The sequence below is a fragment of the Diaporthe citri genome (assembly GCF_014595645.1).
Source record: "Diaporthe citri strain NFHF-8-4 chromosome Unknown scaffold_12, whole genome shotgun sequence".
In the NCBI taxonomy this organism is placed as follows: Eukaryota; Fungi; Ascomycota; class Sordariomycetes; order Diaporthales; family Diaporthaceae; genus Diaporthe; species Diaporthe citri.
The window spans coordinates 65341-137429 of record NW_025064857.1 but is presented as its reverse complement, the minus strand read 5'-3'; the positions used below and the strand labels follow the sequence as shown (position 1 = coordinate 137429).

The 72089-nt window shown below is 37.2% G+C and overlaps 9 protein-coding genes across 9 annotated transcripts; 5 read left to right on the top strand and 4 right to left on the bottom strand.

Moving 5' to 3' along the window:
• Positions 1 to 705: 705 nt before the first annotated feature.
• On the bottom strand, positions 706 to 1237 carry INS49_004373 (uncharacterized protein; the record flags this gene model as incomplete). Its single annotated transcript, XM_043165162.1, has 2 exons — positions 706 to 1013; positions 1150 to 1237. 2 exons carry the CDS (start codon positions 1235 to 1237, stop codon positions 706 to 708), a joined length of 396 nt encoding a protein of 131 aa, XP_043017877.1.
• Positions 1238 to 3602: 2365 nt separating this feature from the next.
• INS49_004372 (uncharacterized protein) lies at positions 3603 to 5064 on the top strand (the record flags this gene model as incomplete). The annotated part of the gene is made up of 2 exons (XM_043165161.1): positions 3603 to 3702; positions 3773 to 5064. 2 exons carry the CDS (start codon positions 3603 to 3605, stop codon positions 5062 to 5064), a joined length of 1392 nt encoding a protein of 463 aa, XP_043017876.1.
• A 1268-nt stretch (positions 5065 to 6332) lies between these two features.
• Positions 6333 to 8204, bottom strand: INS49_004371 (uncharacterized protein; the record flags this gene model as incomplete). Its single annotated transcript, XM_043165160.1, has 5 exons — positions 6333 to 6521; positions 6580 to 6971; positions 7032 to 7366; positions 7426 to 7904; positions 7968 to 8204. The coding sequence occupies 5 exons, from the start codon at positions 8202 to 8204 to the stop codon at positions 6333 to 6335; spliced, it is 1632 nt and encodes a 543-aa protein (XP_043017875.1).
• A 2060-nt stretch (positions 8205 to 10264) lies between these two features.
• On the top strand, positions 10265 to 11147 carry INS49_004370 (uncharacterized protein; the record flags this gene model as incomplete). The annotated part of the gene is made up of 2 exons (XM_043165159.1): positions 10265 to 10566; positions 10658 to 11147. 2 exons carry the CDS (start codon positions 10265 to 10267, stop codon positions 11145 to 11147), a joined length of 792 nt encoding a protein of 263 aa, XP_043017874.1.
• Positions 11148 to 14149: 3002 nt separating this feature from the next.
• INS49_004369 (uncharacterized protein) lies at positions 14150 to 14484 on the top strand (the record flags this gene model as incomplete). Its single annotated transcript, XM_043165158.1, has 2 exons — positions 14150 to 14196; positions 14367 to 14484. The coding sequence occupies 2 exons, from the start codon at positions 14150 to 14152 to the stop codon at positions 14482 to 14484; spliced, it is 165 nt and encodes a 54-aa protein (XP_043017873.1).
• Positions 14485 to 21353: 6869 nt separating this feature from the next.
• Positions 21354 to 23354, top strand: INS49_004368 (uncharacterized protein; the record flags this gene model as incomplete). The annotated part of the gene is made up of 2 exons (XM_043165157.1): positions 21354 to 21966; positions 22081 to 23354. 2 exons carry the CDS (start codon positions 21354 to 21356, stop codon positions 23352 to 23354), a joined length of 1887 nt encoding a protein of 628 aa, XP_043017872.1.
• Positions 23355 to 29858: 6504 nt separating this feature from the next.
• INS49_004367 (uncharacterized protein) lies at positions 29859 to 30975 on the bottom strand (the record flags this gene model as incomplete). Its single annotated transcript, XM_043165156.1, has 2 exons — positions 29859 to 30777; positions 30866 to 30975. 2 exons carry the CDS (start codon positions 30973 to 30975, stop codon positions 29859 to 29861), a joined length of 1029 nt encoding a protein of 342 aa, XP_043017871.1.
• A 21352-nt stretch (positions 30976 to 52327) lies between these two features.
• On the top strand, positions 52328 to 54403 carry INS49_004366 (uncharacterized protein; the record flags this gene model as incomplete). The annotated part of the gene is made up of 2 exons (XM_043165155.1): positions 52328 to 53057; positions 53115 to 54403. The coding sequence occupies 2 exons, from the start codon at positions 52328 to 52330 to the stop codon at positions 54401 to 54403; spliced, it is 2019 nt and encodes a 672-aa protein (XP_043017870.1).
• A 311-nt stretch (positions 54404 to 54714) lies between these two features.
• Positions 54715 to 57161, bottom strand: INS49_004365 (uncharacterized protein; the record flags this gene model as incomplete). Its single annotated transcript, XM_043165154.1, has 3 exons — positions 54715 to 54997; positions 55053 to 56200; positions 56685 to 57161. The coding sequence occupies 3 exons, from the start codon at positions 57159 to 57161 to the stop codon at positions 54715 to 54717; spliced, it is 1908 nt and encodes a 635-aa protein (XP_043017869.1).
• Positions 57162 to 72089: the final 14928 nt, after the last annotated feature.

Genomic DNA, 72089 nt, shown 5'->3' with positions numbered 1-72089 from the left:
TGGCCGCATTTCCTTTTGACACCCGTTATCAAGACTTGTATAAAACAGGGTTTGCATCCTTGTATGGGTGCAGAGTGCATGTAAATGGTCCTATTCACGTAGATATGCGAACTCGGAAATGGCGAGTGACCTGGCGATAGCATGGGCTGAACGATAAAGTCCTTGAGGCTAGCAGCAGACACAACAGAAGAGTCACAATTGGAACCGGCATCAGAGAGAGGGCAGACCCCGTGTGAATGAAGAGCAGCATAATATTCAGGCCTCAATCCTCGCGGTGCATAACTAGCATAACCTCCCGAATAGCGCCTCTGTCCCCTCGACGCCCTGTGGAGGAGTGTACAAAATGTGCGCCAAACGGGCGAAGCAGAAGTTTTATGCCGTGCAGACAGCCCGAGGAATCCGGAGTTGGGTGGTGCCATACCAGGGTCCAAAAAAACAGTAGGTACGGTCGCCATCTCAAGGTGACCCCGCAAACCGAAGGCGACGCGAGCAGCCTCTATGGGCTCCTAGCACTGTCGACTGGCTCCACTTCCGTCCTCACATGCTCGGATAGGATCAATCAGATCTTCTGTCGAGCCGACGCCGCGACCTGGTATATAGTGTTATGCTCGCCGCCGCGTAGGGATAGCCATGCTGCTCTTCTAGGGGTTGGTGTTGGTCTCAAAAGGTGTAGTCCAACAAATTCATAGCCACGGTGGGCATATCTCAAGCGAATGCGGAAGCGCCACCGCTCTCGATGGCCTCGATCTCCTCGACAGTCCAGGAGGTCCTGCGGAAGCGGGCAGGGAGCTCGTCGCGGTCGAAGAAAAAGCCCTTGCCGGGCTCGATGGACGGCAGAGCGGAGCCCGAGGCACCGCCAATACCACCCTCACTGGTGCGGGCCCAGGTCTTCTGGAGCGGGCCGTACTGCTGGGAGCGCTGGCGATACTCGGAGAAGGAGTTGGCCGAGAAGTCGCTGGGGAGGGACTGGCTGGGGCTGGCAGGGTGAGGCTTAGGGGTGTGGTCGACGGCAGCTGTGGCAGAAAATTACGAAGTCAGCTTGAAGCCTTGGGAGTGGATGCCGAAGAGACCGGTGGCATTTGCATTTGCATGCAGAGGTGGAGGGTGGAAGATACGAGGGACGGAGGTCAGCATAGAGGGGTAACGTACAGGGAATGGAGCGCTTTCCGATGAACTTGATAGAAGGGACACGCTCGGCGTGGGCAGCTGCCTGTCGAAGGGCCTTGGTTGCGAACATCTTGGCTGTGTGTGAGGGTGCGTGGTCGTGCGTTTGCGCGGGCGTATGAAGAGTGTTGTCGAGAGTGCTGTCGCGTCTGGAAATCGGCCCGTGTGTGAATTGGTAATCACAAGCTAAGATGGAGTATTCAGTGCTGCTGAAGAAGCGATTGACGGAGAAGGACCACGAGGATGGCTAGTAGGTTGAGGAAGGCAAGAGACAAGAGGTAAGAGAAAAAGTGTCGAGACGGATGGGAGGAGGAAAGTCGGACTGAAGTTGAAGGAGGTTGGGTCCAAGGTTAAGGCAGAGGCAGTGCACGGCTACGGTCACAGTCACAAGCAGGAAGGAGCACAAGCGCTGAGCACAAGAAAGGCAGGAACCGGCGCGGGTGGTTTTCGGATTTTGGAATTTGGGGAAATAGCGGGTGAGAGCTGGTGAATGAATTCCGAGTGCAGGTGGGGCCACTTTCACCCATGCCTGCCTATGGCTGGGTGCACAAGCTTGGTCCAAGCCCGGGCCAGAGTTGCATCTTTGACTTTTTTTTTCCTTTCCCTTTTTGCCCACCTGCCCACAATTGCCTACCCCAAGCGCCTGGGACCGAGACGGACTTTCCCTGGCATGACCCACAGGCGCAAACGTCCAAACCCCCTCCAAATTCCGAACCTCGGGGAAAGATGCTGAGCACTTCCCCAAAGGCACGGGCCAAAACCACGCCATTCCCACGACGCATCGTCCCATTCCGTCAGCCCGTCCGTACCGAGCAAGGTAGATCTGTACGTACTCGCAGACACATTCAGATTACTGTACAGCACGGATGGGGGCAATCGGGGCTAACGCACTGGTAGATGATACTGTGGCACCGTGGATCTGGCAATGCCCCGCGCTTGTCCCCGCATCCGCCCGATAACGAACCATGCATACATCCCACAAGCTGTTAGACATATTTATTAGACTATTAACTGCCTGGCTGCGTGTGCATTCATCACTGCTGAGAAGCTCCGAGGAGGCTTCCACAAGCACACAACCTCAGCCTCGCCGGCCCGGGCGTCTGTCGACCATCTACCACAAAACTGCGACAGTGAGCACCAGTCACACAAAGCTAATAATGCAAACATACCACAGCTCACCATCATAACTCCACCAGCTGCTGTCAGGCTTCCACCTGTTACACAGCTTTTAGACCACCCCACATCACCTCCCCGCGGTCTACAATGCTGCATGCCCGAGCTCCCAGACTACTGTACCGTAGATGCGTCGCTTACCTCCAGGTCTCCCCATAATCCGGACTGTCGGGTAAGCGAAGCAGCTTGCCTGGCTTCCTTCGTCCCATCTTGCGAGCCTGTCTACCTGCACAGTGGGCATCTGGGCCTCACCAGCAACCGGACCTGAATAATGAATGTGCCTGCATGACACAACCGGTTGTTTTCGCCGCCTCTTCGGTCATGGTTCGGCCTCGGCATCCCATGCCAACACAACCTTATTATCTGTACCCCAAATGCCCGTAACATGCATGCGACCTGCTCCGAGGCCGAATTCGATACCGAGACTTCCCCACAAAGCTTGCCTGTGGCTATGGGGCTCACAGGAAGCGCTGGTTGTTCCAGGTTCCTCCACTGGCACGTGCGTGACGAGGGGTGGTGGGATCTGATATCCTATCATCCGAGGATATCTTGACCGTTCTTGAATATCGTTCTCGGCTTCCGCGTCACGCACCGCCCATGATGCGCTGCTGATGTTGAGTGCGGTGTGTCGTGCCTCGCGTTGTGGCACTTCCCACACAGGCGATCATGCCCGCACCTACCCACCCTCCTCATGCATAGAATTAATGAGACTGCGACTCTGTGGGGTTATTTGGAAAGGCTATTTGATTAACCGTCCTTGCGGGCCAAGATTATTGACTGTTGGGTCAGGACTAACTCTGCAGACGACTCTCCCTCTGCATACCTTTGCCATGCCAAGCTTTCCCTCGAGCAATTCTCAACGACAACAACCAGTATAAGGAGGTCAACACAGTGAACTTGAGTCTATCTTCGTACTGGATACTGAGCTTCAAGGGATACAAGGAATTCAGAATGGTCGTTAGGTCCATACTGTCGCTCTGAGCGTTGGGAGTCGGCCAGCCACCCCCCCCCCCCGGGTCAGGAATAATCTCAGGTTAGGGTTCTCACCTCCGAGGCACTGCTCAACGCGTTCGACGCGTGCCCAGCCTGGCCGAGTCTAGCAGTGTTGGATACGCCCCGACCTTTCGACATTCAATGCTCCTTGAACGTCGATGCACCTAACTACCAGGCGAAAATGCTTCGATCTTGTCAACCTCGTCAGCTGGAAACACCTGAGTAGCGTCGTCCACAACCGAACCCTGCACCTGCCTCGGCACGTCTGCACAATGTCCTCCTCCAAGCGACAGCGCCCTGCCGCAACCGACGACAACGACCCCTCCATCTCGCCGCCCCCTGTCAAGCGCAAGGTCCAGAGCACCGTCACCAGTAGGCGCACCGGCTCTCCCCGGGCCATGCTGCCGGCCACCGAGCTTGCTTGACTGACATTGTGAGCCAGACGGCGCAGTCGCCAATTTCTTCAAGCCCGCCTCCCAGAAGAAGAAAGACCAGCCCCGAGTCTCCTGGTCAGACCGCGCTCCTGACGATGACTCGCCTGCCACTCTGCTCGTCGGACGCTACGACGGCAGTGACACCGCACAAGAGCCATCGGAGCACAGCAAAAACAAGAAGAGGACGAAAGTGGCTGCCTTCGACCTCGACTCCACGCTGATCACTTCCGCCTCCGGCAAGAAGTTCAGCAACGACCCTCTGGACTGGAAATGGTGGGACAGCACTGTCCCGGCCAAGCTACGAAGCATCTACCAGGACGGATACCGTGTCGTCATCCTCTCCAACCAGAATGGGCTCTCCTTGCACCGAGACCCCGGTTCAAAGGGCCCTGACAACACGAAACGGGTCCCCCCCTTCAAGCAGAAGATCAGCGCAGTCCTGGCCCAGCTCGACATCCCCACCTCTGTATACGCTGCCACCGCGAGGGACGTTTATCGCAAGCCCAGGACGGGCATGTGGCGCGAGCTGTGCGATGACTACGACTTGGAAGACATCGACAAGGACGCCAGCATCTTCGTTGGCGACGCCGGCGGACGAGTCGCCGTGCCCGCCTCCGGAGGCAAAAAGGCCATAGCGAAGGACTTTAGCTGCTCCGATCGCAACTTCGCCCACAACGCCGGCATCAAATACGAGACACCCGAGGAGTTCTTCCTCGGCGAGCAGCCCCGGGAGTTTTCCAGGGACTTTGACGTGTCATCCTACACGGTCTCGAACCACAGCCAAGTGGAAGACGTGGTGTTTGAGAAGAAGAACGCCAAGGACATTGTGTTGTTCTGTGGGCCACCAGGCGCAGGAAAGAGCACCTTCTACTGGAGATACCTGAAACCCCTAGGTTACGAAAGGGTGAATCAGGACATGCTCAAGAGCAAGGACAAGTGCTTCAAAGCTGCCAGGGAGCACCTTGAGGATGGGGAGCCAGTCGCAGTCGACAATACGAACCCAGACCCAGAGGTACGAGGTCAGTGGATTGATCTTGCCAGAACGGCCGGTGTGCCGATCCGCTGTGTGTGGTTCAAGACGCCACTGGGCATTGCCGAGCACAATGACACGGTCAGGGCCCTGAACAAGGATATGAATCCCGAGGCGAGGACCGCGCTGCCGAAGCTCGCGTTCAACGGATTCGCCAGTCGCTTCAAGCAACCCAAGACCAACGAGGGCTTTCAGGATGTTGTCGAGGTTGAGTTTCAGTTCCGTGGAACCAAAGAGGAGTTTGCAATCTGGGGTAGGTACTGGATCTGAGACCGTGCCATCGCGGAACTCTTGAACAAGATTGGCCTCCGTGGGAAGACCTCGTAGCATTGTTGTCAGCATCGCGACAGCCCAGCTGCGCCGCTGCGGCCTCTGAGTCAGAGCCTTGCTTGAAAACACTGTCCATCGACGATGTCCAGCCCAGAAACATCGCTTGACTCTTCTGAGACGAGACGTAGCACTCGGTCTGGGACTTGGTCCCAAGAAGCCACTGAGCGAGAAACCGCAGTGGGCGAGACCGAGGTGGCCACAATGTATAACGTGTCACTGCCACGTATGGTTTATTTGAATAGTAGGAGCTCTCCCCCAAACCCGCCGCTCTGAACAGCCTCAACTCCACCCTGCCTGGCAGAGAATCGCCGGCGGCCGTCGCCGACAACAATACCGTTGGGCCCCCAAGTAATGGCACGCCTCCCGAGAAGATCGATTTGTCTGCCACCCATGTGCTACCGCCCTTACGACCGTTATCTCTGCGGCCATCGAGTCTACCGGCCCTGGGTTGTACACTGCCCTGATGGGCCCTGTCCCGACGGCGATAGCTGGCCGAAACGTCAGGACTGGTACCTACAGATCCTCTGCAAGGAGTGTGGCAGGTGGAGACTTCACAAATCAGCCAGACAGGCTCAATAGACATGGCCGTTGTTATGGGCTGTCCTGAACGTGCTCAATAACGGTCTGCTCCTCCCAGTGATAATCAGCTGTGCAGGTGTGTTTCAGGTGTCCAGGTATTCTCCTGATGTGGGCATTCTGACTTGGGCTTCAGATTCCTCTGGCTGTTCTCCAGTTTTGGATCCGCCGGGACGCATCTATTAGTACTATAAATTTGAGTCTGGCACTCCTCGATTGCTCCACTCAGTGAAAGCAGCGTGGTGAAAGGAAGCAGTGCCGTGAGTGAGCAGTGACACACAGACATATGACGCCAAGGAAAGGGACCTCATGTCAACTACAATTAACAAGTTGCGCTCAGGCCCACACTGCAGAAGCGTCCCGGTCATCATAAAAGCACAGTTTGTGAGATTATAGTTCACGAATTTTGTAGTCGTTGCGGGAACGCAGTTACTCGGCTAATATATAATCAGACAGCCTCGAGGTTGTCGAGGTTCATTTGCCATCTTATCTTGTCACTAAAAAGCTAAATAAAGAATGGATACCCCAACCGGACTGCTTCTCCTCCAATCCGCAAGCGGTATATGTTAAGCATTGGTGGAGGCTTTGCTCCTGTTGACGCCGTACCCGAGACTTGACAGCAGCGTTTCCGTCTACTCGTCGGCCTCGATATCGACAACAGTCTTTGTCCACTGGCGGGCGGGGACCTTGCGCTTGAACAAGATGTCGATCTCGCGGTAGGAACGGTTCTTCATCTCGGGCAAGAAGAAGAAGGCGGCGAGGAAGCAGACGAAGCCGGTGCCGGCCCAGACGTAACCGCACCTGCCACCGAGGTTGGCCTCCTACGCTACATGTCAGAAATTGTTCATCGTAAACTTGGGAAAAAGAGGGGGAGCTTACGTCAGGGTTGAGCATGTAACTTGCAAGGAAGATGCAAGGAATGTTGACGATGTAGTACGCAGCACGTCCGACACCGGTCGTCAGAGGCCTCAGGCGGATGGAGGAAGTCTCTCCGATGATGACCCACGAGGCGGGCGCAGGTCCCAGGGTGAACAGGACCGAGACGATGAGGCCCAGGGACGCCTGCGCCAGGGAGGCCGCTGTTGAGGCTCCGACGGAGCCTGCGATACCGAGGGCGATGAGGAAGCCGACGTTGATGAGGGAACCCCAGACGTAGATGGTTCGCCTGCCGAGGTAGGTGGTGAGAATCCAGGAGAGCATGACGAAGACCATCTGGAGGGCCGAGGTGATGAGACCCAGGGCAAACGCGGTGTTCGTGTCGATGCCAGCCTCTGCGCGCGTGGGTTAGCATGTGCATTTTTTTTTTTCACCCGGGATGCAGGACAACTTACGCTCGAAGAAATAGACGGCCTGGTTGGCGATGAGGTTGCCCGTCAGGTTCTGCGCCGCGTAGACACCGCACACGATGAGGGTACGGTAGAGGTCGGTGCCCTTGAAGAGCTCAGCCAGGTTGGGCTCCTTTATCGTCTTCTCAAGGTCGACGGTACGGCGCATCATGGCGACGGACTCGCTGGCGTTCAGTCTCGTCCTGCGCCCCAGGCGCGCCACAGCCTTTTCTGCGTCTGCTAGGCGACCCTTCCGGACCAGCCACCAGGGCGACTCGGGCGCGATGAACATGAGAATAGCGAGAGGGGTTGGGAACATCCACTGGAGCGCGATGGGGACCCTGCATCACGATGTCGTTAGCAAACAAAAGACTGCTTGTGGAGCGGGGGAATAGCTTACCTATAAGCGAGATCCTCGTTGAGCTTGTTGTAGTGGAAGGTCGCACCGCCGACGATGATGGCGCCAATGGCCCAGAACATCTGCAGCATCTGAGTGGCAGGGGCCCGCAGCTGGATGGGGGTGATCTCGCTGCAGTAGGCTGGGGCGTTGGCGATGAAGATGCCCCAGGGGATACCCTCGAGAAGCTGTGCGACGAAGAAGACGGGAAGCGAGTCGCCAAAGTAGAAGATGAAGATGAAGGCGTTCAGGAGCATGAGGCCGCCGATGGTGGCCCAGCGGTAACCGATCTTGCTGGTGATGGGGCCGGCAATGAGGACGCCGATGAGAGCACCGAGAGGCCCGCCCATCTGGAGGGCAGACTGCCAGCTCGCCTCGATGATCATCTTGCCCTCCTTGTCGCTGAACACTCCGTACCTTTCTGCGAACCTGGGCAGGGCGATGAAGTTGCCGGCAAGGAAGACACAGTACGACTCCATGATCTGAACGAAGCCGTTGTGTTAGCAGTCCGTTTGCCATATTGAAGTTGTTCGTGGAAGACTGACAATGGTGCAGGACATGACAAACGCCCACAGGGCGGCCATGGGGTACTCCTTGACGGCCTGGAGCACGCCCGACTTCTGCTCGGCCGTCTCTGCCTCCATGGCAGCCGCCTTGTAGGCCTCGAGCTTGGCCTCATTGTCGAGGTTGAAGGTGTCCTCGATCTGGTGGGCGCCCTTCTCGTCGGCGTGTTGGATCTCCGGGGCGCCGCCGGTGGCCTTGATGTCGGTGGGCTCACTCATGTTGGCTGGTGTGGGCCGCGCTGAGCGAGCGTGTGGGGGAGGCTGAGCTGGGGATTCTGGGGATTCGAAATTCGGGGTCTGGGGAAGCTGGGGAAAGGAAATGGAGCATCGGGTGATTGGGCAGGCCTCGACCTTTTAAAAGAAAACAGGGGCGCGCGTTGGTTGCTGCAGCTGCCATATGTAGTGCAGGATCCGACTCGCAACATTCCATCAATCAAAGTACCTGGCTCGCATATCGGTAAGACCGACCATTGCGCCGAAGCCCAGGCCTCGTGATTTGTCTGTTTGTCACGTCCTCGTCCCTCATCTCCTTCCTGCCGGGGTTGAGGCTTCTCGTTAGCGGCGGTCAGCCCACCCAAACGGTTGGTAGCGCTCCCCAGGTCAAAAGGACTCGTTGGTTTATGCGAGGGGGCCAGGCCTGCCCGCAGCATAGCAGAGCCTATCAGGACCTCTGCTGCACGCCTTTGTTCCAGCGCCTACCCCAGCTCCGCACGCCACAGACCAGACTCATCCCGGCGCCCCGAAGCTTGTCCCCAGATCATTCAGGCTTCTCCACCACCTGCTCCGCGCTAACGGTGTCAGATCTCGCGACATGATATACCGAGCGAGATGTGGGATTGCAGGCGTGAGGACGGTGGGCCCTTAGCCGCTGCATTATAGCCGCAGGAACCCAAGGCTCGGAATTTCCAGAACGCCGTCTGGAACTTGAAGCCCAATGCAATCTTGTGTAGCCGCGCTGTCACGAGACGGCCGAAATGCAAATAACAGTCTAGCTGCCTCCCTCACGAGTTAGATATTCAACACCGTCGCTAATGCTAGAATGTTGCAAAATGAAGCACTAGACAAGGGGACTGCCATCTCTTCCCCACGTGAAACTATCATTACAACAACACGCAGGGTTTTAACCAGACTGGTACAAGGGGCGATGTTTGTGGATCAGGACCTCGGATTACCTCGCCGTCCGATGGGGCCTCGGACGTGTCAATAGCCATGAGAGCAGCTCCCAAGACCTCCACACAGCAACTAAGATGGAGCAGCTCAGTTTGGGAGATGACACCATCGCAGACCTATACAGTGAGAGAGTGTCTGTGTGCTCTTAAGCGACCATGAAGGTGGCACATGCGGCACAAACGGAGAACTCCTCCCTGATGAAGACGGTTGTCGTGAGGAGGTGGCCGTAGGGCTGACGGATCAGCGGAAATGTGGACTATTAGGACGCGGCTACGAATCCTAAAAGACAGGGAAGGCACCCAAGCATTGATCCTGCCCAGCAAAACCGAGCATGGTGTGCGAGGAAAGCCTTGGCAAGGCTATTCAACATCCAGTTGGAAAGCAACTGCAAAAGGACGAGACGACTGATACAGGGGAAAGAACATAGTGTTCTAGGAATGTGGTACGTATGTTGCCAGAGACTTTCGGAAACAGAGTCTTCAATTTAGAGAGTTATTAGGCTCTTTCGATCTAAGCCAACATTCTGGAAAGTTTCTACATGCGTAACACGACGATGATCAATTACCTCATCTCTGCTCGCTTGAAACTCTCTTTGTTTTGCGGGTCATGTGCTGTAAAGCTGTGCAGGGTTGGTCCGCTGGCCGGTGTCTCCATTTTCAGAAACGTGCGGACCGCTGCCAATGTTATAGCACATATAGCCACCATTCTGCCCAGTAAAATGTCCTCGTACGCGTTGCTTGGCCGTTCCACACAACTCAGAGCCCTATTTATGTTGTCGGCCCGACAAGGACATATGCGGTAAGAAAGACGATGGGAAGGAGTTGGGACCAGTTGACTACACAGTAAACATGGCTGATCGGTTGAGCGCGGCGGAGGAATCGGAAGTTTGTTGAACAAAAGCGACGCCGCTAATGCGGCACAATTACACACACCTATACTTCCACAAAGTTGTCGGAGCTAGTCGACCACCGGAGGACCCGGGTGGATGTTTCTTACATGTCGACGATGTTGTGTCAGCAGCAAGATCGCCTTGTAAATGACAGAAGCCCATCAGCATTTTGCTTCCCTTGACTCGTTTGAGATTGTATTCATCGAAACTTGGATAAATCATGGCCGCACTCCGCTATTACACAACCATATTGACCCTGAGCTCAGGCTCAGCTTTCCTCGTGTTTATGCTCAACCGTTACCTACCCTCGCGCAACGCCAGAAATTTGACTAGAGCAACACATGGCCATGAGACTTCGGCTGCCGTGGCCATACTGAACCCTCAGAAGCAAGACCTGTTTCAACATAGAATCACTATGGAGATCCCGACCACCCGACTGAAACCTGGCTTGGACAATAACGAGATTCTTGCACGTTTCACACAAGGCTTCTTTGGGGGCTGGATCTTCAGCCCGGAGCGGTGGTTCTTTCATCTCACAAGGCTTTCGGTGACCAATCTCGACGGAAAGTTCTAATTCCTCTTTGCATATCGGTATCAAATATGCCGAGAAAAGGGTTGTTCTTTTGCTGACGGACGTACCGTCGGAAACACCAGGCTTTGACAATGTGAACTTGGAAGAGTCCCCAATACGGGAGGTCTGGGACCTGGAAGCTCTCTCAGCCAAGGCCCCTCCCCCTTCCGGGTCACTCCTCTTCGGCAACTTCCTCCTTGCGGAGAGTGTGTCGAACGCGACGACACGGCGAGAAACAGAGCAACCTCCCGCGAAACCTGGCCCGCAAGGTCCACGGGACTTTGCGTCGGCCGAATTCGTAGCGGGTGGATCGAAGACCTTCGAACTGATATCATCCCATCGTTTCGAGGTCGCCCGCGAGCATGACCGTGAGGAGAAAGGAGGGCGCGATCTGGTTACGGTGACTTTCTCCCACGTCAGCTGCAAGTCCGTCGCCGGCCGGCCGTACTCGACGTTCTTCCGGCTGCTTCACCTTGTCTATGCCAGGCTGCTTTTTGCAAATGGGATCAGGGCGATTCTGGAGACGAAGTAACACTGAGCTGTGTCAGTCTTCCATCTTTCCGGGCCACCTTCTGTGTCGCCGGCCTTCCTTTCACCGTCCTGCCCACCTACCCGGCGACCCTCGAGCTCTTGGTACTCCGATACGACGAGGAGCTTCCCAAGGAAGCCGGGACGATCAAAGCTCCCGGATCTCGATCTGAATACTTGTTTCTCCCCCCTCTAATCCACTTCTTGTTAAATAGAACATTGACCTTTATGATATTCTGTGTATCTGGGCTTAACAGCCTAGCAACTGAGATTCTGAGGAGCGTCTAGAATCCGGCTGGAACGTACATAGCATATTTTACATCATTCCTAGAATAAAACCATTGTAGCAGGTAGTGATGCTATGAGAAATCGTTGCCCGACTCAAGGTCTAGTGGAATTAACTACAGGCGGAATGGCGATCAAGTCATAATGCAAGGCCAGAAAGGGTTTGCATCATTCTCCTCTCTAGTCTGTTGATATTGCTTACATGTCACTGTGCTTCACATATTCCGCAGACATCAAATCTATGAGGACAACCATCCCGGGCTGCTCATGCGTAACTTGTTTAGCACTTGGCTTTCCAGACCATTGTTTTATTTGCTGGGCTTCAATAATATCCTGAGACTCAATCGAAATCATGATCCATCATTCAGAGTAATCGCCTGTGTCAAGTATACTGCCTGTCATTCCTGCATTTTCGGGCACATCACAAGGTAGAGTGGATCTACATTGAATCCGGGTCACAGTCCGCGATCAATAGTGGTGGTGAATTACTTGTATACTCTGCAGCTTCACAAGATGCCCATCCCGGAGAAGGACAGACCTGAGGCAGTCATTGATCCACAGAGATGTGTCCAGTCAATCTCATCTGCATGTGACTGCAACTGCTGGATATAGTCACAGGAAAGATTTCGCAACACACGGAGGCGCAGCAGCATAGAGAGGATCGAAGTCCCATACCAGGAGAGCCAGTAAGTTGATGGCTATGCTCACAAAGGCTGGGATGAAAAGGCCATGTCACCTGGTAAACTCAGTTCGGAGGTATCGTCATACAACATGAAGACGGGTTACAAGTATTTGCATGCCATGTTTGCACACCAAGTGTACCTTCTTGAAACTCGACCATCCAAAGTCTGTCCAAGCCAAGCCAACCAAGACGGCATGAGCTATGTAACGGGCTAAAGATTCTCTGTTACTTCCAGCAGGCTACTTGGTCAATATTTGTAAAGATTACCTCCTTTTCCCTTCCCAGCGACTCATGAAGTGGAGAATTTGACACAAACTCTGACCAGTATACCAAAAAGACTGATTAATACGAGCCTGGCTGGTTGGGGCACGTTTTTCCACGAGAGGAACGACCAACGTCGCCCTGCATCTGTCACTTGTTCGCGCTGGCGAGAGTGCCACAATGACAAATCTGATCATAGCCAGAAGCATGGACTTCATGACTGCGGGGCCTACTGATTCCTGAATTGGATGGAAGCCGCTTCGCTCCTCTCGAGTTGACGCACTTGATCAGGCATGTTCTAGCAGGTCAGGCTGGTTGAAGCGTGATCCCAACGTGTGCATCCGGGCTTCATGGGCCCCAACAGAAACCGGACAGAGCATCCAGCTTTTGCAACCTCCCCTGATACATTGGGACTGGAGGTCGTGATGCGCGGAATGCCGGCAGAGAACCCATCAATTCGGAGATTGGGTTAGTGACATTGTCGCACAACACGAGGCTTACATCAAGAGTGTTCCCCCCTTCGGACATCCTCAAATGCAACAGAGACAGCCCCTCTGCATGATGCATGCGCTCCACAAGTGGATGTTGCAGGCACTAGAGGCAGATGGCGATGATAATGATCATCATGGGCATCGCCACCAGAGGATGCAGTCATCAGCCATTAGTAGCCAAATAACGGCGGCCACGGCAATAAACCTCAGCGGCGCGACCCATTAGGCATGGGCAAAGTGGTCTGCGTAATGCTCCCCCCACTCGTTGCATCCAGCTCGCCTTCCTCGATTCGTAGACGGAGCTACTGGGAGTTGCCATGGCTGCTGCATCCAGGGCTCTCCTCAGTCGACCGTTGAGGTTCTGTCTTGGGCCACCGTCCTGCTGATTAACCTCTCGCCACACTGCAGCTAGGCCAATAGTTGAGGTTAGAGGGCAGTATGAAAATGCACGGCAATGAAGGCATAGGTCGAGGCCGCAGGGTATCTCAGGCTTGGCTGCCAGAATCAGTTGAGACGGTGTGAAAGCCGGTCCTCGAAAGCATATCTATGGCTGTCCACGTAACCTCAAAGTGAATGGGACACTGAATGCCTGGACATATGGCAACCTTTGTCTCGATGACTAGTGTGATGGGCCAACAGTCGGACGCACATATGGGAGCCCAGAACGAGCAAATCACCGAGGTTGGGAAGAAGTGCTGCAAGGGACAGTTGCCTCGCTTGCGCCACTCCGTGTCCGTCGGCCATCAGGTCGATCGATCCATATCGACGATGCGACCCTCAGTGTCATCGAGGCGGTCGGGAGAAAGGGTTGAGTGCAACGCAAGTGCCGCCCGCTGGCATGACTGACCGGAGGCAGGCAGCAAGCACAGGCGAGCCGGCCCACAATCGCAAGCCGTTCTGGCCTCGGTTGGGAAATCCGGGCCATCCACAACCCTGGTGTGCGGCCTCTGAGCATGTGCGCGAAGTCGTTGGCATCGAATGAACGGCCTGCTCAGCCCTCCACTACACAGGGCCAAGGGTGGACTAAGGGAACTAATGCAAGGGACGACACATCTTTTTTTGAACGGACAGGATTTTCGTAGACGAATCGCTGCTTACAGGAGCTGCGGACAGACGACATAGGGCTTGGTAGAGTAGCATTCCGTCAAAGGCGTAAGCCTCGCACTTGATGGAGATGGTCAGTGGAAAGCTGACGTGGTGGTGTGCGATATCCAGGGGATCGATCCTATGATTTAGGCGTGCTACTGCTGCCGTTCCATAGGAGAGGCAGGTCGCGGAGCAAGGATCATGGCGGGAGACGGCGTGAGTGACCCATTGACTTCGGCCAGGAAGATGTGAGCACGTTCACACCTTTCGCCACCTGGGGAGAAGCTTCAGGTGGCCGAGCATCGTCTGGCATGAGGGTAGGTGTGAGTGGCCGGAGCTTGCTGCGAGGCGAACGCTTGTTCGTCAACGACAACACTTCCTGAAGAGTCCAGGCACGTACTAATCTAGTGTGCCACAGCAGGAAGACCTTTCGTTCGGATCCCCTCCGCTGGCTTCTCAACCCGTTCCGTCGAGTCAGCTTTGTCGCTGCGGAAGATTTGGTATTCACTTATTCCGTCGAGTTTCGTGGCGCATAAAGCTAATGGCTCGGACGTCACAAGCTCTAAGTAGCCCGTCACCACGGCCCAGGTAGTCCGGTGCGGAATTTGAACCCTGGGAAGGATTTTTCCGTTCGAGGACATGCACAATATGGCCAGGACGTCTGCACTGTGAATGTGGAGGCTGAAGAGTCTGGGCGTGAACACGGGCTCACGGCTGTCGAGAAGCACGAGCTGCGATGCTGCCACATGAGACCGAGGGGCGCCTGGGCTTAGGAGGACCCGGCTAAAAAGGCCCAGAAGGTGCAGGGTAGCCTGACCACTTCGATATGGTTGGCCGGGGCGTTGGGCGTTCTCTCAAAAAGGGGATGGATGATGGGTTTGCCCGAGGAAACACATGGCTGGCATTGGCGGCGTGGCGACATGCTGTCTGCCCGTCTGTCAGCAGTGACTAGGCCCAAGACAATGATCGAAAGCGGTAATGATGCAAGACACGTAGTATGCAGAGGAACCGTGGTCGTGCCGGACATCCTGACCCTAGCTCCACGAGCAGAGCAGGGCAGCCCAGGCGAACATGTCAGCCTGTCAGCCTGCGAGCGTGTGTCATCGTGTGCCCCAAGTTGTTGTGCACCAGAGGGGGATGATAACAAGAGGACCGAACAGATGGAATACGGCAGACGGGCCGGAGCAGCAGGGGCGGGAACGGGAGCGGGACGGGGATGACGAGAGATTGGGGAGATTGGAGCAGGCGTATATTGGTAAGACGACAAGGTCGGAGCCAGGGACGGCGGGGTGAGATGCTGGGGGATGAGTGACGGGACACAAGAGCCAAAATGGTTGTGGTTGCGCTCGCACGCTGTCACCACATTCCGGCCGCCGCGTAGCCCAATGGCCGAGTCTGATTGGGATTGCCCAGAGACAACATGGCCGAGCTAAGGCAGCTGCTGCTTGTTGCTTGCTGCCTTCTGCGTGCTGCGTGCAGCTGCCGTGTCACCGGAGCACAGCAAGCTCCAGCTGTCCTGGCCGTGTGGATCGTCCGTCTGTTTCAAGGTGTCGTCTTTTGGGGGGTCACTGCTGCTTGCTTGGCCCGCCTGGGTGGGATCCGGAGGTGCCAGCTCTGCAGACTGCGCTGCCACCAACTGGGGCAGAGCAGACAGTGGTGGTGAGCCACGGCAGGTAGTAGACCATTGATGGCTGGCAATGGGGAGCTGAGGCTGAGGCCGAGGCTGACAAAATGATCAGTCAGTCAGTCAATCGCCCACAAGACAAACCTTTTAAGGTTTTGTTGGTGGGGGAAACGAAACCAAACGAAACATGCTACCAAGGCACAGCCGTGCACACATCAGACTTGAGATGACATTAGAACAAGACAAAATGAATAGTTCTGGTCACGGACGGAAGGAGTCGCACGAGAAGTCGGTGTCCCGTCTGCCCGTCCGCGAAGACAGACACCAAGAGGCCCGGTGATGACGGAAGGCACCAGGTCGTAGTGGGTACATGTTCAGCATGACGCACAGCCGGTCTGAATTGCAGGAAGGCAGTCACTGTTTGTGTATACGTACCTACAACCCAGGAGCAGGTTGCTTGACTGGAGACTGCTGTGGTGCTTCCACACCTGTAGGAGCACAGCAATTGCTCACAGGAGTTACTAAGTAGGCTAATAGAGGTTGATCAGGCACGTCCTTGGAGCTTGAGCTTGTCCTGCATGCAGGCAGGGAGACTAGGCCCAAGTTGGACAGCCTGCCCCAAGAGGACGTCCAGAATCAGATACTGCAGTCCTGTCTCCCAAAAGCGTTGTGATGCTGCCGCTGGTGGGGCAGCGGGGATCGATGCCGGCCAACAGGATCCTACGGATCGAGTAGTCCCACGGATCTCTCTCGACCCTGCCCAGAACATCCCAGAACGAGGAGGGGACCGGGCAGGGGCCAGCACGGCCCAGGCTCGGGGTCGACCCTTCCGAATTTGGCTGTGGACCTCTCGTCCCCACGTCCTCTTCCATCCTCCCCTCCTCCCTTCCCTTCGTCCACTGCTTCCTCCCTGCCAGGCCTGTATTACTTACTGTGTATTATTATCATCCTGCCCAGTACGGACTGCCTGGTGGCATGCACATGCACTTAGTCAGTCTTACTGTGTGTGTGTCGTGCTTCTTTTCCTGGCACCAAAGCTTCTTCCAGGCCTTGATGATCAAAATAGCTGGCAACCAGTTGATGTCATTCTCATCACGTCTGCCATGCCTGTCTCCCACCAGGCGCAGGCCTTCTTCTTTTGCTAGCTGAAACGAGACAGACATCCGTGAGAAAATTCTTCACATTTCTCCTCCTCTGAGATGATCTGGCACCCACACCTCTTCAGTCTGCAATGACGACGTGGTTTTATTTTTTTATTTTATTTTTTCTCCCTCGCTTTCTGCCCAGACCCTGACCTGCCTGAGCACCATTCCCTAGAAGTACCATAGCATCTACCCCTGGTGAGTGCTGTGGCAACTCAACTTACTAAGGGAGGTAGGTGGGTACTTGTCTAATATCACTCCACGGTGCTCAGGCCGTCGGTCAATCTGTGGCTGCAGCAATCATCCTCGTCGTCAACCTTGTGTTCCCTGTCCGCGGTCCTGTCAACCCGAACGCTGCCGTGGCCTGCGCTTGGTTATCAATTCTCAGCCCCTGAGCCTGTGCCATTCCTGCACATTCTGCGCATCCTAGCAGCCTATTACTGTACGCCATGACTACGGGAAAGGACTGCAGCCGGAGCCTGCGCCAACAGCCTGGCAGACTGGTACATTGGCGTGGACATCTGTCAGGCCTTGACAGTCTGTAGCTCGTGTACTTTGTGGGGCGCCGATATTCATGTTAATCCCTCATCCCGTGTTCCTGACCCGATTACGTCCCTGTTCAACCGATGTTGGACAGGCGCAGCGGTTTCCCTCCAGGCACATAATAGTCTACAGTGTCAAAATATCTACATACATCAAGATGTGGGAAGACACCCACAGTACACACACTGCGGCCTTCACAGCGCAGCACTTGCACGGCAACCCAATTGGGAAAACCTTGAATTGTGCATTTGACGACGTCCGGCATCCCGAGTCAATTCGCCGCAGAGGCTGGAGGCTTCCAGGAAAGCCAATTCTGCCCTCTCGTGGCCCTTGGCAGGGAACAGGCAGGGGGGCAGGGTCACAGCAGGCGAAGAGCGAAAAGGAAACCGAGGTCCAGGCCCAGGTCCAGGGCTGAGGCCGATGAGAGAGAGAAGTGTTCCCACCTGGCCCACTGCCCCACTGCCCAATGCCGTCTGCCCAGCCCCCTGGGTCGCCATGATCTTTTCGAGCTCGAGAGGCTGACAGGGTGGTGAGACAGCCTGACCCACCAGCGTGCCTGCACACTCTCATCAGCTCCTGCTTCGTCATCGCTCTCTGCCTGTGCCAGTGTTTCAACCGTCGGCTCGCAAGGGCACTTGAACATCACGAGGAGGCAGTAGGTTGGAGACGCAACAGACTAGACGCAGTAGAGCGCGCCGCAAAACCTGTCACGAGCAACGGCCGTTTCACGACGACAAGACCCAACACCCCAGAGCCTCTTGGCCCAGTGTAGCTCAACGTCCCGTCCAAGGCGCGCGCAACAAAACGTGGGCCGCCGGCCTGGTCCCCAGCGGCCCGCCAGGCGGCGACACGCCTCAGCCCTCGCTTGCTCGCTCACTCGCGCAACGCTGCGGGTAATCGTAGCGCAGGAGTGCAGTAGCCCGGGCGGTAGCGGCATTTCCTTGACGACGATCCAGAGGACCAGAGCGTAGCAATGACGATTTGCCAGGCGCGCCGTCATGCATCTCTTCTCGCAGATTCAGACTCAGACTCAGACTCACATTCATACCACAGTACACACACTCTCTCTTACTAGCCTGAAGCCATCCAATGACCGGATGAGAATCCATGTTTCTACCAGCCACTCCTGCCACTCCAGACCGACTACTGCAAACAATGCTGTGGGAGAATGGACAGGAAGAAGGACCAGGGGAAAAAAAGAAAAAAGAAAGAAAAAAGTTAGAGTGTAGACACTAGCAACACCACAGCCTACCAGCCTGCATACGCTTTGCTAGCCCAACCTGCCTGCCTCTGAGCGAAATCCCCTCGCCTACAGTCACAGTCATGTTGTTTGTAAGCCGGATCAGGGTCACTCTTTCGGGGCAAGACGTGGCTTGGCTGCTTGGCAGTCCGTCCATGTTGCCCTCAAGGTTGGGATGGCGGATCCCATGGCCTATGGGCTTGTTGACCGGCGAGACTCCTCGAGCCAGCCAGCCAGCCACCACCCAGTCAGCCAGTCAGCTAGTTCGTCCTCCCGCTCACACCATGCCATCGGGCTCCCAATCCTGCCGCACCGCACCGCGCCGACACCACACACACCAAACTTGTTGTATGCAGTGTATGCGTGCTCACCCCCCCTTCCCCCCTCAAACATCCACACCATCCCCCAGCAGTCCCAGCCACCTCAGCAGCTTCTGCTGCACTTAGTGTCAACGTCTGGGGTGCGCAGGAAACATGTTCTTGGCTACCGCACAATGCCCTATCGCTTCGCTTCGTGGTGAGCAATGCGGTGCGCAACACACACAGCATCAGCTACTGTGAAGATAGAAAGTAGGCACGCACGAAACATGCGTGGGCCTGCCCTGCAATAGTAAAGTAGTGCTATATGCAGGGTGCCTAAGCAGCAAAAGTTTACAGGTCGCGCCCACCCACAGTCACACCACCTCCCGTCCAGATGCTTCACGTGGCAGAACCACGACGTTCAACAAAAATCGATTGGCTTCCCGTTCTGCGGCTTTGGCACCCCGGGCCAGCGCATTGCTGCATCGTCGTGCTGGACATACCTACAACCTGCCTGGCCGTCTTTGAGACGACGACGACGACTGCATGGCAAGGACTTGGGGCAGAGTGGGACGGGTGCATACCACACCACACCACACCACAACACGGCAACACCCTCCGGACCAGAAACCTGTCCCCAAACCAGTCCCCATTGACATGATCTTGGATGGGTCCTGAAGCATGCCCATGTAATAATCCACAGATCAAGTAAGTCATGGCGGGACATGTGTGTGTACTTTGGAATCCGTAGGGGAACTCGGACAAAAGTGCCAATTATCCTTGTTACCAGGCCCCTGGACAACAACAGTCTGGCAATCCGATCAGTTGGGCGTCGGCTTGTGTGCTGTACTGTATGTCAGGAAGACAAGAACGGCAGCAGCACTGCAACGTCGGGTCGATTGGACCAGGATCGATGGTGAGGGCGTAAGCAAGAGGACGTCGCGCTGGCGGTATTCGGGGTGGCATCCAACTTGTTGAAGTTGTTTCCAATCGAGTCTCTGCCGGCGTCACGTCACGATCCCTTGCCTCGCATCGCGCCTGCGTGTCTCTCTGGCCCTCCTTGACCCGGACTTTGCAATGCAGGATGCAGTTTGGTGGCTGTCTGTTGTGTGCATACTGTAATAATCGACTGCCGTGGCACACACAGCATGTGCCGGCGTGTTGAAAGCAGGATGACGGAAGGAGTAGGCGAGGGGCCCAGCACCGCATGTATCTGGACTACATACATACCTACCTGGGCAGTCTAGCTCATGAACCTGGGTGGTACTACATACAGTGTGATTGAATCGTAGACTTCGACTTCCTTCCTTGTCCCTCGTCCTTCCGTCTTCCCTTCCGTCCTTCTGTCTCCTGTCCATGCCGTAATTCCGACTCTGCGAGCCAGCCTCAGTACCCGCTCTGCAATTCACCACCAGCACCAACACAACACCAACACAACACCAACACCAGCAGCAACAGCAACAGCAGGCAGGAGCAAGCGTCCTCTAGTGGGACAGGCCAGGTCCAGGTTGTTCCTTCCAGACACCCCGGGCAGTTCTGGCGCAGCCAATCCGTGCATCGGCAACGCCCCCTTTCGGGCCTAGGCGCCACCGTTTAGAGCGCGGAGAGACTGCTGCAGAAGAGAAGAGAAGGAAAGGAAAAGACGGCCCTAGGGGCAACTGCGAGCGAGCGTGCAACTGCATTAGTGGTCAGGGTGGTCTACACACACTCCGTAGTCCATTGGGTACCCAGGTACGGAGCTCAAACGGCTGCACGGCGCTACTGTACCGTGCTGCTCAGCCTATTCCGCGGTACCACACTACAAGCAGGTGCAGATACCTATGTAGATACCTACTTGGAGTAGGTACTTGGGGACATGCCCGATGCCCTGCTGCGATTGCCGTTCCCAAGGTCGAGGTCGGACCTTCCCTGTCCAGCGCCCACTGCCAGGAGTACCCACCCGCCCTAGCAAAGCTTTCCAGGACCTGCAAGGTTGGGCCGTTTCCTGTTTTTACCCACTCGGGCAGTGCCAGGGGGGTCCCATCGCTCTTGCTCTTCCGACCCGCCGTCTTCCACCCACCGCAACGCTCCGCACTGACCCCACCAGCCAACGGCCGGCGAGCATCCAGAAACTTTGATCCCTGAGCTCGACCACCTCCCGCCAACCAAAAGCCCGCCCCAGAACTTTCTAAAGCTCGTCACCTCCCCACCTACCCCCCCCAAGATAATACCACGCGACAGCACAACATTGTGTCCAAGACCGACCTCCACCTCCCTCCTCTCACCACGATTTCCCCGACAGCCCAACATCGCCGCCACAATTGAGCGCCCCTCTGCATCGTGTTTCGTTCGAGTTGGAGTGAGCGAGCGAGCGAGCGAGTGAGGGAGAAAGAAAGAAAGAAAGCGAAGAGAGCCGTGTGTTTGTTTGCCGCGCCAGAGGAGGAAGCCAGAAGCTGGGGACGCCATACGGAAAGAACCTAACGAGGGAAACCCGCCCAAACCACGAAAACACAACCTGCCACGATCACACCAAGGAAGGCAACCAGCCTGTCCTTCGGCCACGGGGGCCCTATTCATAATGTCTACTGCAAGACCACGGCCAGCAGATCTGTCGCTGCCAGCAGACGGAGGGGCCTGGCTGAAGCAACCGCACCAGGATTCTTCTGATCACCTCCACCACGGTCACAACTACCCTGGCCAGTCCGAACATGGTGATCAGCATGACGATCAGCAACACCAATATCAACAACAACAGCAGCAGCAGCAGACACCGTCCTTGCACCCGCACCAGAAACCTGTCTCGCTGCACAACGAGCCTCGCGACCAGTCCTTCGTCTACTACAACCCAAACTCGAACTCGTCGGCGTCAGACCTCACCTCGCCCCTGACCCCTACCTTTTCACACCACGGCGGCAGTCACCTGCGATACGCCAGCTCCACCTCGTCCCTCGACCTGCAGGCAGCTGCTTCCTCGACCTGCTCCGACAGCCCCGTCTCACCAGCCCAGCCCCTCCAGCAGACCTCGCACAATGCCAGCAGCAACACGAGCACTGCCAAGAGACTCCTGCCAGATGTGCAGGAAGAGCCGCTCGAGCGCGACGGCGACGGAGGCCTCGACGGCGACGACGACCGCCATTCTGCAATGACCATGCTCACAGACGACCAGATGGGCAGCCTCTACGACTGTTTGTGTACGTCTAGTCTGGTCTTTCCCACTCGGCCGGGAGACGGGGAGGGCGTTTGAGACACCCTGCTTCCCACCCCAAACCACTGTGTGCGCCCTGGCTGACCTCGGTTGCAAATAGGTGACTCGCCGTGTATCCACCAAAACTCTGACATGGTCCACAGCGCCGACTGGTCTCACCCCGTCGACAATGAACTGGCCTGCTTCGAATACGACATGGGCTTCCTGAGCGACGGCGACCAAGATCCAACCCTCCACCCCTCCAAGCGCAATGGCGCTGATTCGCCCCTCTCTGGTCTCACCATGCGACTCGGCTCGCGCTTCCCGACTCTGAACCGCTGGAGGTCGACAAAGCGGAGGCACAGGGCCTTTACGGCCGCGTCCGAGCCCTCCCTCGACCTGCCCCCCGCACTATCCCGGGCCACCTCGACGAGCCGGTCATCCTCCCTGTCGGCCCCCAGCCGGAAGTTTGTAGACCGGTCCAACGAGCCCCCTCTGCCGCCCACACCAGCCCTGTCCTTCTACGAGTTCGAAAGCACCGAGAGCATACCAGCCCCTAGTGCTGTCAGCATCGACATCGAGAGGGCAAACGCGCGACAGAGCATAGAGAGGGAGCGCGCCCTTGCGACCACTCCTCTACTGCCGCCGCTGATGACTGAGGTTCCTTCAATCATCTCCTCGCAGACACAATCGCGCGCACCTTCTCCCCTCCAGTCGCCCACTATCGCGCCCCAGATAGGCTCGGAATTGAACTCCCCTGTCGTCTACTCGACACCGCCGCTGAGCACGAAGCCGTCTTTCTCCTCCTTTCGGCCTCCCCTCCTGACGAGCCTGTCCTCCCCAGTGGTTGCCACGAGCGACGTGGTTTGCACGATCCCTCACCTGCTGGAACAACACGACGCCTGGTCCGACCGCCTAGGACATGCCAACTACACCATCCTGCCCCGGCCCTACCATCCCGAGGCCGCAGACTTCGACACTCTTCGCACCCTCCGCGCGGACTGGGACCTGGCCAGAATCAACTACACAAAGCACATTGTGCGCACCGGCGAACACTATGGCACAACCTCCAAGGCCTACGCTCTTACCGAGGCAAAGTGGGCAGAGACCGAGCGGGAATGGAAGAACGCGCACGACAGCCTGCTCGATCGCGTCGCTTCCCGGAACCCAGGGAGCGAAGCACAGCTCCGGTGGGACCGCCTGCAGGACGACACCCCGACGGCCATCCCCAAGATGCTGGACGCCGAAGGCAAATTTCCTGATCTGGGGGACGAGGACATTGTTGGCCCCATGGTACGTGACGCTGTCATGGTCCGGGACCCGGGTTCCGAGGCAGAGAACGGCGCGAAGAAATTCTGGAAGAACCTGGCTGGCAAGGTTGGCCTGAGGAAGTAAAAGCCTCCTCGCCCTACCTGGCGACCAAGAGCTGCCCTTGACGACCTTCATGACCTTCACGACCTAGCATCATCATCACAGCGAAACCTCGATTCTTGCACCCGACATTTTCTCCTTTCATCCGAATGCCAACCGCAGTACCCAATCTACCGGACTGTGCATGGGACCTTTGCAAAAGGCTTACTTGCCTGCGCCTTGTCATATCGGCCACGCGTTTATCATCTCTTACCGGCCAGCCGATCTGGCCAAGGCTGACATGTTCTCATCTAATTCATGAATGTTTATTTTCTAGAATCTCAATGTCTACTTCTCAATAAGGGCAGTTCCTCCTGCTCCGAGACTGGCCTTTCAACAAGCATAACTGTTTTCATAATCTGGGATTGGTACTGCACCCTGACTTGGGCCATCAGGAAAGGCGTGCGCCTGAGCCAATGCCATACAAATGGCGCCAGTGCGAGGAGCAGAAGCCAATGCCTGCGGAACTTTGGGGCGCACAAGGACTTTGACAGAGTGGCGGTCTGGTTTCAACAGATACAGACGGACTTGGGCCGGGCCCGAGCTGACAACAGAACCGGGCGCCTCATGGCGCCGGGCAGGGGCAGCAAAGAGAGACATTCCTTCCCACGACGTTTCCTTTTCCTTTTCAAGCATGTCCGGGAATGTGAGGATCGCATACGCGTCTCACTATCTAATCGATATATATATATATATATACTGGGAGTCACCGATGGGGGGGCAAAGGCAGCCTCCTGCGCTGTACATCACATGTACGCATCAATTTCCTTATTGTCGGCGTGGAGTACCAACGGTCCTTGGGATAGACAATGTGGCGGGTACACAAAAAGTTCCACGGGAGGAACATGTAATGAAAAGACGGGGCCACGGCGCACAGGAATGGTGGGAAGGGACCAGGGAAGAGGCATCCCTGACCCGGTACAGCATAGCAAAGGATGGGAGCCCGATGTTGGGCCAAGCAGGACAACTTGTGGTGTCCAACACAGATGCCTAGCCATGTACATGTTCTGATAATGTGTACGATCGATCCACTAGTATACCTATTTATGGTGGTTGCTGGCTGTTCAGTAGTGACATGCATGTACCCAACCAAGCAGGCGCGAAATACGGCAAAAGACGTCGAATTGGATCCAACAAACGACAGCTTTACGGTACATGGTATGTCGCCTTGGGCCGAAACTATACCTGTGGCTTTCCATCCGTGGTACTGGACGTCGGTTGTCGGTGGTCACCGCCGCTCATGACTTTACAAAGGTTGGGCTGCAACTTGGGAAGACAAGCACTACGCAAAGGTAGGCGGTCAGTCAGCCGGACGGTTCTCTCTCTCACACACACACACAAGCTGGCATTCGCCTAATTGAAGACCAAGGGCACCCTGGGGGCTTGGTAGAATCCGGCCAGAGGCAGGACTAGACGAGGGCCCCCCTTCTGGCTTCCACCTTTCCTACTGTGGCGGACGGTTGGCGCAGAAAGCAAAAAAAGAGAGAGGAAACAGAATGATGCAGAGGACCGACCCGAAAGCGGTGCCATGTCTGTTGTTGAAACACGTGGCGTGCGCTGGGAGTGGGCCACTTGGGGCCGCCTTTGGGCGTGGGGAACAAGGTGAGAGGCCCGGCGGGGTGGAGGCGCATGTGTTGAGCGTTCGGCAGTGCCTGCTGCATTCCCAGGATGGTAAGATGACGACGATCTACCTTGGCTAGCTAGCTAGATAGATAGACAAGATCTAAGTGCGTACGGCGGTGGTGGTGGTGGCCGCCGGGTGCCGGCAGACGGCCAAAAGCCCGCCCATTGGCACCTGATCGCTCTGTGCCCAGGTGGCTTTGTCTTGGGTTTGGGGGGGGGGGGGGGGGGGGGGGTGCGATGCAGATGTACGCATAGAAGCAGTGGCTGGTGGACTTCTATTTGAAAGTGTGCGTGTTGTCTCTGGGGGCAAGCGGACCTGAAGTGAGACTGCAGCTGTAGGTCTCGTTGCTGGACAGCGCTGTCCGGTGGATAGCCTTGAGGCACGGCGGCTATGTGCTGCACAATCGTGGCCGTCTGGAGTTGTTAACTACATACACAGCCTGAGCTGACTAGGCACGACACATGCCCGGGTGGTTGTAGCCTGCTTGACGTGGCTATGAGAGCCACCTGCTGTTGCCACATCTGGACGATCTTGACAGAGTCTGACGGACCGGAAGGGATGGATGGATGGCCTGGCTAGTCTAAGCAGGGTATCGACTGCATGCATATGTAATCACTGCTAATTGCGCACATACTCGTCGTCCCAACGCGCCAGCCCTATGATCCGAGGAGAAGATCGATCGTGAGCTGTGATAACATGGACGGGTGTAGCACTTGAGAGCGGTCATGCCCCGCCCGATCTTTGCAGAGACTAACCACAGGCCAGTCAATCATTGAGCACCCGGAGCGAGGTTTTCGGAGCCGGTAATGGCGGTGACTGGCCTGGGCTGCAACCCGCCGCTGTGGCGGTTTCACCGTGGCCCCCCGACTCCTCTCCCCTCACTATGTGCGCCCATGTCCAACCCCGAAGCGCTCCGGGTCCCGTTCTCTGGGGACTTGGCCCCCAGACTTGCAAACAGAACCCAGCAGCGGGAGAAACGGGTGGCGGCGCCAAAGTGTGTGTGTTTCTGTCACTCCCGAGTGTCTCTTTTCCGGCGGGTTACCATGTCCACCATTCCACGGTGAAAAAGATCAGGAGGAGGGTGTCGCGCCTGATGGCGACCGCCTGCAGGGACGGACGATCGTCGCTGCGCCTATCCGCTGGGTTGTGGTTTCTGGGGAAGCCCGAAGCGAGTGGAACAGGCAGAGAACGCCCGCTTCTGGCCGCACGCACGCCGTTGGTCGAGGGGAGGAGCGCCCGAGACGGACGGTTCCACGCACGAGACCATGGATGGGGGTTGTGGCTAAGGCCGGAATGCACTGTCCCGTCGTCTGGACGCCACGGGCGGCGGCAGCTTGGCCGGAGCGGAGAGGGGAGGGGGCACGAGACAGGACGGACGACGGCCTTTTGGCTTCGCAGGCTGCCCAGGTGAGGCTCGGACTGTTCAGGCCCGCGGGACCGGGTACTGTGCCCTGTCCCTGTCACTTATGGCTACGGAGGTTGTGCTCCAGCGCTACTTGTACCGCCACGAGCCCGGCACAGCGTCGCTATCCAGTCCATCACATGATGCCATGCGGCAGAGTTGCGGCGGGCTGTTGTGCATCAGCGAGGGGGGAGGGGGAACTCGCCAGACTCCGGGTCTAGTGGCAGGTGTTGGCCATTGCTTTTGCTTCTCTCGATCGACACTGTCACGATCTGGGGTAACACACCACTTGCCGCCTTGCGTTATTCCTCCACGGCTTCTGTGAAGACCTTGATCCAGCTCAGGTCTCTTTGCCGGGCGGGAATGAATTGTTCTCATATCGGAGCTACTATTTTAGGTCTTTATTACGTCTCTCTCCGCCATCTTTCTCCACCGTGTTTTCACAGCCTGAGAACAATCCTGGACACTGCAGTACAATGCAACCGACAAGTATGGGACGCCGATCGATCCGGATCTACCTACCCACTTGATAGGTGACAGATCTCAGATATGCCCTTCCACCAACTTCTGGGTACAGCCCAAACCTCTGGAGTCTTTGTGGAACTTATGCCATACGTTGGTCCACTTCCCATACCTTCCAGCTAGCAGTCTACGAGAAACTAAAGACCTCAAATCCATGCTTATTCTATCTATTGTATATTTTATCGATGCTGTAATCATCGCGACTGTAAATATGGCCACCTCTGCTGATCTACCAGAAGCATGCGTAGCCAGGAACTTGACTATCTATATGCAACCCGTGGATGTGCCCAATGCCTCTACCAAGTAAGTTGTGGAAGTTTACGCTGTATCTAAATCATAGATCCATTTTCGATGTCCCAGTCACTTTTGCCTCCCCTACATGGAGGACATTCTTTCTCCGTGCTGTAGATGAGAGCCCCTGGCTCAGGTGTCTTCAGTATGCTCCTGTCTCTCCATGACTCTTCAACAATATCACTCAGACGGCTGATAATGTGGTTGCTGTCCCATCTCATTGTGAAGGTCGAGGCGCTGTCATCGTCCTCTGTCCGGCTGCTGTAAACACTCGGCGTGTAGGGCCGAGAGAAACGACGCAGTGCGGCTTCCATTCGCCGATGCGCCCCTACCGGCTCGAGGTCTTGCAGCGCGGATGATATGGTGCTCCAGGTGCGTTAAAACAAGCTCGTTTTCGAACTTCTTGCTGCTGAGTTCGGGGCGCCAGCGCCAACCTGGAGCTTTTCCGCAGTGTTGCGATTCATATCGCCGTGCGGCATGGCTGGGAGGTCGCGTGACCATGTGTGTCCGTGCCAATCGTTCTTTGGCCCCGAGGAAACTGCCGGAGTGTGTGCGAGACTGGGCCGCGTCTTATATGCAATCTTCGTGATTTCAACATCTTCAGGCTTTCCCCGGTCGTGCCAGAAAGCCGTTGAAGCCCTGCTTTCTGTTTGGCTTATCCGGTTGATATCCGATCCATCGGATATGCTAGAGTTTGCTTGAGGTAGAGGCAGTGAAGCATCCATCAGGCGCAAAAGCATCAAGCCGTAGGATGTTTTGGAGAGAGCAGTTGAAACTACAACGGATAATCTGGCCAGCCCTCCGAGCAGTTCGTTTCGAGCATGGCCAGAAGAGTTGGTGCCAGGCGCACCGGAATCAAGATCAACAGCGACATCGATCAGTGTAGCTCCGACTACTAGAAATATCTGAAATGAAGGTCAGACATAACTGCTCAATCCCTCCTTTCGTGATCGGAATCAGCATTGAGATTGGAGGGACTTACCCATGATGCGGTCAACGTAAGACCGTCCCACCGTATCTCACATCGCTTGACAACCTGGACGGATAACCGTGCCAGTAGAAACACGAGTGCGAGCCCAGTTAGACAGCGAGTCGTGATGATCAGCGCCGGGTCGATTTCTTCTGCCTCATCCATGCCGTTGACCTTTTCAGGCACACCGTCGGCAAGATGGTCCAATGAGAAGAAACTAAGGGGGCGGCAAGTCCAGAAAAGGCGCCACGGATAAGAGAATTTCCGGAATTGGCTGGGGTTTTCAAATGTCCAAATTCAAATATTGCCAGGCAAGGCCAATATAAGTAGGGGCTATATGAGGAGCGAGGAGGCACATTTAAGATACGCCGACTCCTTGCCTGACCCTCAATACTGAAATGTGGGAAGCCTTTGCCGACCAGAGCGTTCCTATACAAATACAACATTGTGAAGCGATCATGAGCTTGGTGAAGACGTTCTTTAATGACGACTTTTCAAACTACACGTTTCAGACCATGGAAAGCATGACCGGTTGTGGACCTACATGTGAACTCATATATGATGAAAATATGTCTCGGAAGATACTACGACGGAGTGCTCTTCTTGATCCTACAACGACTTGACCGCAGGTGAAGCAGGTGAAGACGCGTCCTGGAAGCCAGCGTGAAACAACAGAATGATTGACAGGAAGCGCCTCATGCCGTGGTCGATCCATTCCTAAATGGGTTCAGTGATTTCCTCGAGACCGCAGAGCCTTCCGAATTTGACTGAGCCTTTCTCATTTGGGACTGGAGCACTGAGAAAGCCGTCGATAACTAAATGGGGCTTAGTGGCCGTGCCATGGAGCCGAGCCTCGTCAATCAGCAATACATAACCACTACTTGGACTAGAATCAACTCACGATCTACATGCAAGCCAGGCGCATGGATACTCCCATGCAAAGCCTCGTTTTCGGAACAATCCCCTACGAGATATGAGGGCGAAGTGAAGGTACGGCCACGAGAAACTCAAGTTGTATATATTATATACCCAGAGATATACCTCGCACTCCATCAGCAAATACTTCGTGATCAAGGTGAAAAAGTACAGCACACACCGCCAACTGACAAGTCCAGCGATCCTGGCCGACACCAAGCCGATTTCGCCTGGGAAGGTTTCCCATGGTGCGACGACGGCCGTCTTTCTGTCACGGCGGATCTATCCTCGGCAGCGGCCTAGCGGCTCGTGAGTAGGAGTACCGAGCAACGCCATGCATTCCTGTTTTGGTAAAGTCAAGCCCAGGCGTTTTGACGGGGAACAGCCGTCGTATGTGACTAGGAGGTTTAGTCTTATGAGAGAAATATTCAGTCAATTGTGACCGGTGACCGGTTGCCTAGTGTACGGGAACGTCGCTGCAAAGAACGGCGACTGATAACCCGAGAGCAGCCTATTTTAAGCGCTGCTAATGGACACTTCATTTGTTGTGGTGGAGAGACTCGATCCGTTTTCTTCATCAATTTACCCTTGGGCCCGGCTGTGTACCAATCATCCCTTCTATGCCCGACCACAGGGGATTTCTCAAGTCTCGGTATACGCAAGGACACATGTAAGCTATGAATCGTTTTGATTGGTTTGCTCGCTTAATTGGGTGTGTGTTTACTTTCATCTTGCTGGCATACAAGTAGGAGTCTGGTCTCCGACTCAGAGAGAGGGCGTGTCTGCATATACATTCAAAAGACCCTGCGGAGTCCGAGCTCCTCTGACGCCAGCCTCGTCTACCTTGAGTCTGATATCCCTCTCCTCCTCGTCTGTGACTTGCACCCGGGCTGCACCAATATTTTCCTCCAGATATTCGACTCTCTTTGTTCCGGGGATAGGAATGATATCGTCGCCCTGCTTCATCAGCCACGCAAGTGCAAGCTGACCGGGCGTGGCATGCTTCGTCTCGGCGATCTCCGCGAACTTGTCGACAATCGCCAGGTTCTTTGGGAAATTTTCCTTGTTGTAACGTTCGAGTATGCGGCGGAAGTCATCCGGGGCAAAATCCTCGGTAGACCTGACCTGCCCAGTCAAGATGCCGCGCCCAAGCGGCGAGTAGGCCACAGTGGCGACGCCGAGCTCGCGGCAAGTAGCAAGTAGGTTCGTGCCATCCTCGTTCTCGATGGCCAAGTCCCATGGGTTGTATTCAACCTGCACCGCGGCGATAGGGTGGACGGCATGAGCTCGGCGCAAGGACGTGGAGCTGCACTCGGAGATTCCAAAATGCTTGATCTTGCCCTTGTTCTTCAGCTTGACCATCTCCTGCACTGTTTTCTCGATGGGAGTCTTCTCGTCAAGTCGATGTATGTAGTACAAGTCGATGCAGTCGATGCCCAGCTTTTGCAGACTTGCCTCGCAAGCCTGGCGACAGTACTCGGGAGAACTGTCCATCCCAATACCGTCTGCGGATATCTTGATGGCAAACTTGGTAGCCAAGAAAACATCGTTTCGTCTTTCCGGGTGCATCTTGAACCATTTTCCGAGCAGCACTTCACTGTCGCCGTAGATATCCGACGAATCCCAAAAGGTACAACCGAGCTCCCAGGCGCGGTCCAGAACGACGAAGCGCTCACCGTCGGCGCTGAGGAGAGTCAGCAGGGCCGCCATCGTATCAATAAAGACAAAAGAGAGAAGACTCATCCCCATCTGGGACTCAAGGGTTTACTCACCCTCCAGGACCATAGCTGACGCCACCCAAACCCATCAGCCCGAAGCCAATGGCAGAAACCTCTGGCCCACCTCTTCCGAGACGTCTGGTGGGGAATTTGGCCGGAGACATGACTTGGTGGGTCACAAAATACAGCTCGAGGACGACCCTTCTGAAAAGTGTAGATCTTGGCGGGTACAGAGCTTATGGGTGGTATCTGTGAGTCCTTTTCGAAAGAAGTGAGAGAAGCCAATTCTCTTATACTTTGGCTCGCACTCTGTAACTACGCAGTTAGGCTATATGGCCGCCCGAACTGCACCCACACGATGCCGGACTTAAGATGCGGGACATGCGGCCGCACCGCCCGCGCCGATGCGGGGGCTTAGCCCCCCCATTCAAGTCTCCTACTGACTCGTTGGCTGATGACGCCTGTGAAACTCTCTAACCCATATAAGAAGATATATCGCACTGTAAATAGTGCGAGCAATTTAGGGGATTTGGGGTATATATTGCTTAAATAGGTTTAAGTTTACCTTTAAAGCTAAAAATTGCTTATTTAGGGCCCTTAGGGGCTAAACGCCCTTGCCTACACCATATAAACCCCCTTTTTTTAATAGCAAAACCCTAAGCCCAAATTATAATAACACCATTATAAATATATATACTTCCTATCCTTAATTTACTCTTATTAATAAATTAAGAAAAGAATTAGTATTAATTTAAGTTATAAATTATTATATTTACTATATTAAAATAAAATAAAAATTTATATTATTATATTAATCTTTATAAGTACTTACTTTAAATTAAGTTTTTAATAATAATAAATAAATGCTAATAATTATCCTTATCTTAGTTTTTTTAAAAAAATAATTATAAAGGGTTATATTATTATAAAAGATTATAAAATCTTCTTTTAAGTTTCTTTTTATTATTATAGCCCTTTATTAACCCCTTTATAACTTTAAAATTATATTAAATATTATATTAAGTTAGCAAACTTAATATAATATTTTTAATTTATTATTAACTTCTTAATTAAAGTAATATTCTTAAAAAGTTATAAGCTTACTTATTTTTATTTATTTTATTATACTTAGCAATAATTAAGGTAATAATAAAATATTAAATATAAACTTAAATAAAAGCTAAGCTGTTTTTATTATCCTTATCTTTTAATCCTAAAGTTTTATCTTTATTAATTATATAATTAATTAATATATTTTTTAATTAATGCTTTAATTATCTTAATTATTATTATTATTATTTAAGTTAAACTTTTCCTTAAGGTTACTATTAATTAAGTTAATTATATTTTTTATATTTAAATTATTTTATTAAAATTAATTTATCTTTTTAATATATTGCTAAGCTATTATTATAAAGTTTTCTTTTAAGTAATGTATTTTTTATATAATAATCTTTATTACTTACTTTATTTTTTTAATTTAGCTTTCCTTTTATTTTAATTTATATAAAGCCTTTTTTAAATTGCCTTTTTAATTAAAATAATATAGGGAAATAGTTATTCTCGCTTTTTTTTATAGCTTCCTTATTTTAAGTTAATAGGGTTTTCTTTTTATAAGGCTTAATAATAATTAAATTTAAATAATTTTAAAGAAAAGATTTAATATTTAAATAATAACTTTTTTTATTAGCTTTTTAATTAAATTTTTAAGAAATGTTTAAAATATTATCTTTAGCTATAATTAAGTATAAAAGTTAAGGGCTTAATAAGTTAAGGTTTTTTTTAATAGCTTATTAAAGGTTATTTAAGATTTTCTTTTCTTAAGTTTAAGCAATATAATTTTTAATTTACTCTCTTAAAAAAGTATATAGCCTCTTTTTATTATTATTTCTTATAAAATAATAAAGAAAACCTTGATTTATTAGGTAGTATTTATAATTTAGGTTAATAATAAATATATAATTCCTTAAATCTTGAATTTCTTAAGTAATTTTTATTATTAAGTTAGCTAAATTTATAGGGGTTCTTAACTGCTTAATATAATATTATAAGACTTAGTAAATTAAAAGTTTTATATTATTAATTATTTATAACCATTTTAATTAATTAATTCCCTTATTGCTTATTATTATTAAAAGCAAAGTGTATAATAAAGTTCTGGATTTTAGTTTATAAGGTATTAAATATTTAATGCTTTAAGTAAATCTTTGCTAATGTTTATTTTATATAAAAATATTAAAAGGAATTTATTTTAAATTTCTTATATTTACGTTATTATCTTTTATAAATAATTTATTTATAATTTTAATAATTTTAATTATAAATTAGCCGTTTATATCTTTTTATTTAGTTTTTTAATAAATAATGTAAGGATCTTAAAGATTATATTTTTAGCAATCTTCTTGTTTTTCTTTAAACCTATCCTTCTTTAGGTAATTATTAATTTAAGGCTTAATACTTTTAATTAAATAAGGTTTCTTAAAACTTAATATTTTAATAACTTATTTTATAAATAATTTGCTTAAACTTTATATTTACTAAGCAATCCTTTTTATTAAATATTAAGCTTAAATTAAGCTTAAATAAATCCTTAGCGCCTTATTTCCTTAAGAAGTTTGCAATTTAATTAAATTACTTTTCTTATTTATTAATAGCGGTTATTAAAGCAATGCTTAATAATATATACTTAGTTTTCTCTTATCATTAGCATAAAGGTTAATAATTAAGCTTTATAGCTTAATTATATATATTTAATAATAATTTTAATTAATTTTATACTTATAATAAAATATTTCTTAATAATTAAGCTTATAATAATAACTTAAGGTAATCTTAAATATAAATTAATAAATATACTTAGTTTATTTTAAGTATCTTTAAAATGCTAAAAGGAATCGCTCTTTATCTTTTTTAAGTATTAATTATAATATATTTTTTTTGCTTAAGATGTTAAGATAAGTAATTAAGCTATTTTAAATTAAGTCTTATATATATTTTTTCTTTCTTATTTATATGTCTTTTAATAAAGTAAATAATGCCTCTTAATTAATATATTTTTACCTTTTAAACCTTATCTTTTCCCTTATTAAAATCCTTTATAAATTTAAGTCTTAAACTTTCATTATTATTATTAAGTAAGTTACCCTTATCATTTAAATTATTTAAATTAGGATTTTAAGCCGGCGCACCTCTTTGCTTAATACTTTTATTACCTTATTTATCCCTAATAATTTTACCTTTTTAATTAATAAAGCTAATTAAAATATTAAGATTAAGAATGGGACTTTTCATAAGCAAAGTATTCTTTGCTCTTTAATTAAATAATAATATTGCCTTTTATATATTATTTTCTTTATTTAAATTCTTATTTTAAAGCTATATAGCTAAGATATTATTTAAGTTTGGTTTTCCTATTATTAACTTTATATATATATCTTAATTTTTATATAATATGCTTTTTAATAGCTTTATTTAATGCTTTATCTTATTATTATTAAAATTTATTATTATTATATTTTAATTATAAAGTTAATTATTAAAGTATAGGATAGTATTTATAATTTATTTATCTTAGTTTATCATTTAATATTAAAATATTTGCCATTAATTATAATTATATTTAAAATTTAAATTAATAATTAGCTTATAATATTTTATTATTTCCTTATAATATAAGATTTATATAATATAATTTAAATTCTAGCCTTTACTTTTCTTTTTATTATTATATAAAGTAGCTAGGAGTTAGCCTTATAGGTTATAAGAGTATATTATGTTAATTTAAATAATTTTATTTAAAAGCTTATAAGTTACCTTATTTATAAAAACTACTATTTAATTAATATAAAAATTATATTAAGTACTTATATTTTAAATAATATTGGCATTTTAGCTTAATTAAACGTAAAACTTAAAAAGCTAAATTAAAGTAGGAGTTTACTTCTTAAACTTAAGAATTAAAGCTTAATATATAATAAAGAATAAATATTAATTCTTATAACTTAAAATTAAAAGTAATTAATAACTTATTAAAAATTACTTAATAAATTTCTTTATTATATTAAATTATTTATATATCTACTTAATTAAAAGGTTAAGCATTCTTTATAGGCACCCTTTAAACTTTTTTCTTTTTAAAATAATAAACTTAAAGATAAAGAATCTTTAGCTAATATTCCTTAAACTCTTTTAAATAATTTATTTAAACCCCTTTATTATATTATAGTTTTGCATTTTATAAATAATCTTATTAATTAAGCTTAAATTTATATTATTTATTTTTAACTTTAAATAACTTATCTTAACCTTAATTATAAGTTTAGCTTAAATGCATGGCAAATTTAAGTTTATTATATAAGTAATTTAAGTAAACTTTATATTTATAAGGAACTTATTTAATAGCTTAATTTTAATTATTGCTTCTTTTAATATTACTTTTTATATTTTTATTAATTTTAAGTCTTTAAAGGTTTTCTTTAAGCAATAAACGTATTAACATTATTCCTTATCTTTTAACCTTAAGCATTTTTTTTTCTTTTAAGCGGGAATTAAGGCTTAAGTAAATTCCTTTAAGGTTAGGATAGGCTTATAAGCGGGCTTTATTAAGAGTATAACCTAAGTTAAATTATTATAAACCTTATGCAATATAAAATTTTATACTTTTAGCTTATTATTATTTTAAGCTTAAGCTTTCTTTAGCTTTTTTTAATATTAATCCTAAAAATATTATATAGCGGTAAAATAAGTTAAGCTTAATATATATAATTTTTATAGTTAATATTTTGCTTATGCTTAAAATTTATAATTTAAAGCATTTTTAATTAGTTTAAGGTTTTGCGTAATTAAAGTAAAGTTAAGGTATTAATTCTTATAACTTTTTTATAAAATAAGCTTAATATTATTAAATCCAATCAACAGTAAATATATCATGGTTGGACGGTCCTATGGTAAATTCACCATGAATTTACTAGAGAATGGTAATTTACCGGTAATTTACCGTGAATTTATAGTAAATGCCTAAGGCATTAAAATTTACGGATAAAAACCAACCCCTACTGTTTATTAGCTTAAAAATAAAATAATAAAAAAGCAATTATTACGTTAATTATTAAAATTAATTATATTTATAAGAATTTTATTATAAAATATATATAAAATTTAATAATTAAAAGTTTTATTACCTTTATTAACTAAGAATTATAGTTAATAACTTAAATATTAAAACCCTTACGTTTTTTTTAATAAAAATAATTAATTAAAATAATTAAAACTATAAATTTAAACTATAAATTATTATATATTAACTTAAATTGCATATTTACGAAAAGATACCGCTCCTTCCTATACTTAAAATGCTAAATATATATTATAAGAAATATATAAAGAAACTATATATATAATGAAATATTTAATTATAAATAATACAAGGTAAGAAAGAAAATAAAGAAACTATTTAAGAGAAAAAATAAGGCGCTTAAATAATAAGCAATTTAATTAAAAATAAAGTTAAACTCTTTAATTAAAACTTAGCTTAGTTTAAATAACTTAAAGTAATTTAAAAAAATAAAAAAAAAAATAAATAAGTTTATTTAATAAATATTTTAAATAGTATTAAGAATTTATAAAGTAATATGCTATTAATTTAAGGATTTATTATAAAAATAGCATAAAAGTCTTTAAAAATAATGCACTTAAATTATAAAAAATAAAATAAAATAACTTTACTAAGTATATAAGAAAGTTTTCCGCTTATTAAAATTAATTAAAAATGCTTATATATGGATTAATTAATAGAAAGAAATGATATTTAAGGGGATTAAAAAGAACTTCTTAAAAACCTAAAATATTATAATATAATTTTTAAACTTTTTATAAATAATTAAAGGAATTATGCTTATATAAATAACTTTTTATAAATAAATATAAAAATAAGTAAAAGTAAATAAAAACCTTAAATATTATAAAGTAAAATAAGATTTTTATTAAGAATTAAAGAGCTATTATAACTTATAAAAGGGTAAAATTATAAAAAAAGCTTTTATAATTACTTATAATAGCTTAAATAGCTATAATAATAAAAATAAGAATATTTATATTATTAAAGATTTAAAAGCCTTGCAATAAGGTATAAATAAATCTTATAAAAAAAAGTATAAATAAGCTTCTTTAAAAAAATCTTTAAAAATAAAGTAATATATTATATGCAAATACCTTTATGCCTTTATTAAATACTTTTATATATTTCTTAAAAAAGCTTATAAAAATTAAAAGTTAAATAAAAGAATTTAATAAATAATATAATATATACTTAATAATAAAGCTAATTTTTAAGCTAAGGTTTAAGCTTTTTATAAATTAAGATTTAAATTTAAATTTTAAATTTTAAAGCTAATTAAAAAGAAATTAATATAAAAAGTTAATAATTAATTATTAAGGTATTATATAGTTAATATTAAGGCTAAGAAAGCTTTTATTATAAATGCTATAAGAAAATACCCTTTAAAGCACTTAATAATATTAAACTTAATAAATATAATCTTAATTATTAATAATAAATAATAATTAATAAATTTATAATTAATTACTTATAATAATTATATTTTTATAAATAATTATTAATTATTAATTATTATATTTAAAATAATGCTAATAAAAATTAATAATTTTATTTTATATCTTAAGAATATTGCTTTATATTTATAAATCTTAACTACTTTTATTTCCTTAAAATAATTTTAAAAAAAGAATATATTTTAAAATAATAAATATAAACTAAGCACCCTTTAATAATATAATAATATAATCCTTTATTAACTTATAAATATTTATAATTAATATATTATTAAATATTATCTTAATAAAACTTTAAACTCCTTTAATATATAAAAAAAGAAATATATAACTTATATTTAAAGAAAACTATTTATAAATAAAGTTATTCTTTAGCATAAAAAACTTAGCTATTTAAAATTAAAAGTACTTAAATACTTAGTAAATTTATTTTAAGGAGTATATATTTATAAATTAATTATAATAAAATGCAAAGTATACATTCTTATTAAAGTTATATAATAAATTTATTAAGAATTAAGGGAGATTTATAAATAAAAAAGTAAAAGAATTGCATTAAACTTTTATAATTATAAAGAAGAAATCTATAGCTATATATTATAACTTTTGCTTATATATAAAGTCTTTAGCTATATATAAAATTATTACCTTATAAGCTAAAATAATAATAGCTTACTTTATATCCTTAAATCTTTTTATAAGATAATGAAATAATAATATAAAATTAAGATTAAGGTTACTAAATATAATAAGGAAATCTTTAGTTATAAATAAGCTATTAAAAACTTTTTTAAATTTAAGCATGTTAAATTAAAGCTCTTAACATTAAATATTTAAGTATAAAATAATAATATTAAGCGCTTAAAAAGTATAATTAAGGAAAAAATATATATAATGTAAATAAATTTAAGGTTATTATACTTATTATAACTAAAAATTAAAAAAGTAATAATATATCTTAATAATTAAATATTAATATATAGTTTATAATAAAAGATATTTTACTTTAAATTTTATAAAGTAATTATAATTTATATAAAAATTTTATAATTAAATTTAAAATTAAATTAAGCTTACTTATATATCTTTAAATATAAGGCTTATATTATAATATTTAATGTTTAGCTAAGAAAGAATAAATATTAATAATTAAAATTATAAGCATAAATAAGTTACTTAATTAGCTACTCTTTATTAAATATTTATTAAATATAAATTTCCTTTATTAAAAAGATTATTAATATAAGAAATATAATTTTTAATAAATATAAATAGTTTAATAAAAATTTAAAAAAATTTAAGAATAAATTTCTTATTATAAATATTAAATATTTTATGAAATAAATAAAAAATTATGCCCTTTATAAATAAAATAAAATATTAAACCTTAAAGGAAAGAATTTCTTTAAGGATAATTTCTTAAAAGATATTTTAAAAGAGAATTAATTTACATTAAATTATAAAGAAAGCATTAATAAAAAGGTAAAGGCCTTAAAAGGAAATATAAAGAACGCTTAAAAAAGGCAATTTATAATAAATTAATAAAATAGCGCTTATATAAATATAAAATTTAAATTATTCTTTATATCTTTATAAATTTCTTTATTAATGCTTTTAACTTATATTATTTAAATAAAATTAATAAAAGAAATTTTATTTTATATTAAATTTATTATAAATATATTATAATAAGTTATATTTATAATTAGCATTAAAGCTATTTTAATAGCAATATTTAATAAAAAGATGCTAAATAAAGCATAAATTAAAAGATATTTATATTAAAGGGTGAAATTATAAAAAAGCAGCTTTTTAAAATTATTATAATAATATAAAAACCCTAAGAACTATTCTTTTAAATATTTATTTAAATAAGTAAAAGCTAATTACTTATAAAGTTATAAAAAAATAAGATTATAAATTAAAATTAAGAAAAAAAAACCCTTAAATAATTAAAAAATAAATTCTTAATTATATATAAATTTATATTTATAAGTTTAATAAGTATAAATAATTTAAGAAATGTAAAGCTTAGCTAGTTATTTAAGGAAATTAATAAATAAGAAAGTAAATATAAGATATTTATATAATTATTTTAATAAAATAATTCTTTTATATATTTATAATAATTATAATAAAGTTTAATTTAAAGCTTATATAATATAATATTATAAATATCTTTATATATATTTTTATTAATTAAAATATATTTATATAAATATTATATAAATATTAATAAAAAGGAATTATTTTATTATTATTATAATAAAAAGAATTTATAAAGATATTAGCTTAATATAAATATAGCTAAGTATTATATAAGCTATATTATTATATTAAGAATAATATTTTAATCTTTTTTTATATAAATAATATTATTATTATATATTAAAAAATTCACTAAAATTAAGTAAATAAATTAATAAAGCAATTTTAAAAAAAAATATAAGATTATTAAAAAATACTTTATTTAATAGTTTTTTAAAATAAAACTTATTTAAAATTATATAAATTAATAAATTTAACTAGCTTAAATTATATATATTAAGAAAATTATTAAATTAGCTAATAAAATAAATATTCCTTATAAAGTTTTTATAACTTTTAAAGAATTATTATTATATATTATTGCTATTATAAAAGCTAAAGTTTACTTTTATTAAAAGAAAATTAAGTTATTTTTATTTATTATAATCTTTATATAATTAAATATTACCTTTATTATATTATAGCTTACTTAATTTTTAATTAATTTAAGCTAAAAATATTATAATGTAATTAATAAAGTATTATTATATCTTTTTTATATTAAGCATTTTACCTTATATTTTTAAAATTTAAAAGAATTTATAATTACTAGCAATATATTTTTTATTAATAATTCTTTAAATTAAAAAAGCTTATAAGTATTTGCTATAAAGTTATTTAGCGAATTTATTAAATGGAAAGTAAATAAGTAAAATATAATTATAACTTTTATTATAAAAGCAAAGCTATTAACTTTAGCTTAAGCTATAAAAAAAATACTTTTTATAAGCTAGCTTTTTATTAAGCTATTTATAAAATTAAATAATAAAACCATTAAAATTAAATATAATAATACTTAAATAATTAACTTAATAACCTTTAAGATTATTATACTTAAGATTAAGCTATAATATATAAATATTTATAATTACTAGCTAAGATAAAAGGTTTAGGATAATAAAATTATAATAAAATATATGCTATTAATATAAATAATAATAAATAAATTAATAAAAACATTGCTTGCTAAAAAATGGAATAAGTTTTTATATTAACTTAAATTAAAAAGTATTAAAAATAGCTTATATAAGGGAACTTTAATAAAAAATATAATAATTTAACGATAATTAGTAATAAAAGATAAGTAAGGGTTTAGCTTATTAATTCTTGCTAATTTAAAGAGATATATTAGATTTAACTAATAGTAAATATATTATAATTAAATGGTTTTATAATGAATTTATTATAAATTTACTAAGGAATAGTAATTTACTAGTAATTTACTATAAATTTATAGTAAATGCTTAAGGCATTAAGATTTATAAATAAAAACCAGCCCTTATTATTTATTAGCTTAAAAATAAAATAATAAAAAAGCAATTATTACATTAATTATTAAAATTAATTATATTTATAAGGATTTTATTATAAGATATATATAAAATTTAATAAATATACTTAAGTTTATAAAAACCTCTTAATTTAATTATAATAAGCTTATGCTTAAACTTTATATAAAGGCTTTATTTTTCTTTATTTTTATTAAAATTCTTTAACTTTATTAATTAAGCCTTCTTTTTATTTAAGTTAACTTATAAACATAATAATTTCCCCTTTTAAGCTTTTTCTTAATTTATGCTCAAAACCTTTATTAACTTTTTATTTAATCTTAAGGTTATTTTTTCTCCTTATATACCCTTTAATATAAGGATTTTTAAGTAAGGATATTAAGTTTATTAATATATAAAGTTATAGGAATTTAATAATTAATTTTAATTTAAAATAGGGTTTTTAATTAATGCATTTATTTAAGGGGCTTTTAATAATTCCTTAGGCTTATAAGTTAAGGCTTAAGGTATTGCTTACTTATATATATTATAATGCCCTTAACATATAAGTTTTAAGTTTATTATACTCTTATAATGGTATTTTATATATTTAAGTATTAAAGTTATATTATTATATAATAATTTAAAAAGGTTTAAGAGAAATTAATAAAATAAAAGATTATAATAAAAGAAAGCAAAGGTTTATCCTAAGTAATTATTTATGAAAGAAAAACCATTCCTTTTTATTTTAAATTAAAAAGTTTAAATAACTTAATAAAAAAAATAAAAGTTTTAAAATAATTTTAATTATTTTAATAAAAAACTTTATAAAATTTCTTATAACCTTAATTTAAATATTATAATAATAATAAGTATATAAATAATATATTATTTAAATTAAGTAAGTATATAATGTAAGCTAAGTATATATATGCTTTTTAATGCCTTTAACTTTATAAGTTATAACTTTATAGCTTTTATAATACTTTTATTAATATTATAAATCCCCTTCCCTTTATATTAAATGCATTTTAATAAATTTATAATATAAAAATATAAATTTAAAGGCTTAACTTTATTTAATACTTTATCTTTTCTTAACTTTATTCTTATAATCTTTTCTTTTTTATTTAAATTCTATATTATTTAATATCTCTTTAATTCTAAAGGCTTTATTTAATATAATTTAAGGTTATTTATATAAACCTTCCTTTTCTTCTTACCCTTAAATATAAAATTTATAATATAAATTATTATATTTAAGGTAAAGTTAATTACCTTTTAAAAACTTATTTATTTTAATTAAAAAGCCTTAGCTTTTTTTTTATTATAAGGGTTTTTTAGCTTTTTATTTTAAAAGTTTTAAATCTTTAAATCCCTTATAATTAAAATTTTTTATATATTAATTTATTTACTTTAAAATCTTTTAAATATTAATTAAATATCTTCTTTATTATAACCTTTAATAACCTCTTTATATATTTAAATTTTATTAACTTAATCTTTTTTATATAAGTAAAGATTAAGGCATTATTATTAAGGGTTTGCTTTTTAATTAAGCTTAATACTTCTTATCTTTTTAATTTTATATTTATATTTAAAGGTTTTAGCTCTTTCTTTATTAATTAACTTAGCATTACCTTAGTTAATATATATCTTAACTTTCTTATTAAGCAATTATTAATATTAGCTATAATATTAAGCAAAGCCATTAACTATAAATTTAATTACTTATATTATTAATTTTAAGCTTATTATTTTAATCCCTTCTTAATTATGTTTATTATAAACTTAGCTTTCTTTATTAAAGCCAGGTAATATATAAAGCTAAATAGCGGCTTAGTTTTATAAAATTTAAAAAACCCTTAAACTTAATTATTATAAAAATAAAAGGCATTATTTAAGTATACTTATTTTAAAAATCCCGCTATATTAATAATTAATTTTTATAAAGCTATTATCTTTATAGCCATTAATTAAGTATAAGCTAATAAAATAATAAACTTATTAAAGTAATTAATAAAGATATAAAAATAAGTTAATTCATTAACCCTAAATAATATAATCTTACTTAAATAATTTATATTAATTAAGTTTTATAGCCTTAAAAATATTATAAATATAAGCCTAACTTAAATAAGGTTCTTTAAACTTTAAAATTAATATATTATATAATTCTTAATATAGCGCTTTATATTTAAATATTAAGTAAGCTATTATATTTCTTCTTTTAAGTTATAAAGTATAAATATTATAATAAAATAGCTATAATAATTATAAGCATACTTTAATATAACCAGGACTTCTTTCTTTAATATATAAGTAAAGTATACCCTTAGCCTTTTTTAAAACTTAAGGGCTTTATTTATAAGTTTATAATTAACCAATCTCTTCTTAATATACCATTAAACCAACTTAAATAGTTTTTTTAAAAGTTTATTTCCCTTAAGTAAGTATAAAATAACCTGTTTATATTATTTTAAGCTTATATATACTATATTAATAATAACTTTAAGAGCTATTAATAAGGCAATATATAATAAATATATAAGTAATGCTTAAACCTATATTTATTATCTTATATTAATTTATTTTAAATAAATTAAAACCATTATTTTTATATTTAAGGCATTAAATAAAAGTAAATTTATTATTCCTTCCCTTAATTAAAATAAGTTATTTATTATTTACATTATTTAAGCTATATTTAAGTAATAAATTAAGTAAAGGTTAAAGGTAGCCATAATATTTAACCATAATATAATTTAGCTAATTAATTTCTTATTAATATCTAAGGTTAAAAGCATATTAAGATAATTAATATATATAATAATAAGGAATTAAAATGGTAAAATATAATTTCTTAACTTTTAAAGCACCTTAATAACCCTTAATATTTCCCTTTCCCTAATAATATACCTCATTTCTACATTTAAGAGTTAAAAAAATATAAATGTAATTATATATATATTTTTAATTATTTTATTAATTATTTTAATCCTTATTAGCAAGCTTATAAATTAAAAAAGCATTACTTTAATTATAAAATTTAAAGTATTTGCATTAAGATAAAACTATTTATTTTTATTAAATATAACGTTTACTATATTTTGCACTTTATTATATATATTTATAAATACCTTAATATATTTCTAGTTTTATATAAAGTTATTATAATCTTGCTAATACATTTAATAAGATTACTTACTTATTAACATAATTTTTTATACTTAATTTATATATAAGGTCTTTAAAATTTAAATTAAGGATATTTAATTAAGGATAAATTCCCTTAAATATAATAAGAGTTATAAGAATATATTTAACTCCTCTTAGGTCTTTAAATGATTTTCTAGCTATGCCTACTATTAAAACCTTTTTTAATATTTATATATTAATCTTACGGCCCTATTGCTTAATTTAAAGCCCAAGATAATAATTTACTTTATAAATAAAACTATCTTTAATAATTTTAAGTTAATTTATTTAAATTTAAATTTAAAGAAATAATATAAATATAAAAAGGTAAATAAATTATTAAAAAACTTAGCAAAAACTATATAATGATTAATAAACTTATTAAATAAAGCATTAAGATATAAAATATATTTTATTATTAATAATAATTTTAATCTTTTAAACCTTAAAATTATTAACTAAGCTTTAAAGATTATATTCCTTAATGCATTATATATATAACTTACTTTAATTATGCCTTAAAGCATTTAATTTATAAAGTATTATATATAAAGAGTAATTACTACCGCCTTATACTTATTTCTTAGGGTTATTATTATCTTATAATATTTATATATTGCATTTCTTTAAAAGAAAACCTTATAGCTTAATTAAAGAATATCCTTAAAGATATAAGCTTAATTATAATAAGGTTATTAAGGCAATAAGGTTATATTATTTATAAGTTAATAATTAAATATTACCTTAAAAGTATTAATTTTAAGTAAGAACTTAATATACGCTACTTATAATTTAATTATTAACCATACCTATTTAACTCTTTTTAGCTTTAAAAAGAACTTTAAGATAAATTAATATTATTTCCTTAAATATAATAACTATTTTAATTAATATAATAAAATATTAAGCAATAGCTTAATAATATTGCTAATTAAATTTATAATCTTAATTTTATTTAAAGATAATATAAAATAATTTCTTTAAGTATACATTAATCTTTAAGCTTAATTTTAAAATTATTAACTATTTATTATATCGCCTAGGGTAATGCTTATCTTTTTAAATTAATTATTAATTATTAATTAATTCTCCTTTAATAATGGTTATTAAAAAGGGCGCCTTTTAATATCTTAATTTAAGCAAACCCCTTATAATATTAACTTATATATAGCCTTAATCATTATCTTTTTAACTATATTTAAAAACATTAACTTTCCTTTTAACCCCTATTTCTTAATAAAGATAGCTAAATTTAATAATAAATCCTCTTTAATTTAATTTAAATCTTTAAATATAATATTAAGAGCTTACCTTAATCCCATCCTTTTAAAGCAAATAAGGCTTAATTTATATTATTATAAATATTTAAGTTTTATATAAAGAAAGCTAATTAATTTTCCTTCTTTATTATTTTATTTTTATTATTTAAAGTTAAGGTTAATATTATAATCTTATTATTATCTTTTTTCTAACCTTATTAAAGCTTATTTATCTTTAATAATTAATTAACTAAATATAAGCTTGCTATATTATAAGCCTTCTTTTTATTTATAAAGATATATATTAATAATATTAATAAAATAAACGCTATTATTATAATCTTTAATTTAAATTTAATAATAAGAAATAATAGCTTAATTATTTAATTATAATCTTAAAATAGTAAGCAATTAATATACTTAATTAAGTTTATAAATTAAATATATTTAAAAATACTTTACCCTTTTTTATAAATTAAGTTTAGCAAACCTTTTTAAGGTTAAAGGTTATTAATTTATTTTTTACCTTATTATTTTAAGTTTATATTAATAACTTATTATTATCTTATATCTTAATACCCTTATTATATTTTAATATCTTTATTAATTTTATATTAATTAAAAAGGTTATTAACTTAATATAGCATAAATTTATTAAAAACTTATTATCTTTATTTAAAAAATTATTTTTATTATTTAAGGAATTACCTTTATTACCTTTCTTTAAGCCCTTTTAATTTAATTTTAATAATTTAAGTATAAAAGAATTTACCTTAGTAAACTTTATAACGCTCTTAATATTTATTTAACTTTTTAAGGTTAGCATATTTAAATTATAATTAATAATTACTTAATTTCTTTATAATTAAGTTTAACTTAATATTATATTATAAGCATTATTATTTTTAATAATATAAGCTTAATATATAATTAAAATCCTTTTAATTATAATAAGAATATTAATATAATAATAAATAAGGGCTATTAAATCATTAGCTAACTTAAGGTATATTTTTTACTTAACCTTCCTTATAATTAAATTAAGGCATTGCATTATTTTTAATTTAATTAAGTTTTTTAAGAAACTATTATTTATTATAAGCCAATTTATATTAATGCTAGCTATATTACCCTTAATATACTTTAAAGTTAAAGTCTTAATTTTAAGGAAAAACTTATTATAATATATTAGCTTTTTAGCTATACTTATAACCTTTCTTTTACTTTTCTTTCCTTTAAATTAATATTTTTAATATTTATTAAACTAAGCGCTTAGCTTATATATTATTTAAATTCTTAATAAAGGGAATTAATTTAAAAATTAAGCTAAACTTAACTTAACTTTTATACCTTATAATAAGAACTTAATATTAAATTTGCTGCTATTTTATTTATTAATCCCTTAAATAAGGATAATTTCCTTAAGGGCTTTTTAATTTAATTTACTTATTAAGGTTTTTTTAAATACTTTCTTAAGCTTTATTAAAATCTTTTAATGCTTTTTTACCTTTAAGTCTTTATTTTTTGCTAAGTATAAGGAATTAAATTATATTGCATTTCTTAATATAAATAAAGTAGCAAGTTAGTAAGCCTTATATAAATACTTATTATTTCTTAATAAAGCTTTAATTTAAGTTTATTTATTTTTAGTTATTAATAAGTAAACTTTTCTTTTTATTTAAGTTTATACCTTTTATATATTAAGCATGCTATTTATTGCTTTTCTTAATTCTAAGGAATCCTTTAGTAATAATATTTTAATAAATATTTTTATAACTTAAGCTTAAGCTTAAGCTATATATTTAAAGGGGTGTAAATTATTAAAAATAAGCTCCTTAGCCTTAATTTTTACTTTAATTTTATTAATTTAATTAAATAATTAATTAAAATAAAGGCAAGCTTAAATGCTATATCCTTTCTTATTATAATTATAATATATTTATATAAAACCTTAACTTCTTACTTAAGAGTAAGAAGTATTATAGCTACTTTATTCTTTTTATATAAAGCCTTAGCTTATATAGTTATTATAAATTAATAATTACTATGCTTAATTATTTTAACTTAAAGGGATATAAGTAAGCTTACTTATTAAGTTTTATCCTTAATTTATTACTTTAATTTATAATTATTATTTTATATTTTATTAAGTATTATAATTAAATTTTTAATTTATAATAAAATAAATTAATAAGCTTAATGCTAATTATATTTTTATAATTTAATTATATATTATTTTTATAATATTTATTATTTAGCTTATAACTTAATTTTAATTTATAAGAGCCTTACTTATTACTTTATTTTTTAAAAAGAAGTTTATCTTAGCATTAAGTAAGAGGTAATAATTAATAATATATTAATAAACCTTATTAAATATATACTTTTTAATTAAAATATTATTACTTTTTATCTTTTTATTTATATATAATTAAGTTATAATTAACTTTTAAATCCTTTAGCCCTTATTATAAAGTTTACTACCTTTTTAATTAAAAAGATAAGAAAATAGCTAATAAATTAACTCTTAAAATTATTCTTCTTTATATTAATAAAATAGCTTAATAGCTTAATATATATATTTTAAAATTAATTTCATAAACTTATAAGCAAAGATATATACTTAAGTCTTAACTTTATAATTTAAGTTAATAATTTTTATTTAAAAGTAATTCTTAAAAAAAGTGGAAACTTTAAGCTAAGCTTGCTTATTTAAAGCAAGTTTTAAATATTAATTAATCTTAGCTATACCTTTTAACTTAAAATAAAAAGCTATCCTTATTTTTTAAACCTTAAAAGTTTTATTATTAAATGCTATCCTTATGTTATATAACTTTATATTATTAATATATTCTTTTAAGCTTTTTTTTAAAAGTTTTAAAAAGATATTAATAAAAAAAGAAAATATAATAAAATAGTTTAAGGGTTTTATTAAATATAATAAAAGGGTTTTAAATTTAAATAAGCTATTATAATTTAATATTAAATAATTAAGAAAGGAATTATTTAAGTTTAGGTAATTTTAAAGTTTTTTTCATAATAATAAAAAAGTAAGCTTTAAAATAGGGTTTTTAGGTTTTAAATTTAGGTTTAATAATAATAATTTAAAGTTTAAATTATTAATTTTTATTTATTCATTTAATAATATCTTAAATCTTAATAGGGCTTCTTAATATGCTTTATATTTCTTTATTAATATAAGCTGCTTTACTTTTAATGTTAATAAAGTAATAGGATTTTTAAAGAAATTATAAATTAAGGTATATAATAAGCATAATTAGTTTATTAATTTACCTCTTAAATTGCAATTTTAAAATTTAGATTTATTATTTAAGGAAAGAGTATATACTTAGCTAAGCGAAATTCTATTACCTTAACTTAAAAATATATAAAAATAAAGAAAGTAAGGTAGGTAAATTTAAGAAATTTAATAATTTAATTAATATAATAATATAAGCTTAATATAGCGTTATTTTAATAATATAAGCTTTAGCTTTATTTAAACTTAAAGGCTTAGTTGGTTTATTTTCGCTATATAAGTTATTTAGCTTATATTTAGCTTTAATTCTGGGATTTAAACTAAAGGATAAGCTTTTTTAATATAAGTTTTAGCAAAACCTTTATAAAACTTTTTAACTTATATAAGAAGATATATTGCATTATAAATAATATAAGCAATTTAAGGGATTTAGGGTATGTATTGCTTAAATAGGTTTAAGTTTACCTTCGGAGCTAAAAATTGCCTATCTAGGGCCCTTAGGGGCCAAACGCCCCTGCCTGCACCACACCTGCTGACATTGATTATTCTCAACTGCATACATTCAAGTGTCAGTTGTAACCCAAGGGATGATTATACGTCTACAACATTTGCTTGTCACAACCATCGAGCTCCGGAGGTGCTGCGAATGCATCGCCTCACGACTGTGCCATCTCGGGGCTTATCATGCACATTTCGCATCATGGCACTTGGAAAAACCGTCACAATCGATCCTCTTGAAGTTTTCGATCATGCCGATTTAGGAGAATATTTTTCTTGGCTTAACTACTGGGAACAGAGAGAAGAAATGATACTGGATCATCCACGCCATTGTAAAATCCAATTAATATTTTAGACGCCGCAGGATACGAGAATGAATACACTATGCTTTCAAGAATATAAGCTAACACTTTCGTAAGGTACGAAAGGCATAACTATTCTCGCTTCTTGCAATGATTACTTGAGTTCTGCTACAGACCGTGTGGCTGAGAGATTTGCGGCATCAGAACAAGATGGCGATTAAATCTCTCGGTCAACTTCGTTTGATGTGGCAAGGTGTGAGAAAAAAAGACCTGTCTAACTCTCTGAATAAATTGCTTGTATCTGCCTCGTCGCAGTGTTAACGCATTTTTCTTGATGATTTAACAAGTAACAATGATGACTGAATTTTTGAAATGCTCCCCTCTGTTTCCTTTCACTCGGTCAGGAATGTTTACCAAAGCAGAAAGCCGACTGTGTCAGGATGGGCTTACCAAGGCATTGTTGAAGTGATGCAAAGAAAAATTGGATGACATTCTATGGACACAAAATCAAGAGGACTTCGCGTAGTGTAGACACATCTTGTGGACTATGAATCTCTGCTATCAATACTTCAAGACTGCTTTGCCGAAATTCTTTCCTGCAAGAAGCCCGACCAAAGTTTCTCCAGCATTGTCGATACCTTTCGTCTCGAAAGTCAAGGGCTTGAACGAGCCGTCTCTGATGTATCTCTGCACTCTTTGTTGATGTTCTTTGGTGTAGAGAGGGCCCATGTTCGCATCGCCGACAATGAAGCCGCGAACAGTCAATCGTTTATGCAGGATCTTCTGATAGTTGGTCAAGGGGTACGGTGATGAGTTAGCTCAGACCAATGCGCGCATCATTGGTATTCACGTTCCGAGTCTCGAGTGTGGTTGACGAGGGAGCTACCTAGGTAGGCGTCCCCTCTGGAATTTCATCCACCAAACCCTCGACCCGGCTGTCTGTGAGATTGATGACTTGTCGTTTCATACATATGTACGCTTGCTTCTTGTAGGTTTGCGGCGGGCCTGGGTGAACTAGAGCCTATGCACAGTAATTGTCGTGTGGGGGCTGCAAACGTGATTCCCAACCAGTCGTAGGTTTCGGAGTAAACACGACAAGGTTGGGATTCAATGGCTCATTTGCATCAAACAATCAATAACGAGCAGGATCGGTAACTAAGCCGCCCGAGCTCTGGCCTTCGTGTTTGGCCTGTGGCGATCGCCGTCTTGGCGCAGGTTGGCACCCGGGTGCCCTCTTTCGTCCCTTCCAGAGTAACCAAATTTCCCAGCAGCACAGACCGATTGCCTTGGCGCCTTCCAGAATCCCACGGACGGCCCCCAAATAATATGTTGCCGCTTGTGTGAGCAAGCTGCGTCACTCGGATACGGCCAGGAAAGAGTTCGCTTGACTGTCATTGTTCCCTTCGTGAAAGGGGTTCACGGAGACGGGCGGGGCCGCAAGTGCTGCAGGAGGTGAGTCGACCTCGGAACGTGGCGTGTCTTCGTCCTGCCGCACGCGCGTCTACAGGTCTTGGAACAACTCATTCCCGGTTGCCCTGTCCTGACCATGCTTGCGCCTCGAAATTTGCTGTTGTCCGAGACCGAGTCCCGGGGCCGGCAAAAATAGGAAACAAACGAGCAAACAATGGACAAGTGAGAGCCAAGAGAATTTTTGGAATAGGGGCGAAGGCCTCTTATCAGCCTCACGGCCTGCTGTCTACTTGGTGCTTGGTAGAGCACCCTAGAACACCGAGGACATTTAGAGTGCCAACCCATCAATAAGAGACGAACCCGCCACCTTGGCCGTTTGTCGCATACCGGATGACGCCAGCCATACCGGCGGTATGTTCGCCTTTGGGCCATGCCAGTCCAGAATCCAATGTCGGACGACAGGCATTCTCAGCCCCGACCAGAGTCATCCCAGGCCCGGGTCAGTCGTCCAATCCCCGGACCTTGACGTTGATCCCCCCCTTTTATCAATCCCAACCGGTGATCTGTGCTGTGCATGTGACAGAACGTTGACTGAACCTTGCTGGGCCGAGCGAGCCTCATGTTACCTCAGCGGGCCCTGGCAGCCTCAGAGGCATACGTATTCACGGTATATTTCCTCGGGGCGCAGCCAATCACAGTACACTAATTGTGCCGCGGCCATCTCCACTGCCCACACGGGGCCCTTCGTGTCTCCACAGTCATCGTGGATGGCCCCCCCCCCCTTTGAGGTGGAAGGCGGCAATGATGCTGGTCCGCACCAGGCTCGTCAAGGGTTCCACACCGTGAATATAGGCCCCGAGAAGGCACCAAGGCCCGGCGCGCCTCTTTCTAGTGGCTAGGAAACTTTTTGGAAACCTGTCGGCATACTAGTAGATCTCCACTGCTCCTGTCATGATGTGGATTCGGTCCCCATCACAATACTGTAATATCTTTGATGCGCGCCGGGAACCCACCCGCTGCGGCTGGGCCTGGAATGGGCGGCCAAGCACCCTCTTAAGGGCCATGGGCCTCTGTGGCACAGCGATGATGATGGAAGCTAGCTGACGTCTTTCCGTTTGCATCACGTCTAGCTGACCCGAGTTTTGTTTCTTTCGTCTGCTTCTTGCTTCTTGATTTATCCCTTCTGATCTTTTGATCATCTGACGTTGAGTCGTCACAAGTTTTTCATTTCGTCTTCTGTGCTGGCATATCCGTTCTTGAATACTCAAAATTTATTGGCCATTCTATTGACCAAGGCTTCCCTCACATGTATACCTAGACTCGGCTCGTGCTTGCCTCCCCTTACGCCTGGTATCAGCCAGAGCCCCTTCCTCGACGTGCCAGCACACACCAACTCGTCATCCTTAGAATAAGCATACGTTTTCGAACCCAAAAGGAGGAGCACCATGTCACTCCATCCGTCCTCCGCGGCCGGAAATGCCGGCAGGGACTCTCGGATCCCACAAAGGCGCGCCAACAGAGTCACAATGTGGCCTTCACCGTTCCAGCAGCAGCACCAAAGTCACGATGAAGAGAACAACATGATCTGGCCTGGGCAATTCGGAAACACTCAGCGGTGGACCAGCAATTTCGACGCCGAGGCATTGGCGTCTCGGATGAGTGTCTATGTCGGCGACGGCCTGCTTCCACAGAGCCAACCGGTGCCCGACAGGTGGACAGGACAAGCACAGCACCAGAGGTCGAGACACGGAAACCGGGCCACGTGGATGCACAGCGTGCTGAAGGACTACGAGGAGGATTCCGTGCCGATTTGGGAAGGAAACTTTGACGTGGAGAAGAGGGATTCCTTCGTCAGCCGCCCATCAGGTGCAAGTGAGAGAAGTTGGTACCGCGAAACGATCGACCCAGAAAAGTTCGACTACCGGAAGCCGAGAGAGACCCTGACCGAGGAGCAACTCAGCAAGGCCGACCCTGCCAGTGGGCTTGTGACAAAAGAGGTGCTCATGTACGACTTCCCCGGTGAAGGGACGCTCGACGATCCTTACTTGGTCTCGTGGACAGAAAATGATCCCGCCAACCCGTTGAACCTTACCAAAGGCAAGAAGTGGCTCAATGCTATGATTCTGGCCATCGCCGTGTGGACTGTGTCGATTGCCTCGTCCGGATTCTCCCAAGGTCAGTACTTGTCAATAATGACCGCCATCCCGGCATGTGGCTGACCAATTTCCACAGGTACCAGGGATATCAAGACCGACTTCAACGTCGATGACACCGTCGCCCTCCTGCTCACGTCCGCCTTTGTCCTGGGTTTCGCGATCGGCGCGCTCGCCCTCTCCCCTATGAGCGAGGTCTACGGTCGACGTGGGCTTTACATTTGGACATATGCTGCCTTTGTTGTTCTCTCAGGCGTCATAGGCCTTCTCGACTCTGCCACTTTGCTCATCCTCGCCAGATTCCTTGGCGGTATTGCAGGGTCCTTCACCCAGGCTGTTGCGCCGGCGGTCATTGCCGACATGTTCCGAGCCGACGAGCGTGGATTTGTCCTTGCCCTCTTCACACTGGCCGGCCTGATGGGCCAGATGCTCGGCCCTATCTTCTGCGGCTTCCTCGACGCTGCCTTTGGCTGGCGCTCGCTTGCCGTCTTCATTGCTGGGCTCGCCGCGCCCACGTGGATCGCCATGACTTTCACATTCCCCGAAACGTATGCGCCCACCCTCCTTCGTCGCCGCGCTGCAAAGATGGAGGCCATTCTCGGCAAGCCACACCTCGTCGACGGTGTCGGCGAGGAGAAGACTCTTGGGAGCCAGCTCAAGGTCGGCGCTCTCAGGCCGTGGCTCCTCCTGGTCTTTGAGCCCATCGTGGCACTGCTCAGCGTGTTCTTGTCCGTTGTCCAGGGAACCATGTTCCTTCTGTTTGCGGCCTATCCGATCGTCTTCCAGCAGGTTCGCGGATGGCGCCAGGGCGTGGCTTCTCTGCCATTCCTGGCCGTCGCCTTGGGCATCGTCATCTCGCTCTTCTATGCTGCCCTGTTCGACCAGCAGCGTTACGCCAAGGTCCTCGCTAGGAACGGCGGCAGAGCACCCCCAGAGGCCCGTCTCCCTCCAGCGATGCTCGGCTCCGTCGCGCTGCCCATCGGCCTGTTCTGGTTCGCATGGACAAACGACCCTTCCACCTTCTGGCTCATCTCGGTCAGCGCAGGTGTCTTCACGGGCTTTGGCATGGTGCTGCTGTACATGTCACTCACAAACTATATTGTTGATACCTATCTGGGATACGCGGCCAGCGCATTGGCTGCATCGACGGTGTGCAGGTCCGTGGCAGCCGCTGTATTTCCCTTGTTTACCAACACCATGTACAACTCATTGGGTATCCACTGGGCCTCATCAGTACCGGGTTTCATGTCAGTTGTCTTTGTCCCTTGTCTCCTGGGATTCTACAAGTGGGGCCATGTCATCCGCAGCAAGACCAGGTTCGCTCAAGAGGCATCTAGGATGGCCGAGGCGATGTCTGGCGGCAAGTGATGACTGGAGATTCCAGGAAGGGAAGTCGTAGCTTTCAATGTATAATAATTTGGTTCGGTCCACTTGGTGCGTCAACATGTCATGTTCATAGCGCACGGAGCCTGCATTTTAAATAGATAGATAGCCTGCGGAGCCAGACGCAATATATATTTAGAAGTCTAGAAACTCGTACATTGGACTGGAAATGGTTGTGACCCGGGTCGGTCTTCGGTAGAGGCAACAAGTTCAGAAGCTTGAAATCGCCCAAGATTTGAGGCTGTGTAGTTACGCCTTGAGCTTGATTTACCCCGGTACGCATGCATCAAGCTTCGTCACATTGTTCCTTGGCCAAAGCATGACCATCGCGAACCCAAACGTGTCACTTCCTCGCTCCCTTTCTTGCAAGCCTCCCATGTCTTTGCCCTCAGCGACAGCGGCCTAGGGGGCTCCTCCAGAATAGTTTTCTCGACCTTGACGAGTAGCATTCCCTCCGTGAGGCCACCGGCTGGATCCTTGAGATTGATGAGCCTGTATCCTTCTTGCAGCCTATCAAGCCGTATGCATGCCCATGCGGTACCCTGGTCCCTGATGAGGCCGTTGTGTTCGACACTGAATCTACAAGGAGTGTTAACACTAGCCCAGGGTGTTGTATCGCAGCAGTTTGACATACCTTAGAAAGCTCAACTTTTCGACAACGTGGCTCACTATCGGGAACTGTAACTTCGATTCATCTTCCCGCCAAGTGGGATTTTGGGTTTCGGCGGGCTTCGTCTCCACGCAGATCTCATCTTCGCCGAGTTTCTTGATGTGATTTCTCTCCCCATGGCTCTCGACGTGCAGGTAGCACTTGACCTTGGGATGGAAATCGCTGTCATGGACCACAGGCGTGGCTGGAACCACGCGCACATCTGAGTCGCCGGTTACCGTCGTAGATGAGATGCTCCGGCTCGACTTCCCGGCCGAGTCGTCGACGGCCACAACTCGCGGCATCGGGATGTTCTGCCCTCCCAAGATGGTGACACGCAGACTGAGCTTCTTCTTCCCTGCGACATGGGCTTGGCAGGTTGCCGACGAGTCCGACTGATACCCCGGTGGCTTGAGGACCCAGCCATGGGTATCATCGAACATGGCGTCGTTGAGATGCATCGCCGTGTCCCAGGACTGCCAGTTCAGCGACACCATTTGAACACCTTTCCTCCAGAACAATGTTGGAAGGTTGGGATTGGTCGAAAGGAACGCCGACAGGCTCGCAGGGAACGTCCTTGCCAGGTACTTCTTGTTGTGCTGGAAGACATCCTTGTGTTTGGTCCTGTGGAGCGCCTTCAACTTTTCCTCGCTGAAGCTGAAAATGTGGGCTGGCTTCTCGGAGTCTTTCGAGTTGAAGGACTTGAATGGCCCAGCGCTGTATGTATATATGGCCAACTTCTCCACTGTGTTATAGATTTTCTCGTCCCTGACTTGCTGCTTTTCCGGAGACGAGGGGTTCTGTTGTGCTGCGCGGTAGTACTCCTTCGCACTCAATTGGCCAATCTTCTCTTTCAGTGAGGGCCCAGAGACGGAAGGCCTGCTGTGAGTTGGCGGGGCCTTGCGCACCAGCGCGGGTTTTCTAGCAACACCTTTCTGCGTCTTCCTCTTCCCCTTGATGAGTATTTTCCTTTTGAGATCCACGACCCTTGGTTGCTGCGTCTCGGGATCACACCCCGGCAGGGCGTCCTCTAGCAGGAGGCCTGGCCATTCTTCCCTCATGATCTTGACCATCTCCTTGTGCTGGTCGCCGGTGGTGTGGTCTTCCAGGCTGATGATGAGTGGCAGGTCGGTCTGTTCGAAAGCTACATCTCTGATGGCTCTGCACACGAGTCTGAAAGGCAACCCGGTGCGCGCGCTGAGATCACCTGCTATGGTCGGTAGGCAGTGGCAGACACGTGGCTCATGCTCGAGCTTCTCGTCCCAGTCTCTGTTGGAAAGCGCCCAAGTTCGTTCTAGCCGCCTCCACGAGGGTTTCCTCTTATCAGCAACAGCTTCGTACCCGCATTTTGTTCTCATCCACGAGAGAAGCGAATCCAGCGACCAGTGCCGTCCTCCTGGACCTCGCTGCTCTGGCCGAGGCCGGGGGCTACGAGGAGGGTCGTTGTAGCGTGGAGAATTCCAGACATCGATCTCTACACACCTGCATCCTCGCCTGATGACCTGTACGCCTTTGTGTTAGTCAATCAATCATATGTGAGCCCCGTTTCACAAACAGTGTCTTCTGAGGGACACGACTCGCCTTTCGGTATTGTTCTGTTGTGATAACCCCGCTGACCTGATCACCATCACCGATGTAAGTGTTGTGGCTGCTATTGATGAAGTAGTTCGATATGGGTTTATCGAAGTCCGCCTTCTCCAGATCAATCGGTTGTTTCGAGTGGCTGGCGTGCTCATACCAGAAGTCGCAAAACTCTTGGAACGAGTACGTACGCCCGGAAGGGATTTCCTTCAGACATGGGTTGAGGGTTTCATTCTGCTCCTCTTCCATGAAGAACAGAAGATCTGCCGCAGAGAGAGCCTTGTCCGAGCCCTTCAACTGGTCGTAAAGTCTGCTCAGAGCCCGTCGAATACTGGGCTGCAGGGTAGGCGGCGTGGTCCTGAGCGAGCCGGCTGTATCGACTCCTTGGTTGGTTCTGCAGGCTGCGGCAGCGGGACAGTGGACGTGTGTCCCATGAGAACGTCCTCGGTGACGGCGCCTGCCCTCCACGCAGCCCGGCACCGCGGCGGCGGGTGGCCGTGGCGAGTTCGGCATTGCCCGAGATGTCGGAAGCGGGGTTGACCTGTTCACTGTTGACTGTTGCCACGGAGGCAGCGATGGATGCTTTGACGTGATCTCGGGGCTCAGGGCGTTGGGCGAAACATGCACAAATGGATGCAACTGAGAGGCAGGAGGAGAGGGAAGAAGGCAGGTTGTTTTTGTGTCACGAAGCCGACGTCACAAAACAAATTGGTCATGACTGCTGGATGCACGTCAAGTAAGCGCTAACACCTCGAGGTGTGAGGCTTGGACAGGGGGATTTTTCAGCTGAGCCTCATCGGTCGGTAGCACCGCAGATCCCAGGGGCACAGTGGTGAGGTTTGCGGAGGGCATTCCGCGGAAGCCTAGCACTAAACCCAATTATCATGAGCCAGCTGATGAATATGGGTCAGCACATCGCCTCGCCGTCTACAAGCGAGGAGGAACGAAATAAGGATAGTTTCGAAGAGGAGCTGTGCCGAACGACGGGGACAAGCGCCCGTTTCGGGGGAGCAAGGCCAAGCCATGTGCTTGCAGGCAGAAGGATAGTTGTTCAAGCACATGCACTGGCATGGGCTCGACTTGGCGACGCCACGGCTGAAAGTCTGGCCCTCTCAGGCCTGGGGAACTGTGTGTTGGCCGGGCGTGGGGGCCACGAGCCACTCGTGGTACTACCCAGTTAACGTTAGATCCAGTGCTACGCCGCGGTCTCGCAGAGGCCGCAGATGGGGCTTGGAACCAACCTGCATTCCAGAGTAGCATCGGCCATGCACTTGTCACCGCCACGCTGCAGCTCTTGCAGTCGTGTTGTTGTGTGACTACAGAATTGCATCACTCTGCCTCGAAATCGAGCGGGCAATGCTAAAAGACACGCAAAATCAGCATGAAGGCCAGAGTAACAAATCCCGAAAATGTGTCCGCGCGATTCCGATACGAGGACGGCGCGCGCGTGTGTGGATCTGAGGATGTGTGTATGGGGTCCAGAGAAGCCGGCAGTTTTCACGTGTCCTCAACCCTAACCCTGCGTTTCTGTCCTTGATCGATCATGCAATTCTCATTGAATTTCTATCTGTTGGGTGTGCAGAGCACTTACTACAAAGTCAATTGCTCTAAGCTTGAAGCAGGAGTCCGTTTTAGTTGGTTTGGTCACGAATTACGGCTAGAAATTTGGGCATTGTTTGAGCATTGTCGTGGAGATAATTTGTTGTCCTCGACAGTGGACAAGAACGAGCTGCTTTTTCACGACTCGCTGCTTGTTCACTGTTGTTAGGGACAGGCGACAAACGTTACCAGAGTTGCAGCCCGACCCGTAGATTCAGGGCGCAAGAAAAAAGCGTCCTACTTAGAGATGTCGCCAGCGCCTAAACGGAGGAATAGACTGACATCGTAAGTGGCAGCACCATCGAAGAGCGACCGGAACTACTGCGGAAACTCATTCTCTGATCACTTGGTTGTTCTCATCGCGTGGAACCTAGTGGAGGACAAAGTTCTCTGGCACTTAGTCAAGTCTAAACCAGCCTCGTAATAGCTAGCTCTTAGATTCAATTTTCTGCAGAGAGTGATAATGTCTACTAGTATTGGTATGAGGCCATAGATACTTGAAGCGGGAATAAGATTTTAGCAAACCTGGCAGCCGAGACAGCCTTACACGTAGTGTGACGCGAGATCGAAACGTGCATTAAGAGCGACAAGTGCGGCACATCGGGGATCTGTCAGTGCTGAACGGATGGTCCCGATACCTATATCTCCGACGGGCCAAGCCTATAATTCCACTGTGAGTGTAATAGAAGACGGCAGAAGGCACACATACATGGACGGAAACAATCCGTCCGACTACCTGAGATGCCAAGGTGCAGCTGATCTCATAATAAGCCCACTTGCTATATCAAGATCGAGATTAGATGCAGTTCTTGCGATTTTCAATAGATTCTGGCAGATAACAAGGTCACGATGGGATCGTCAAGGAACGAACCAAGCCCAAGCAGGCATCCATGTCAGCGCAGAGTTGAACACGAATAGTAGAGTAGTAGAGTAGTTTGGGTTGCGACCTGTCATGAAACACTGACCTGGGGTTCTCGGGCCCCTTCACAAGGTTCTGGAACGCATAAGTGTGTGCTCTAGCTTCCGCTTGTCAAAGATCCGACGTATAGCAACCCCACTCAATAGACGACCCTTATATTGGACCCTGTGAATGTGTGTATCCAGGGTCGTACGAAGATGCCTTATACGAACGTCATCCGGAAGTTATTGGCATTGCGCTTGGACGCCGTTGGCGAACTCTAATTACACGACAGCCTTGGGTTGAGAGAAAGCTTTGGGACTGCCCTGGAGGGTAAGCTCTATCGCTCGCTTAAACGATGTTCCTCTGTCCTGGGTGATGAAGCAATTAAGCAAATGATAGTTGATTGTTATTTTGTTAAGGAGAGAATTCTCCCCGCTATTAAACGCTTAAAAGGAGCCTATTTATAGGCTAATGTTAATATATAGGCATATAACCCTTGCACCTTCCAACACACCCCCCATTATAAATATTATTATTTAGTAATAATAAGAAATATAATATATAATAATTAAAATATAATTTAAATATTCCGCTATAATTTATATTAAAACTATTATATAAACATTATTTAATATTTATATATTTTGCTTACATTATTTTTAATTAATTATTTAAACGCTTATTTAATAATATAAACCTTATACTTATTTTAATTTTAATTTTATATAAGCCGTTTTAAGAATAAAGTAAGGTAATACTTTTATATAAATATTAATAAAATTATTTTTAAATGCAATATAATAAACATTATATATTTCTTTAATTTCTTTATAAATAAAGTAATAATAAAAATAGCAATATATTTTAATTAAGCATTAACTTTATAATTTTAAATAAGGTTTAATATTAATTAATTATTAATATATAAAATAAGTAAATATTTAATATATTTAATATTTAAATCCTTTAATATTTAAATTATTTAATAAAAATATAATAATATTAAAGAATATATTATATATTTTATTTTATAAATAAATTTTATAATAATAAATTAATACTTTAATAATTAAGTAATTAAGCTATTATTAAGAAGTTATATATATTTATTAAATATTTTTAAATTATTTAAATTAATATTATAAAAAGCATTAATATATATATTAAATATAATAAATTTATATAATAATAATTATTTTAAAAACTTTAAAGCATAATTTAATATATATTAAATATATTAAAATACCCCTTTTTTAACATTTAAATAATAAATTATAAGCTTTACATTAAATATTAATAACATTATATATAAAAATATAAAATTAAGTTTTATTTTAATAATAAGAAAATTAATAAATTTAATAAGTAATTAATATATTATTATATTTATTATAATATTATTAAATTTGTAAGAGTTTATTTTTAATTATAATGAATTATATTAAATCATTTTAAAATTCATTAAGTATATTTCTTTTAAGAAATGTAAATATTATTATTAATTTATATAATTTTTAATTTAAGTAAGTATTTATAAAAATTAAAACTTTTATACTTAAAATATTATATAAACTTAATATAAAATTTATTAACTTAAAAAGAACTCTTAATAATAAAAATATTAAAAATATAAATAATAATAATAATTTAATCTTTAATAAAAATATAAGAATTAAATATTATTTTTATTAAATATTTAATTAATTTTTCTTTAAAAATATTAAATTATTTATAGCTTAATTACTTAAGTTTATATAAGGTATTAAAAAGTTTTAAAATAATTTATTAATTTTTAAATAATATTTAATACTTTTATAATAAATATATATAAATATTATATTTTAAATAATTATATAAATATATTATTTCAATATTAAATTATTAAAGCTATTAACTTATAATAATAATAATAATAATAATTAATTTTAAATTTATTATATATATTATTAAGCTATAAATATTATTATAATTTATATTATAAATTATATATATATTTATAAATAATAAATTAAGCTTTATAATAAATAAGTTTATTAAAAATATTAAACTTCTTTATATATATTTAATAAGGATTAATAATATATTAATTTATAATAATAAATACTTTAATTTATATATTTATATTTAAAAGTAATTTAAGTTTCTTTTAATAATTTATTATTAAGCTTTTTTTTATTACTTTTTATAACTTATATATATATATTAAGAATATTATTAATATTTATTATATTAATAAGCAATGCTTAAATAAAAAGTTAATTAAAGTAATTAATATTAATTAATATTAATTAATATTAATTAAGTAAAATTTAATATAAAGTTTATATTAATTAATATTAAGTTATTAAAATCTTTAAAATAATTTATAATAATATTTATATTTTATTTTACTTTTTATAAAAGCTAAATTTATTATCCTTAAAAAGTATATAATTATATAAGTTTTATAAATTTAAGTAATTTATTAATAAATCTTATAAATTTAAGTATTTTATTTATAAGTTTTATATTATTAATAAATTTTATTAATTAAAATATTAATAATATCTTTATTTTAAATAATATATTTTTATTTAATTAATTAATTATTTATATAATCTTTAATATTAAATTAAATTAAATAATATAATTTAATATTATAATTATAATAACCTTTTAAAATAATATATATAAATAAAAATAATCTTATTTTTAACCTTAAATTTTATAAAATATGTTTTTTTAGCTTTATTTAATAATTTTATTTTTAGCTTATAAGCCTTAATAAAAATATAAAGATATATAAAGTAAAAATATAATTAAAAATATTTAATATTAAGCTTTTATTTATAAAGCGCCTTAAATAACATTATTTAATATAATAAAGCTAAGCATAATATTATAAATATATTATATAAGAAATTACTTTAAGCTATAAAAATAAATAGTTTTTATTATAAATTTATTATATAACGTAGTTTACCATTAAGTAGTCCATACTACCTAGCTATAAATGCCCTCTTCCATATAAAAAATATTTATACATACCCTTATATCTTAATTAATTTAACTTTAAAATAAATATAAATTTTTTTCTTTATTCCTTATCTTTAAACCTCTTTATATATAGATTTTAAAGTATATAATTAAATTCTTTATAAAGATAAAAAGGATAAAAGTTTTATTAAGAAAACTTTATTAATTATATATTATTCCTTAACTATGGCATAAAGTTACTTTTCCTTGCATTCCTAGCAAAATAATACAAAATAATATAGCCACTTAATATAAACCACTTAGTAGTAAACCACGTTAAGCATTAGTAATAATAATATTATTAAAACGATTTACTTTATATAAAGATTTATTTTAATATTTTAAGGTAAGTAATTAATAGTAATAATAGTGTATTTCTTTTAAATAAAAAGCATTTTATAAGGAAATGCTTAAAATATCTTTATATAAATTAAAAGAATTATATATTAATATTAATACTTTTTATTTTTTAGGAAATAAAGCATATTTATATTTAATCCGCTTATTAATTTAAAAAATAAATATTATTTCTTAGTTTCTTTATAAATAAATAATTTTTAAAAAACAATAAATATTACTCCTTAATTTCTTTATTAAATAAGTAATTTTAAAAATTTATAATATTATCTTTTAAGTTTTTAATTAAATAAGTAATTTAAAAATAATTTTAATATATTTTTTAATTTTTTAATTAAGTTAGTAATTTAAAGAATAGCATTACTTTTTAAATTTTAAGTTAAGAAAGTATGTTTAACCCCTTATATTAATATAAATACCCTTAATCTTTCTTATTTTAATAATCTTAATTTAAAATATTTATCTTTTAATTATTTTTTAATAAATACTTTTAAAAACCCTTTATAAGTAAATCTTTTTAAAGCCTTAATTAAAAGCATATATCTTTTTAATAACTTAATTTAAAATATATAATATTTTTAATTTGTTTTTTAAATTATTAAAATCATATAATTATGTTTTTTAAGCGCTTTAAAAAAAAGGGTAAAATTAAAAATAATAATACTAATAAGCCTTAAAGTCTTTATTTAAATTATATTATATTAATAATATTCTTTAAATCTTTAATTTATTATTACTTAAAATGCTATTTAAATTACTTAAATAAAGATAAAAATTAAAGCGCTTTAAGGTATAAATATTAAAATTAAGTATATTATAAAGAAAAAGAATAAGATTTATAACTTTATTAAAAAGCATAATATTTCTTATATAAGCTATATAAATAATGTTATTTTTAATAAGTTTATTAAGAATTACCTTAATATTAATATTAATAATAATAATTATTACATTTAATATAATTAAGGTAATAATACTTATATAAATATTTTTAAAGTTTTAATTTTAATTATATTTTATTTTTATACTTTTTAAAAGGTTAAGTTTAAATATAAAACACTTATTATAAGCTTTATATTAATAATATTTATAATAATATATTTATTTATATTTATAAGAATATTAATTTTATATTTAAAATAAGTTTTATTTTAATTTAAAAGCTTATTTAATAATATATATTTAAGCTTATTACTTTAAGTTTTTTAATTTTAAATACTTTATTTAAAAAGTATATTTAAAAAAATTAATTTAAGGAATTTAAAGAATTTAATTTTAAAAACTTTATACTTAAAAAGCTTAATTTTAAAAAGTTTTAAATTATTTATAGGAATTAATTTACTTAAAAAATTAAGTTTTAAGTATTAAATAATATTAATATTAAAGAAAAACTTAAAATAAATTATAAATAATAAATTAAAATTTATATTATAAAATTTATTTTTAAAAAGAAATTATAAATTATAAAATTTATTATTTTAAATTTATATTTTAAAGAATACTTTATTAAATTTAAAAAATTTATATTAATTTTAGCTATATAATTTCTTTTTTAATATAAATTATAAGCTTATTATAATTTATAAGCTTTATAAAAGCATTATTTAATTTTATTTTTATTATTATATTAATTAAATTATTTTTTTATTATAAATTTACTTTACTTTATTTATTTTTTATTATTTATAAAATTATTTTAATATTATAATATTAATTATTAAGTATTTTTAATTATAATTTTAAGCTTAATTAAATATTTATATAATAATAAAAAGTTTACATAAATAATAAAGGAAATTAATAATAATAATAGCTTTAAAATAATAAAATTAAGCATTATTTATAATATAATATTAATATTAAATCTTATTATTATATATTATATATTTTTAAAATAAAGATAATATAAGTAATCTTTTTATATTTTATTAAGCTTTAATAAATAAAATTAATATATAATATAAAATTATTATTTTATAATTTTTTATTTTTAAAAAAATAATAAATTTAATTTATAAGCTTAAGTTTATTATATTTATTAATAATTAATTTATAAAAATATATAACCTAAATATATTTAAGTTAAATAAAATATATTTTAATTCTTAATTAATATTATTAATTTATTATTATAAATATATATTAAGTTATTTATAATTACCTTTTAAAAAGTTTTATTAAGCTTATATTATTATAAATAAATAAAATAAAATTTTTAATTATAATATTATTATAATTTAAGTTAATTAAGCTTATTATAATTTATATTTATTTTCTTAATTTATATTTTTTTAATATATAATCTTAAGTAATACATTTTAATTTTTTTAAATAAGGTTAATTATATTTTTATATTAAGTAAGTTTATAATTATTAAAGTTTAAATTATTATTATATATTAAAAATATTAATGCTTTTTTTTTTAATTTAATAATATATAATTAAGTATTTTTTTTAAAAAATAAGAAATTATAAAATATTAAATTATTATTTATTTATATCTTTATAATATTAAAATTAATTATATTATTTATTATAATTAATAAATAAGGGTTATATAAAGATATATTTATATATAATTATTTATATAAGTAAGATTAATAAGTTATAAATTAATATATATTTAATTTTATAATTTTATAAAATAGCTTAATAATTTAATAATAACTTTTTATAAATATTTATTAATTAATTTATTTAATAATTAAATAATAATATTTCTTTAAAATGTAATTTTTAATTATATATATATTTATATAATATTTTATAAGGTTAAAAGCTAAGTTTTTAAAAATACCTTTAAAAATATTAAAATTAAAATTAATTTTATATTTATTTATTAAATTATTAATAATTAAGTTAAAATTAACATTTTATTTATATCATTATATTTTTATATAATTATTTTTTTTTAAAAATAAATTAATAAGTAATCTTTTAACTTTATATATAAAATATATTTTAAATATTTATATATTATAATAAAAAGTTTTATTATATTATTTTAATATAATTACTTTTTTATTAATTAATTTTTATAGCTTAATTATTATAAATATCTTAAATAAAATACTTAATATTATAATAATATTTCTTTTTTATAATTTTAAAATAAATTTATAATTATTAATGTTTTTATATAATATATTAATTTAATTTATTTTTTATTTTTAATAACTTATTTTATTTTCATTATATTATTAATAACTTATTAATTTACTTTAAGTTTATTAAATATTTATTAATAAAAGTACTTTTTATATTTATATTTTTATTTAAATTATATTAATTATTTAATTTATTATATTATTTATATAATTTTATATTTATTAATTTAAAAACTTTAAGTATAATCTTTATTTAAATAATTATATTATAATTATTAATTAATATAAGCTTAAAAAAGCTAATTTAATTATAATTTTCTTTTTATATAAAAATATTACTTTATAAAAAAAATTATAATATATCTTTAAAATATATTTAATATCTTTATATATTTAATGTTTATAAAATGCTTTTATAACTTTTCAAATTATTTTTATATTTTAAATTATAATTAATATTAATAAAAATAAATTTATTATTTTAAAATAAGCTTTAAAAATAAATAAAGTTATTATAAATTTATTAAGCCTTATAATATTATTTATTATTTTAATAGCTATTTATAAAATTATTTTTTTATTATAATTATATTAAGCTTAAATTATAAGATTTAAAATATATATTTTAAGAATTTATAATACTTTTTTTCTTTTTAATTAATTAATATATTTTAATTAATATTTATTTATATTTTATTTTTATAAATTTAACCTTTTCATAAAACTTATTTAAATTAAATTAAATCTTTATATTATAAATAATATAATTAAATAATCTTAAATAAATATTTATTTAAATTTATTTAAAAGCTTTTTAAATAATATTTATAAAAGTATTATATATAAATAATATATTTTAAAAATTAATTCTTTTATTAATAATATTTAATATTAATTTTTTATTTAATAAATATATAATATTTATAATAATAATATAATTAAAATTATAATTATTTTTAAGTATAAATTTAAAATAATAAGAGTAAATTAAATATATTTAATATTAATAATAAAACCTTTTAATAAATTTTATTACTTTTTAATTTATATTTTTATAATTTACTTTTATAAGTAACTTATATAATTAATTTATTAATAAATAATTAAGATATTTATAAAAGCATTATAACTTTATTTTTATTAAATAAAATATTGTATTTTTTTATTATAAGTTAAGCTTTACTTATTATAATTAATTAATAAGCTTTAACCTTATAAAAATAAGCTTTAATATAAATATAAATAAAAAGTAAATTTCTTTCTTTATACTTTAAATATAAACTTTATTTAAATACCTTATAATAAATAACTTAAAATTAACTTATAATATATATTTAAAGTCCTTTTATATTATAAACTTATAATATAATTATATAAAACTTAATATAATAAAACTTAAAAAAAAATAATAATAACTTATTAAGTTTTTCTTTATTTTAAGAAACTTTTATTTTAAAAATACTTAATAACTTAATTAATAAAAATAAGGATTAAATTTATAATAAATAAAAAAGTAATTAGTATTAAAAAGGCTTAATTTTTTTATATATTTAATTAATTAAAACCTTTTTATAATTAATTTTTACTTTATATTAATTTTATAAAAATATTTAAAAAGTAATTAAAAAGCTTTTTAAAAAAGGTTTGCTTTGCGTTTAAAAACCTTTTTAAATAAAGGTATATTAAGCTTAGCTTAATTATATATAATAACGTTATAAAAAGGGAATAATAAAATTTCTTACTTAATTTAATTAATTAATTTATATAATAAAAACTTAAAATTAATTAAATAAATATAAAATATTATTAATAGCTAATAGCTTAATCTTTATAATAAAAGCTTAGCTTAATTATAAGAAATAATTAAATATATTTAAAGCCTTTTACTTTACCTTATAATAATATAAGAATATTTTTAATATTATAATAAAGAAAAATAATACTTAACCTTAAAATAATAAAGTAATAAATATTAATATTATAATAATTTTAATAAGCAAAATTAAATATTTTATATATAATTAACTTAATTATTATAAGCATAATTATTTTAATTATTATAAAAAAATAATAATATAACTTTTATTAATTAAAATTAATAAAAAGAAAAAGTTTATTTAAGGGAATATAAAATCTTTTTATAAAATAAGGCTTAAAAGTATTATTAACTTAATGCTAGCTTAAGTTTAAAGTAAGCTAATTATATATTAATTAATTTAATATTATAAAAATGCTTAAAATTTAAGAAATTTTTATTAATAAAGTAAATTACTTATAATTAAATATTAATTAATTATAAATTATATAATAAATTTATAATTTTAAAATTTTAAGTAAAAAAGCTTATATAAAAAGCTTATATTAAAGAATTATAAAAATGCTATTAATTTAATTATTAGCTTATACTTAAATAATTATCTTTTATTAACTTACTTTAGCTAATATATTAAATTATAAAGATTAAAGGCGTATTAATTATAAAAAATAAGCTAAAGCTTTAATATATTTAAAAAAGGATTAAAATATAATTAAATAGCTAAGTAAAAAGCAATATTTAATTTATAATTAAATTATAATATTCTTTATTTTTATTATATAACTACCCTTTAAAGCCTATATAAGGACTTAAAAAAAAAGGATATATTATAAGTTAAGCTTTATTTATTATAATTAATTAATAAGCTTTAGCTTTATAAAAATAAGCTTTAGCATAAATATAAATAAGGAGCAAATTTCTTCCTTTGCACTTTAAATATAAACTTTATTTAAGCACCTTATAATAAATAATCCAAGGCTAGCCCATAATATTCTTAAGATATACTTTAAAAAGAATTATAAGTATTTAAATTTTATTATTTAAAAAATTAAAAATTTATCTTTAATATATATTATTTCTTTAATTATATTATAAACCTTAATATTTAATTAATTTATATTTTTAATAAAGAATAAAAAAGGAATATTTAAATTTATAATATAAAAAAAGATTAAATTAAAAATAACTTTAATAATTATAAAATTAATTAAAGTTATTTTACTTTTTTTAAATATAATTTATACTTTATTATTAATTAAAGTATTAAGTTAAATACTTAAGTTTTCTTTTTAAAGCATTTTAAATTAATATTTTTTAATAATTAAAACTTTTATTATATTTATATTTAAAAGAATAGCTTAAAGAATTATAATAAAGTAATAAATAAATGCTTAATTTTTAAAGTAATAAATTAAATATTAATTATTATTATTATTATTATTATTTTTATTAATCTTTTTAATTTTTAAGTTTATACCTTTTATATTTATAACTTATACTTTAAAATTATTATTTTAATTTACTTAATTTTATTTATTATCTTTATTTATTTATTAAAAGTTAAAATATTATTACTTTATAATATTTCTTTATATAAAGTAATTAATTAATTAATATCTTTATTTTTTATATATAATATATATTTTAGGCTTATATAAAATTATTATAAAGTAAAAGGCTTTTTTTTTATATTATTATTTTTTCTTTATAACTTTTTTTTAAAAAAGTTTTTTTAAAGTATTTTTTAAATCCTTTTTTATATTAAAATATTAATTAATTATATTAAGTTTATTAAAATAATTTATTATATTAATAATTTATATATATTACTTTTAATTAATTAATAATTTATATATATTACTTTTAATTAATTAATAATATATATAAATTTCTTTTTAATTATTTTATTAAAGTTATATTAAATATAATTATAATTTATTATATTAATTTTTTTTATATTTAATTTTAATATTAAAAATATTATTTTAAGCTTTTAAAAATTATAATATGCTTTAATTATTATAGCTTAAAGTTATTTATTTATATTTTTTAATATTTTTAATGCTTTTTAAGCCTTAAATAAAATATTAAATAAAATTTAAAGTATTTCTTTAAATATCTTTTTAATATTATTATTATTTAATTTAATTATATTAAGTATATTATTTATTTAATTATTATAATAATATTAATAATTTATAATAATATTAAAATATAGCTTAACCTTTAAATAAATATTTTTAAAAATATCTTTTTCTTTAATATAAGTTTTTAAAAATTATTTTAAATCTTAATAAATTAATTTTATATACTTTATATATATAAAATATTAAATAAATCTTTATATTAAATATATTATAAATTTATTTTATATAATATTATTTTTTATTATATAATTTTATAAAGCTTATTAATTTATTAAATAAAATTATATTATTATAAAGTTTTCTTAAAGAAAGTATATTAAAATTATTTATTTTTAATTAATTTATTTTAAAGTATAATTATATTTTTTTTTTAAGTTAAGTTTAATTAATATAATAAATATTATAATTTTAAGCTTATATATATATATATTAAATTATATTATAATTAATTATATAAATTATTTTAATAATTTTAAATTTAAATTATTTTTATAACTTAAAAAGTTAATTTAATAATTATTTATATAATTTAATTATTTTATTATTATTATTTTTTTTTATATATTATATATAAAGTATTTAAATATATAAGTTATATATTTTAATAATTTAGCTAATTAAGGAAATCTTTTTATATTATTATTTTTATAAATATAAATAAAATGCTTTAACTTAATTTCTTAATATAAACTTTATTATATTTAAAAATATAATTTATCTTTTATAATAAAATTATATTATTTTTTAAAAACATTTTTTCTTTATAAATTTTAAAATTATTAATATATTTTATAAATAAATTATAATTATAATAATTTATTATAATATATTAATAAAGATAATATATTATAAATATATTTAATTAATTAATTAAAAGATTTAAGTTATTAATTATTTTATTAATATTAATTAATTAATTAAATTATAATAAAAGTAAAAGCTAAATTTTAATTAATTTAATAATTTAAATAAGCTTTTTTTATAACTTATTTTTAAGATTTAAAAAGTTTTTAATATATTTTTTAATTTTAAATATATTTCTTAATCTTTATATATTTAAAATAAAAAATTAAAAATAATAAGAAAAATAATTAAATTAAGAAAAAGGAAATAAAAAGGGGAAAAATATATTTTTAATAAAATTATAAAATCTTAAGTAATATTAAAAATAAGTTTAAATAAATAAATTGCTTTTTATTATATATATAATATAATATCCCTTAAAAATAATAAATTATTTAATTAAATATTTAATAATTTTATATTACCTTAAAGTAATTAATTAAATAATTTAATTAAGTAATTTATTTTATTAAATATTTAATAATTAAAATTTTAATAAAATACTTTTTTAAAAGTATAAAGTATTTATTAAGCTTTAAAATTAATATTTAATATATATTTAATAAGAAATTATTTTAATATATTAAATTCTTATAATAAGTAATTAATATTTCTTCTTCTTTTTTTAATTTATAATTACCTTATAATTATTAATTAATATTAAAACGATTTACTTTATATAAATATTTATTTTAATGCTTTAAAATAAGCAATTAATAATAATAATAGCTTATTATTTTTAAATAAAGAGGGTTTTATAAGGAAATGCTTAAAACGTTTTTATATAAATTAAATAAATTATATATTAATATATATATTAAAAGCTTTATTTTTAAAAATAATAATATATATTACGGTTTAGGCTTTGCTTATTATAATTAATTAATAGGCTTTAGCTTTATAAAAATAAGCTTTAGCATAAATATAAATAAGGAATAAACCTTCTTTTTTATACTTTAAATATAAACCCTATTTAAATACCTTATAATAAATAACCTAAGGCTAGCTTATAATATATATTTAAAGTCCTCTTATATTATAAACTTATAATATAATTATATAAAACTTAATATAATAAAACTTAAAAAAAATAATAGCAATTTATTAAGCTCTTCTTTATTTAAAGGAATTCTTATCTTAAAAATACTTAATAATTTAGCTAATAAAGATAAGGGCTAAATTTATAATAAATAAAAAAATAATTAATATTAAAGGGGCTTAATTTTTTTATATATTTAATTAATTAAAAACTTTTTATAATTAATTTTTATTTTATATTAATTTTATAAAAATATTTAAAGAATAGCTAAAAAGCTTTTTAAAAAAGGTTTGCCTTATGCTTAAGAACCTTTTTAAGTAAAAGCATATTAAGCTTAGCTTAATTACGCTATAATAATGCTATAAAAAAGAAATAATAAAATTTCTTACTTAATTTAATTAATTAGCTTATATAATAAAAGCTTAAAGTTAATTAAATAAATATAAAATATTATTAATAGCTAATAGCTTAACCTTTATAATAAAAGCTTAGCTTAATTATAAGAAATAGTTAAATATATTTAAGGTTTTTTACTTTGCCTTATAATAATATAAAAGTATTTTTAATATTATAATAAGAAAAAATAATACTTAATCTTAAAATAATAAAGTAATAAA